At 41.0% G+C, this 72,089-nt stretch overlaps 3 protein-coding genes across 7 annotated transcripts in view; 2 read left to right on the top strand and 1 right to left on the bottom strand.

Moving 5' to 3' along the window:
• Positions 1-12,074, bottom strand: part of rap1gapl (RAP1 GTPase activating protein-like) — a 31,626-nt gene extending 19,552 nt beyond the window's left edge. The window contains exons 1-7 of the mRNA XM_061916603.1: positions 12,019-12,074; positions 11,910-11,927; positions 11,733-11,820; positions 11,614-11,649; positions 11,502-11,549; positions 11,227-11,424; positions 1,788-1,885 (exon numbers count right to left, since the gene is read on the bottom strand). Of these exons, the coding sequence (XP_061772587.1) occupies positions 1,788-1,885; positions 11,227-11,424; positions 11,502-11,549; positions 11,614-11,649; positions 11,733-11,820; positions 11,910-11,927; positions 12,019-12,074 (542 nt within the window). The remainder of the gene's footprint in view (positions 1-1,787; positions 1,886-11,226; positions 11,425-11,501; positions 11,550-11,613; positions 11,650-11,732; positions 11,821-11,909; positions 11,928-12,018) is intronic.
• A 7,385-nt stretch (positions 12,075-19,459) lies between these two features.
• On the top strand, positions 19,460-45,322 carry casp2 (caspase 2, apoptosis-related cysteine peptidase). 2 transcript variants are annotated; one of them, XM_061914939.1, is made up of 12 exons: positions 19,460-19,628; positions 22,507-22,660; positions 28,104-28,238; positions 28,315-28,386; positions 30,322-30,391; positions 33,055-33,146; positions 33,520-33,702; positions 33,791-33,919; positions 34,003-34,093; positions 36,065-36,253; positions 42,658-42,767; positions 42,835-45,322. In XM_061914939.1, exons 2-12 carry the CDS (start codon positions 22,511-22,513, stop codon positions 42,970-42,972), a joined length of 1,359 nt encoding a protein of 452 aa, XP_061770923.1. In that variant the 5' UTR covers positions 19,460-19,628; positions 22,507-22,510; the 3' UTR covers positions 42,973-45,322. The 2 variants fall into 2 exon arrangements, with proteins under 2 accessions (XP_061770923.1, XP_061770922.1); XM_061914938.1 differs by having other exon boundaries at positions 36,065-36,265.
• An 11,149-nt stretch (positions 45,323-56,471) lies between these two features.
• The window catches only part of LOC133561559 (chloride channel protein 1-like), a 115,713-nt gene continuing 100,095 nt past the window's right edge, over positions 56,472-72,089 (top strand). For 3 of the 4 annotated variants that reach the window (XM_061914920.1, XM_061914918.1, XM_061914919.1), the window contains exon 1: positions 56,472-56,878. In XM_061914920.1, the coding sequence (XP_061770904.1) occupies positions 56,828-56,878 (51 nt within the window). In that variant the 5' untranslated portion in view covers positions 56,472-56,827. The remainder of the gene's footprint in view (positions 56,879-72,089) is intronic. The other variant, XM_061914922.1, reaches the window with a different exon arrangement.

Raw genomic sequence — 72,089 nt, 5'->3', positions numbered from 1 at the left:
ACACCTGCTCCCAGTCTGGTTCTCACACCAGCACATGACACTAACCTGGTTTTCACGCCAGAATTCGACTCTCGCCTGGTTCACACACCAGCAGCTTTTTCGGGCCTGGTTCTCACACCAGTTTTGAACTCTAGTCTGGTTCTCACACCAGTTTTGAACTCTAGCCTGGTTCTCAAACCAGCACTAGACTCCCACCTGGTTCTCACACCAGCCTCCGACCCAGAACTGGTTCTCATACCAGTTACAGACTTTAGCCTGGATCTCACTCCAGCAACAGCTCCAAAGCTGGAGCCCACTCCAGTACCAGCTCCAGAGCTGGAGCCTACTCCAGCACCAGTGTCGACGACGGGGCTGGAGCCCACACCAACGTCGACAACAGGGCTGGAGCCTACAACTGTGTCGACAGGGCTGGAGCCTACTCCAGTACCAGCTCCACGCCGCCAAGCGCCGGTACCAGCTCCACGCCGCCAAGCGCCGGTACCAGCTCCACGCCGCCAAGCGCCGGTACCAGCTCCACGCCGCCAAGCACTGCCGACGACTAATACGCCTGCCTCTACGACGTCGCCGTTTGCTTCTACGCTGATGACTCCTGCGGCTCCCAGGCCGCCTCCGACGACTCCTGCGGCTCCCAGGCCGCCTCCGACGACTCCTGCGGCTCCCAGGCCGCCTCCGACGACTCCTGCGGCTCCCAGGCCGCCTCCGACGACTCCTGCGGCTCCCAGGCCGCCTCCGACGACTCCTGCGGCTCCCAGGCCGCCTCCGACGACTCCTGCGGCTCCCAGGCCGCCTCCGACGACTCCTGCGGCTCCCAGGCCGCCTCCGACGACTCCTGCGGCTCCCAGGCCGCCTCCGACGACTCCTGCGGCTCCCAGGCCGCCTCCGACGACTCCTGCGGCTGCAGCACCCGCATCATCCTCGCCAGCTGCACTCGGGCCTGCTTTGGCTGCAGTCCCCGCACCCTCGTCTGCTGCTTCCAAGCCTGCTGGGATTTCGGTGCTGAGGCGTCGTCCACCACGTCGATCACGGGCGTGGCCTCTGCGAGGTCATCCTCCTCGCCAGACACTCCCTCCTCCATGTCGGCCACGGATGTGGCCGTGCCCGGGTCGTCCGCCTCGCCGGGCACCTCATCCTGCGATGCGGCCACTAATGTGGCCTTTTCGAGGTCGCCCGCCAAAACTTTTTCGGCAGCAGCGTTCCACCCGCCGCCGCCACATGATGTGTCCTCGGTGGATTCGGGGACATGCGATCTGGCGACCCTCCACCGTGGCCTCCCTCCGCCCTCCCTTCGTTTGTGAACTTTTCTGGTTTTGGGGAGGGGGTTCAAGTTTTTGTTTGTTTTTTAAGACATCTGGTATCTGTCTTTTGTTGGGGGGGAATACTGTTGCGATCTGCTGCTCAGATCTTCACGTGTTTGTTTTTTCATTCTCTGTCTCGCCCCGCACACCTGCTAATAATTATCACCCTCCTATTTAAGCTCACCTTTTCTGTTCACTCATTCTCGGATCCTAATTTGCCCACGCGCATCAGTGACGACTCTCATCATTCGTATGTATTTTCTCGCTAGCTCTCACGCCAAGCCACTTTATTGTCTAGCTTTCATGCTAAATGTTTTGTTTACTCTTTCTCTTTATACCAGTATTATTTTTGTTTTCGTATTAAATCTAATCTTACCTGCAACTCCTGCCTGTCCTGGTCCTCTTGCATCCCTGGGGTAGCAACACGCATCCATTATGCCTCGCCATCGTGTCATTATTTGCTTGATAAATGTGATCGTCATCTAGTATCACCTTAGTATGACTCTCATTCTATTGTCCTCCTCCTCCAAACACACGGACAGAACCAGAGGCCCTAAAGAAGGATCCACCGCTGTGAATGAATGGTGATACTGGCAAGGAGGAGGATTGAAGGTAAGAAGACAATGAGTGTGTATAATCGAAGACACCATCAGATTCATAGATGTTATTCATACATAGAGCAGGCTGCATCAGCTCATGCTCACATCCAGACTTAGATTGGTCAGATCTAGTCTGATTGCTTGGTGCCATGACTCAAACTATCTATCTTCTAATGAGACGATGCAGCAGGCCTGCAGTGTGAGTGTGAACTACACTGCACAGAGGCAGAGGACGCCGGGGCTTTTAAATGTACTAAAAGTCAAGATTTAGGGCATCAACACTGGTGCACTTTTTAGTCCTACAATTTATGAGCCTGGCTCCAACTCCTCAATCTGAATTTTGTATTTTAGCAAGACTTTTTGGAGAATTTTAGGTTTTCAACAAGCTGGGAACAGATTGGGGAAGGCCCTTTTTTGTCTGCATTGGAAAGAGATTTTATAATATCTAAAAAGGCATGCTTTGGTGTAGGCCTGGCCCGATTTAATCAATGAGTAAATCAAGTTATTGAATAATAAATGAAAATGAACTCCATTACATTACCGGCCTTGATGAATTGCCATATGTCCATACGTGTTTTGTTTTGTTTCAACTGTATGGAAGACAGTTCACTCTTAGTGTTGCCCTCTGCATCTGAGCACATTTGTTCAATAGCAGAATTAAGTGAATGGAGTGACCTAGAGGTGCACAAAACATCTATTCACATCCAAATTGCCATTATTTTTCATTCCGATTGTAAATCAATTTATTATTTAACATTTTTTTTATAAGATTACAATTTTAAAAAGATGTTTTTAGGTTTTTAGGCCATGCAACCAGAAGAAGCTTTCCTAACCTAGGCTGTAATCTGTTTTTATTATACCAAATAATACATTCCGAGAATTGGGAATTGATTCTGAATCATCAGGTGCCCAAGGATTCACACCCCTAGGGCAGTGGTTCTCAACCTTTTTTCAGTGATGTACCCCCTGTGAAATGTTTTTTAATTCAAGTACCCCCTAATTAGGGCAAAGCATTTTTGGTTGAAGAAAAGAGATAAAGTAGGTCATCAGTTTCTGATTTATTCAATTGTATAACAGTGCAAAATATTGCTCATTTGTAGTGGTCTTTCTCGAACTATTTGGAAAAAAAGATATAAAAATAACTAAAAACTTGTTGAAAAATAAACAAGTGATTCAATTATAAATAAAGATTTCTACACATAGAAGTAATCATCAACTAAAAGTGTCTTCTTTCTTAACATTTCTTCACAAAAAAAGAAATCTTTAACATCAATATTTATGGAACATGTCCACAAAAAATCTAGCTGTCAACACTGAATATTGCATTGTTGCATTTTTTTCCACAGTTTATGAACTTACATTCATATTTTGTTGAAGTATTATTCAATAAATATATTTATAAAGGATTTTTGAATTGTTGCTATTTTTAGAATATTTTTAAAAATTCTCACGTATAAGCGGTTTAGCTCGGTTGGTTGAGCAGCCGTGCCAGCAACTTGAGGGTTGCAGGTTCGATTCCCGCTTCCGCCATCCTAGTCAATGCCGTTGTGTCCTTGGGCAAGACACTTTACCCACCTGCTCCCAGTGCCACCCACACTGGTTTAAATGTAACTTAGATATTGGGTTTCACTATGTAAAGCGCTTTGAGTCACTAGAGAAAAGCGCTATATAAATATAATTCACTTCACTTCACTTCACGTACCCCTTGGCATACCTTCAAGTACCACTAGGGGTACGCGTACCCCCATTTGAGAACCACTGCTCTACAGCAGTGGTTCTCAACCTTTTTTCAGTGATGTACCCCCTGTGAAAAATGTTTTAATTCAAGTACCCCCTAATCAGGGCAAAGCATTTTTTGGTTGAATAAAAGAGATAAAGAAGTAAAATACAGCACTATGTCATCAGTTTCTGATTTATTAAATTGTATAACAGTGCAAAATATTGCTCATTTGTAGTAGTCTTTCTTGAACTATTTGGAAAAAAAGATATAAAAATAACTAAAAACTTGTTGAAAAATAAACAAGTGATTCAATTATGAATAAAGATTTCTACACATAGAAGTAATCATCAACTTAAAGTGCCCTCTTTGGGGATTGTAATAGAGATCCATCTGGATTCATCAACTTAAATCTAAATATTTCTTCACAAAAAAGAAATCTTTAACATCAATATTTATGGAACATGTCCACAAAAAATCTAGCTGTCAACACTGAATATCCCATTGTTGCATTTCTTTTCACACTTTATGAACTTACATTCATATTTTGTTGAAGTATTATTCAATAAATATATTTATAAAGGATTTTTGAATTGTTGCTATTTTTAGAATATTTAAAAAAAAGTCTCAAGTACCCCTTGGCATACCTTCAAGTACCCCTAGGGGTACGCGTACCCCCATTTGAGAACCACTGCTCTACAGCAGTGGTTCTCAACCTTTTTTCAGTGATGTACCCCCCGTGAAAAATGTTTTAATTCAAGTACCCCTTAATCACAGCAAAGCATCTTTGGTTGAAAAAAGAGATAAAGAAGTAAAATACAGCACTATGTCATCAGTTTCTGATTTATTAAATTGTATAACAGTGCAAAATATTGCTCATTTGTAGTGGTCTTTCTTGAACTATTTGGAAAAAAATATATAGAAATAACTAAAAACTTGTTGAAAAATAAACAAGTGATTCAATTATAAATACAGATTTCTACACATAGAAGTAATCATCAACTTAAAGTGCCCTCTTTGGGGATTGTAATAGAGATCCATCTGGATTCATCAACTTCATTCTAAACATTTCTTCACAAAAAAGAAATCTTTAACATCAATATTTATGGAACATGTCCACAAAAAATCCAGCTGTCAACACTGAATATTGCATCGTTGCATTTCTTTTTACACTTTATGAACTTACATTCATATTTTGTTGAAGTAATATTCGGATTTTTGAATTGTTGCTATTTTTAGAATATTTAAAAAATCTCACGTACCCTTTGGCATACCTTCAAGTACCCCTAGGGGTACACGTACCCCCATTTGAGAACCACTGCTCTACAGCAGTGTTTTTCAACCACTGTGAAAAGCAGTGCTGTAGACAATATCTCAGTGTGCTGTGAGATATTATCTGGTGTGCCATGGGAAATTATGCAACTTCATCTAATTGGTCTAAAAAATATTATTTCCAAATCCATAATTACAATCTGCAAATAATGTGCAGTTGTCCCCAACCACCGGGCCGTGGCCCGATTGGTACCGGGCCGCAGAATAATTTTTTATTCATTTTTATTTAAAAAAAAGTAATAATGATAAATAAATAAATGGGTTGTACTTGTATAGCGCTTTTCTACCTTCAAGGTACTCAAAGCGCTTTGACACTACTTCCACATTTACCCATTCACACACACATTCACATACTGATGGAGGGAGCTGCCATGCAAGGCGCTAACCAGCACCCATCAGGAGCAAGGGTGAAGTGTCTTGCTCAGGACACAACGGACGTGACGAGGTTGGTACTAGGTGGGATTTGAACCAGGTACCCTCGGGTTGCGCACGGCCACTCTCCCACTGCGCCACGCCGTCCCCTAATAAATAAATAATAAATAAATAAATATTTTTTTATTTTTTATTTTATTAAATCAACATAAAAACACAATATACACTTACCATTAGTGCACCAACCACAAAAACCTCCCTTTTTCATGACAAAGAAAAAAAAAAAGCGTTGACCGGTCCGCGGATACAAAAAGGTTGGGGACCACTGGTCTAGTGTCTGTGCTAAATAGAGCTCGCCAGGGTAACCATGTAAAACTCCATACCAGTAGGTGGCAGCAGGTAGTTCATTTCTTTGTAAAAGTCGGAACGCGTCGAGTATGGTTTGTCGTGATCCTAACATGCAGAGCACAGCGGGAGACGGCGTGCGGGTAAAAATGTATGTAAAGCTTAAACCAAAAATGAACAAAACGGAAAGGAAAAGGCAATGAAGCATATAGGGATGGCTATGCAAAAACAAAAACATAACGCTGGACGACAGCAAAGACTTGCAGCGTGTGGAGCAGAGATGGCGTCCACAGAGTACATCCGTACATGACATGACAATCAACAATGACCCCACGAAGAAGGAAAACGTTCACACAACTGTCTTGTTTGCCAATAGAAAGCAGGTCTGGCAATAGCACTCAATAGGAAGTGCTATCCATCCATTTTCTATCGCTTATTCCCTTTTGGGATCGAGGGGGGCGCTGGCGCCTATCTCAGCTGGAATCGGGCGGAAGGCGGGGTAAACCCTGGACAAGTCGCCACCTTATCGCAGGGCCAACACAGATAGACAGACAACATTCACACACTAGGGCCAATTTAGTGTTGCCAATCAACCTATCCCCAGGTGCATGTCTTTGGAAGTGGGAGGAAGCCGGAGTACCCGGAGGGAACCCACGCATTCACGGGGAGAATGGCTTGAAGCTTCTACAGGAAAATAGCCGACAAAACAGGAAGAGCCACCAAAATAACAGCGCAAGACAGGAACTAAAACAAACTCGGAAGCAGGGAACAAAAGGCAGTAAGCTAAAAACCGCAATCAAATATAGCTTACCGCAACGCTGCATTGACACGACACAACAGGTAGCAACGACAAGAGCGACAAGAAGTGACATCGACAAATCAATAATCCAGCACTGACTGGAAAACAAAGCAGGTACAAATAGGAGCGGGCTGATTGACACCAGGTGTGGCCGGGTGCCCATTAGCCGCAGCTGAGGGGAAACAAAGCACTCAGGGTGACAAACAGGAAGCTGAACCAAAATACAACACCACACACAGGAAAACAACAAACTCAAAAAAAAGAACGACAACTTGGTGGAGTTTAATTTTTTTACGTTTTCTGTTGGTGGTGTGTGTGCCTTCGTATTTTTTCAAATGAAAAAAATGTGCCTTTGCTCAAAAAAGGTTGAAAAACACTGCTCTACAGGAGGGGCACATGCCCAGACAAAAAGGATTTTGCTGTATTGTGGTGTAAAAAAAAAAGGTTTAGAAGAGCGACACCTTTGCCAACATAACAGCAGTCATTTGGATGGAACCCCCCTCGTTAGCATTACAGTATTGTGTGGCAATAACGACCGCTGTTAATGTTGTGTTTTATTATTCTCCTCCCTTTCGTTTTATTTTGTCCCTGCATTTTCCCCGTTGTGACTCTTTTTTCAGTTCACTCTCCCTGGGTGAGGGGCGGACCTTGCGACACACCTGAAGCTAATCAGACACCTGTGCCTTGCTGGTTGTTGTTTCCTGTTTCTTCCACGTTGCATGCATTCGCTTGACCTCCAAGTCCGGCTACGTTTTTTCTCCCTTTGTTATGATATACCTAACCTTTGTGTGTTTTTCAAGATATGTGTTGTGGAATTTTGCTTTGCTCAGTGTGCCCTGGCCTTTCCCCCTGCCGACCTCTGATGTTACTGCTTATCGGCTACGTTACATGGTGTGTGTTTTTGCCCCATCACTTTTTGTTAACCTTTTTAGTCTTTATTGTAGACTCTCCTTTTTTGATTCCATCTTGCCTCCCGTCTCTGCATCTGGGGTCAAAACCTTGACCAAATACTACCAGTTAAGATGCAAATGAGTGACATCTCTGCCAACTCAAGCACAGCCACTAGGACGGAATCCTCCTTGTCAGCATTACAGTATCATGTGGCTAAAAGGACCACTGTTAAGGTGCAAAAGAGCAGCACCTCTGTCAACACAACAGCGGTTGTTATGATGGAATCCCCCTGGTTAGCATTGTAGTATGGTGTGGCAAGACTTATTGCTGTTAAGATACAAAGGAGCGCCACCTGTGCCAACACAACAACGGTTATTAGGATGAAATCTTTCTCGTTTGCATTGCAGTACTTTGGAACAAAAACGACCTCTGTTAAGAATTAAACGAGTGACACCTCTGCCAATACAACAGCAGCCATTCGGATGGAATCCCCCTCTTTAGCATTTAAGTACCATGTATGGAATCCCTCTTCTCTGCATTGCAGTGCCGTGTGGCAAAAAACGACCGCTGTTAGGATGCAAACGAGCGACACCTTTGCCAACACAACATCAATCATTAAGATGCAATCTCCCTGGTTAGCATTGTAGTGCTTTGAGGCAAAAACAGCAGCACAACAAAACACAACAGCAGTTATTAGGATGGTATCCACCTGGTTAGCATTGCAATGTGGTGTGGCAAGAATTATTGCTGTTAACACACGGAGGATCGACACCTCTGCCAGCACAACAGCGGTTATTAGGATCTTTCTCGTTCGCATTGCAGTACTTTGGGGCAAAAACAACCTCTGTTAAGAATTAAACGAGTGACACCTCTGCCAACACAACATCAGCCATTCGGATGGAATCCTCCTCTTTAGCATTGAAGTATCATGTCTGGAATCCCCCTTCTCTGCATTGCAGTGTTGTGTGGCAAAAAAACGACCGCCGTTAGGATGCAAATGAGCAGGGGCTCCGAAGAGGGGGTGTAAAGGAGACGGATTCTAGGGGCCCATGATGGAGGGGGGCCCAGCAAGGCTCCTAATGATGATGAAATTATGTGTTGGGGGCCCTGTAAAGATTCTTTTCATGGGACCCAAAATCCCTAGCGGCGCCCCTGCAAATGAGCGACACATTTGCCAACACAACATCAGTCATTAGGATGTAATCTCCCTGGTTAGCATTGTAGTGATTTGAGGCAAAAACAGCCGCTGTTAAGATGCAAAAGAGTAACAACTCTGCCAACGGTTAGTATAGCTCGGTTGGTAGAGTGGGCGTGCCAGCAACTTGAGGGTTGCGGGTTCGATTCCTGCTTCCGCCATCCTAGTCACTGCCGTTGTGTACTTGGGCAAGACACTTTACCCACCTGCTCCCAGTGCCACCCACACTGCTTTAAATGTAACTTAGATATTGGGTTTCACTATGTAAAGCGCTTTGAGTCACTTGAGAAAAGCGCTATATAAATATAATTCACTTCACATTCACACAACACAACAGCAGTCATTAGGATGACGGCGTGGCGCAGTGGGAGAGTGGCCGTGCGCAACCCGAGGGTCCCTGGTTCAAATCCCACCTAGTACCAACCTCGTCACGTCCGTTGTGTCCTGAGCAAGACACTTCACCCTTGCTCCTGATGGGTGCTGGTTAGCGCCTTGCATGGCAGCTCCCTCCATCAGTGTGTGAATGTGTGTGTGAATGGGTGAATGTGGAAGTAGTGTCAAAGCGCTTTGAGTACCTTGAAGGTAGAAAAGCGCTATACAAGTACAACCCATTTATTTATTTATTTAAGTCTCCAAGGTTAGCAATAAAGTATTGTGTGGCAAAAAATTACCACCGTTAAGATGCAGTGAAAATAGACCTCTACCAGCACAACAACTGTCTTTAGGATGGAATCATCCTTGTAAGCATTCTATTTTGTTGTATCAATGGCCAAGGGGGCACTTGGACTAAAAATTGCATAAGTCCTGTTGGTATTTGTTAGAGGCTAAAGTGTTCAATCTTCCTAGGAAGGTGTGAATTGGTAGAATTTTACAGTATTTGAGGCATTCGTAGGTGGTATGTCGACCTTAGCGAAGATGGCTTCCTTCATTCCCCTTTCGAACAGTCTATCTTCCCGGTCTGGCTGTTTTGCTACACAATAGAGCGAAACCATTCCTGTCTGGGCATGCACCTGTCCTGTACAGGATGAATAGTTTGGGTTTTGGCACAAAGCACTCAGACTAGATCTGACCAACCTATATTAAGTCTATGGGCATGAACTGATAAGGCGGTGTCTTCTAAGACAAACTGATCAGTCCAGTTGCGATTGATTGAATGTGCTGAAAATAAATGAGGATTACTTTTTTTAAATGATGATTACAACATCATTATTTAATTGTTTTAATTAAAATGACTATAAACATATTTTTTTCATATCATAATGCCATATGACATTGCCAATACTTTAATTATTGCGCTAAAGATTATTATGTGTTCATGATAACTACAGCGGAGGAATTATAAAGTTTTCCAGGAACGCCATCAAAGCGTTCTACAAAACCCAAAACCGGTGAAGTTGGCACGTTGTGTAAAGATGGACTGATGCAAAGTGAAAAAGAGTTCTATGGTCTGACGAGTCCACATTCAATATTTTTTGGGGGAAACTGTGGACGTCGTGTCCTCCGGAACAAAGAGGAAAAGAACCATTCGGATTTTTATAGGCACAAAGTTCTAAAGCCAGCATCTGTGATGGTATGGGGGTGTATTAGTGTCCAAGGCATGGGTAACTTACACATCTGTGAAGGCACCATTAATGCTGAAAGGTACATACAGGTTTTGGAACAACATATGTTGCCATCCAAGCAACGTTATCATGGATGCCCCTGCTTATTTCAGCAAGACAATGCCAAGCCACGTGATACAACAGCGTGGCTTCATTGTAAAAGAGTGCGGGTACTTGACTGGCCTGCCGGTAGTCCAGACCTGTCTCCCATTGAAAATGTGTGACGCATTATGAAGCGTAAAATACCACAACGGAGACCCCGGACTGTTGAACAACTTAAGCTGTACATCAAACAAGAATGGGAAAGAATTCCACTTGAAAAGTTTCAAAAAATGGTCTCCTCAGTTCCCAAACATTTACTGAGTGTTGTTAAAAGGAAAGGTCATGTTACACAGTGGTGAACATGCTCCCGTGCCATCCATCCATCCATCCATCATCTTCCGCTTATCCGAGGTCGGGTCGCGGGGGCAACAGCCTAAGCAGGGAAACCCAGACTTCCCTTTCCCCAGCCACTTCGTCCACTTCCCGTGCCAATTTTTTGGAAATCTGTTGCTGCCATTAAATTCTAAGTTAAGGATTATGTGCAAAAAAAAATCGTTTGTCAGTTCGAACATTAAGTATCTTGTCTTTGCAGTCTATTCAATCGAATATAAGCTGGAAAGGATTTGCAAATCATTGTATTCTGTTGTTATTTATGATTTACACAACATGCCAACTTCATTGGTTTTGGGTTTTGTACATGTTTAGTTCATTTAGCCATTTTTATGCTTGAAAATGCTTAATTTATTATGCTTCAATAGAAAATATACGATTTGGTGAAGTCGCAATATTTAAAGCGCAAAGTACGGCTATATTGTTTAATGCTTCACTTTTCATATGAATTGGTTTTCGACTAAAGTTTTGGAACGGATTACTAACAAACCGATGCACCATTGTATTATGTCGTTGTGCATAATGAAACCATTCTAAAATAGAAAAAACAAGGGGAGTTTCTCACATTTTACCATGCAAATGTATTTGTAGTTATAAGTGGCACACATAAAAAGCACATAAAATGACTGTAATACGAAGCCGACTGACCCGTGAGCGGAAGAACTGGCGATAGCTTTTGGCCTCGCCATCTCTTTCCATGATTTCGTAGCCATCTGCGTGGAGGCCGTGATGGGAGGAGGTGGGACTGACGTCTGCAGACCTCACCAAAGGAGGATCTATCCAGTAGCCCCCCAGCTTTGATGGAAGGACGATTGGCAGCTCTCCATCTCCTGTTAAAAGCCGGGACTAAAACAGAGGGCCGATGTTGCTTCGAATGCTGAGAGGAACGACAAGGAAACATTTTTTTTTTAAATTGGACTAACCTTAAGAGGCAGAGGGAACTCACATCGCTGCTCATCAAGTCTGCTGCCCTGATGGAGAAGAAAATGCTCCAATGGTGACCTTTAACTTCCCGCGTGGATCGCAATAGTTTACCTGGAGTTTTTCTATGATTTCAAACAGTTCCGTCTCCTGATACATGACATGACCGAGACAGAGAGAAAGAACATAAATAAACAATATTAGAATGCAGTTTGTAAGGTCCAGCAAAGCACCTTCTGGCTGATGCTCGCAGACAAGACCGTCTTCTTCTCATTGACTGAAGAGTCCAACATGTCCACTGTGTTCTTTGCAGACTCGGCTCTGCAGCAACAGGTGCATTGAACATAGTCACATTCCAGCTCTTGAAAAGAAGGATTTTATACATCAATAAATGTGAAACAAAGCCTCACCCTGGCTCAGTGTCCACGCTATAAACAAGAAAGCAAGAAAATCTCACACAGATGACAATTAGTGGTGTTCATTACTCATTCCCTTACCTTAAACGATCTTTTCACTCACCTTGTCAAACTTCTCTTTCTGGGGGTGGCCGCGTCTTCACTCTTGTCTCCCTCCATGATTGTACCGTACACGCAAGTTTGCAGTACAGTCAATCACAACTGGTAAAGGCACCGGATTAATTCACTCAATAATTCCATCACTCCTCCTCCATGACCCCCTACCTTTCTCTCTCATTTAAAGCTTCCCTTCCCTCCTTCTTTTCTTTCCTGCTGTCACTTAGGCACCATTGACCGTCTTATCAGGCACGGTCACATGATACCACAAATATTACCAACTGGCTTCTGCAGTCAAGTCTCGGACAAACGCTTGAGCAGGCGCTTGAAGACGGACTTGTGAATAAATAAAGGAAATGACACATGATACATGATTTTCTGCCGGGACCTGTTACCCTTTGAGAGTCACTAAAGATCATCAATTATTGACAGCAGCACAGGGAGGGTGAGGAGATAGCCAGCAGGGGAGGGTGAAGTTGGTCTCAGTAGAGGTGCAGAGAGGCAGGGTGGCAAGACAGAGAGAAACCACAGCATTTGCACTGCACAACCTAATGATATATGCCGAAAGTTGTCACTTTGCAGAGAAACATGATGAACGTTGTAGTTTGCATTGTGCAAAACAGCAATGCACTATATCAGGGGTAGGGAACCTATGGCTCGCGAGCCAGATGTGGCTCTTTTGATGACTGCATCTGGCTCTCGGATACATCTTAGCTCACATTGCTTAAAATGATAAGTAATGAATGATTCCACTTGTAATCACAGTGTTAAAAATAATGTTCAAAATATAAAACATTCTCATGCATTTTTAATCCATCCATCTGTTTCCTACCGCACCCGTTCAAGAATTTGCTGGATCGGTTCGCAGCCGAGTGTGAAGCGACCGGAATGAGAATCAGCACCTCCAAGTCCGAGTCCATGGTTCTTGCCCGGAAAAGGGTGGAGTGCCATCTCCGGGTTGGGGAGGAGACCCTGCCCCAAGTGGAGGAGTTCAAGTACCTAGGAGTCTTGTTCACGAGTGGGGGAAGAGTGGATCGTGAGATCGACAGGCGGATCGGTGCGGCGTCTTCAGTAATGCGGACGTTGTATCGATCCGTTGTGGTGAAGAAGGAGCTGAGCCGGAAGGCAAAGCTCTCAATTTACCGGTCGATCTACGTTCCCATCCTCACCTATGGTCATGAGCTTTGGGTCATGACCGAAAGGATAAGATCATGGGTACAAGCGGCCGAAATGAGTTTCCTCCGCCGGGTGGCGGGGCTCTCCCTTAGAGATAGGGTGAGAAGCTCTGCCATCCGGGAGGAGCTCAACGTAAAGCCGCTGCTCCTCCACATGGAGAGGAGCCAGATGAGGTGGTTCGGGCATCTGGTCAGAATGCCACTCGAACGCCTCCCTAGGGATGTGTTTAGGGCACGTCCAGCTGGTAGGAAGCCACGGGGAAGACCCAGGACACGTTGGGAAGACTATGTCTCCCGGCTGGCCTGGGAACGCCTCGGGATTCCCCGGGAAGAGCTAGACGAAGTGGCTGGGGAGAGGGAAGTCTGGGCTTCCCTGCTTAGGCTGCTGCCCCCGCGACCTGACCTCGGATAAGCGGAAGATGATGGATGGATGGATGGATGGGTAAGAAGTTATTTATTTATTCTTGGTTAGTGTGGGGCTTGTATCTGCTGCTTTAATGTCTTTCATGTCCTCTGTGTTCTTTGATGTTTGATGTTTCCCTCTTACACACATGGAAGAGGGATGTGTACTATGGCTATGAGTTGTTGTTTTTTTTGTTGTTGTTTTTTTCCCCTTGGCCTCCGTCTGCACCCCCTCTCCAAGGCCCAGGCTAAGACCGATTTTTTTTAAATTTCATTTTAATCTTCTATTTCCCCCCCCCTTGTTTACCTGTATCTCATCTTTTTTTGTAAGGGGCGCTGGAAGCCGGCAGACCCGTCAGCGATCCTGTTCTGTCTCTCTGTAATGTTTGTCTGATCTTGAATGGGATTGTGCTGAAAATTGTAATTTTCCTGAAGGAACTCTCCTGACGGAATGAATAAAGTACTATCTATCTATCTAATCTAATCTTGCCCTCCAGGGGTTTGTAAGACCACCAATGTTTTTGATTGATACTTTTATTAGTAGATTGCACAGTTCAGTACATATTCCGTACAATTGACCACTAAATGGTAACACCCGAATAAGTTTTTCAACTTATTTAAGTCGGGGTCCACGTTAATCAATTCACGATTAGGACCAACATGAGAGCCTGTTTCAGGGTTACAATATTGTTTTATTTTTCAATAAGTCTCTCAGTTGCTTTCCAGCAATTGTATTTTTCTCTTTCATTCTCGCTCGCGCTCTGGCTCCAGCCCCAACCCGGTCTCTCCTCCTGGCTGCTGCTTATAACAGAGCGACAGGTGATTAGATAACAAGGCCCAGGTGGGCCATCCACGCACCTGTCGCTGATTTCGAGGCCGGTCCTGGCACACCCCAGTTCGCTGCAGGCCCTCAGGCCACGCCCCCTCCACAGTTAGCTTGAGAATAACAATTTTATTACAAAGAATAAGAGACATATTATGCTCTAGAAATGTTGGTCTTACTTAAAAATGCACGCGTCTTGTTTTGTTCATTTTAATACAAAATGAAATACATTTTAAAATATTTAGCTTTTTTGGCTCTCTCAGCCAAAAAGGTTCCCGACCCCTGCACTATATTAATGCTTGCCCCTATCTAAACATTGGAGTAATCAAATATTCAAAGCACTTTCCAGTATGACAGTGCAACCACTATAGCAGGGCGTAATGTACTGTAAAATATTGCCATGTTTAAAGTTCAATCAATCAGTCAAGAGTGTCTGAAAGGGCTGCACAAGCCACAAAGACATCCTCGGCTCAGATCCCGCATCAGGGCAGGGAAAAGCTCAACACAATTGGCTACAAGGAGAAACCTTGGATGTGGGAAGCCCCCCCTACCCCTCACCATCGGGCGACCGCTGCAATGGACGTCAAGTGGATCTAGTTAATAGTGTGAGGGTCCAGTCTATAGTGGGGTCAGCAGGGGATCATCTTGAGTGGAGAAAGGTCAGCAGCGCAGAGACGTCCCCAACTGATGCACGGATGAGTGATCCCGACTTTGAACAGCTAGCGAATGATCTGTGGTCACTTTATCTGTGCCCCCCCTCTCCATGAAGGAGCAGAAAAGAGACGGGAGATCTACTGGTCTAAAAGGGGGGTCTATTTAAAGGCTAGAGTATAAAAATTAGTTTTAAGATGGGACTTAATTGCTTGTACTGAGGTAGAAACTCTAACTAACCAGGAGGGTATTCCACAGTACTGGAGCCCGAGTAGAAAACACAGTGTAGCCAGCAGACTTTTTTTTGGGCTCTGGGAATCACTAATAGGCCGGAGTTCTTCGAATGCAGATTTTTGCCGGGACATATGGTACAATACAATCAGCAAGATAGGATGGAGCTAGACAATTTAGTATTTTATAAGCAAGTAGATAAAACCTTAAAGTGGCATCTTAAGTGCGCAGGAAGACAATCTTTCCTGTGATAAAATGGCAACCAAGGTAATCATAAAAGTCAACCAAAGAACGAGATTCCTCTACAGAATCTCCTCTCTGGTCAACAAAAGCACCTTGAGGATTCTAGCGGGAACTCTCATTCAACCCTTCTTCGATTACGCTTGCACCTCCTGGTACCCCAGCACCTCCAAAACCCTCAAATCTAGACTCCAAACATCCCAGAATAAGCTAATCCGGTTACTTTTAGACCTCCACCCCAGATCACACCTCAATCCAACCCACTTCTCCAAAGTGGGCTGGCTCAGGGTGGAGGACAGAGTAAAACAACTTGCACTGAGCCTAGTCTATAAAATCCGCTACACCTCCTTGATACCGAAGTACATGTCGAACTACTTCCTTAACGTAATTGACCGCCATAACCACAACACCAGGGGGAGCTCCACAAACCACGTTAACCCCAGATTCCGATCTAACAAAGGTTTTAACTCATTCTCTTTCTATGCCACATCAATGTGGAATGCACTCCCAACAGGTGTAAAAGTAAGTGCATCTCTATCCTCCTTCAGAACCGCTCTAAAACAACACCTCCAGGCAACTCAACCCTTTACTAACACCCTCCTCCATTCACATCCCATCTCCCCGGATTATAAACAACCTAATGTAAATAATCAAATGTATTTTATGATGTATATACTTGTTCTTATGCTATGTGAACTCACTATGTTCTCTGCTGGCTGTACATATCCTACTAAGTAAGACCTACACTGTTTCAATGTCCATTTCTCTGTTGATGCAATTGTTGATGACTGAAGTACTGATATCAACCAAAGCTCCTCATCCCACCCCCGGGTTGTAAATAATGTAAATAATTCAATGTATATACTATGATAATTAACTTGTGTGATGACTGTATTATGCTGATAGTATATATTTGTACCATGAATTGATTAACGTGGACCCCGACTTAAACAAGTTGAAAAACTTATTCGGGTGTTACCATTTAGTGGTCAATTGTACGGAATATGTACTGTACTGTGCAATCTACTAATAAAAGTTTCAATCAATCAAAAAAAAAATGCAGGTGAGCCAGTATAGACAAAATATGATCAAACGTTCTTGTTCTTGTCAAAAGTCTAGCAGCCGCATTTTGTACCAACTGTAATCTTTTCATGCTAGACATAGGGAGGCCTGAAAATAATACGTTACAGTAATTGAGACGAGATGTAACAAACGCATGGATAATGAGCTCAGCGTCGCTGGTTGACAAAATGGAACAAATTTTAGCGATATTAAGGAGATGAAAGAAGGCTGTTTTAGCAGCACTCTTAATGTGTGACTCAAACAAAAGAGTTGGGTCGTAGATAATACCCAGGTTCTTTACCCAGTTGCGTTGTGTAATTATTTGGTTGTCAAATGTTAAAGTTGTATTATTAAATAAAGGTCGGTGTCTAGCAGGACCGATAATCAGCATTTCCGTTTCCTTGGCGTTGAGTTGCAAAAAGTTAGCGGACATCCATTGTTTAATTTCATTAAGACACGTCTCCAGCTGACTACAATCCGGCGTGTTGGTCAGCTTAAAGGGCGTGTAGAGTTGGGTATCATCAGCATAACAGTGAAAGCTAACACTGTATTTGCGTATGATGTCACCTAGCGGCAGCATGTGTTTATTGGAGAGTACAGGGCCAAGGACCGAACCCTGGGGAACTCCACACGTTACCTTAACATAGTCCGATGTCACATTGTTATGGGAGACACACTGCATCCTGTCAGTAAGATAAGAGTTAAACCAAGACAACATACCAACTCGTGTTTTGACACGCTCTAATAAATTATTATGATCGACGGTATCGAAAGCAGCGCTAAGATCGAGGAGCAGCAACATGGACGACGCATCAGAATCCATCGTTAGCAATAGATCATTAGTCATTTTTGCGAGGGCTGTCTCAGTAGAGTGATTTGCCCTGAAACCGGATTGAAAGGGTTCACAGAGATTGTTAGACGCTAAGTGTTCATTTAGCCGCTCTGCAACAATTTTTTCGAGGATTTTCGAAATAAATAATCAGCATTTCCGTTTTCTCAGAGTTGGGTTAGCGGACATTCATTGTTTATTTTCATTCAGACACGCTTCCAGGTGACTACAATCCGGCGTTTTGGTCAGCTTTAGGGGCATGTAGAGTTGGGTGTCATCAGCATAACAGAGAAAGCTAATACCGTATTTGCTAGTTAATTGTTAGTCAATTTAAGTTAAGGAGTTCAAGTACCTAGGAGTCTTGTTCACAAGTGAGGGAAGAGTGGATCGTGAGATTGACAGGCGGATCGGTGCGGCGTCTTCAGTAATGCGGACGTTGTACTGCTCCGTTGTGGTGAAGAAGGAGCTGAGCCGGAAGGCAAAGCTCTCAATTTACCGGTCGATCTACGTTCCCATCCTCACCTATGGTCATGAGCTTTGGGTCATGACCGAAAGGTTAAGATCACGGGTACAAGCGGCCGAAATGAGTTTCCTCCGCCGTGTGGCGGGGCTCTCCCTTAGAGATAGGGTGAGAATCTCTGTCATCCTGGAGGAGCTCAAAGTAAAGCAGATCGAGAGGAGGCAGATGAGGTGGTTCGGGCATCTGGTCAGGATGCCACCCGAACGTCTCCCTAGGGAGGTGTTTAGGGCACGTCCAACCGGTAGGAAGTCACAGGGAAGACCCAGGACACGTTGGGAAGACTATGTCTCCCGGCTGGCCTGGGAACGCTTTGGGATCCCCCGGGTAGAGCTGGACGAAGTGGCTGCAGAGAGGAAAGTCTGGGCTTCCCTGCTTAGGCTGCTGCCCCCGCGACCCGGCCTCGAATAAGCGGAAGAAGATGGATAGAAGTTAAGTTAATTGCTAGTCAATCAGTTAAAAAATTACGATAAATTACACAATAATGCATTATGCAATGGTGTCAGAGAGGAGAAGGATAGCAAAACTCCTAGCCATTATGGACAACACCTCCCACCGACTACACTCGGACCTTGCGGAGAGAATGAGCACGTTCAGTGGAAGGCTCAGACTCCCTAAATGCAACACGGAACGACACAGGAGGTCCTTCATACCGACAGCTATCAGACTACACAATGCATATGTTCCTTGACTGCACTTAAATGTAGAATATATTTATACTATTCATATATTTTATATTTTATACATAATATATTTTATATATTATTTATTATTATTATTGTCTATTGTGAGCGAACTGTGGTGCTGAATTTCCCCCAGGGATCAATAAAGTAATTTATATTCTATTCTATTCTATTAAATGTAAAAATTATTCAATTTCCTCTAGTACTTTGAAATATGTATTTCTGATTATTGGCCTGACTCGTCTTGGGCCCAACATTCAAAATACATTTATGTATTTTACAATGTACTGCTTTTATATTTCCTGTATTTCATATTATTACTTTAAACTGTTTTATATTTAGATTTGTTATCCTGTAAAGCGTCTTTGAGTGCTCAGAAAAGTGCTATACCAAATAAAATGTATTATTATTATTTTAACCTATTTTTATGGTTTTGCCTCTTTGTGATGTTAAGTTCCAGTCATACAATATATGCCTTGAGCTCTTATTTTGAAGGTGAAAAGAACGGAAAAGCTGTCATGTTGGAGTGGAGCGGAGTTTTTGAAAACAAACGAAATAAAGTGGTCCTCGTGTAGAACTAGAGCCTCCGCGTTTGTTATTTTATAGTGTGATACAGTATAGGCGACTTACATAAACCCTCGATTACATTATTATTATTAACATTCAATGTCCCGCCATTACGCCTCGGTTTGTCCCTCTCGCCAATTTGCGTCCTCACGATTGGATGACTGGCCCTGACGCGGCAAAATAACCAACAAATGATTGGCTAGTTGATATGTCACTTTACATTCCCGAGATTTCATTGGTCGAAGTAGTAAACAATGACTTCCCTAGCTCCGCCTATCCTGCGGCAGCTCGCTCCCCGCGGAAGTTGTGCTCGAAGGGTCTACGGTGTGGGATGTCCGTGTGTGGAGTGCAAATAGTGTAAAAACACAACATTCTTTTGCTGCATTCCCCTCGGAGGACTGTAGTTCTGCTACATATTTAGGATAAAGGACTTCAAGGTAGGTTTGTAAAGAATAACAATAGGTTGGCTTTCTCACGAAGTTCGCTAGCTAGCTTGTGCTTCACCACAGTTAGCCCTCAACTGTAAGAGTGGAAACCTGATTAATGTTATTTTTTCTCTAATGTCTAACTGCATTTTTATTTTGGAGCGATTTAGTTGGCGTCCATATTTTGTCGGATTTTATTTTCAAATCCAATTGTTTATAGTTTTTGCAATTTTGACCATCGGTATTTACCATCGGAAATGCCGATTATCACTAAATAATGTTGTAAAGCAGGGGTCACCAACGCAGTGCCCGCGGGCACCAGGTGGCCCGTAAGGACCAGATGAGTAGCCCGCTGGCCTGTTCTAAAAATAACTCAAATAGCAGCACTTACCAGTGAGCTGCCTCTATCTTTAAAATGTTATTTATTTACTAGCAACCTGGTCTCGCTTTGCACGACATTTTTAATTCTAAGAGAGACAAAACTCAAATAGAATTTGAAAATCCCCAAAAATATTTTAAAGACTTGGTCTTCACTTGTTTGAATAAATTCATTTATTTTTTTTTTCTTTGCTTCTTATAACTTTCAGAAAGACAATTTTTTCAATGAAGAATATTTGTGAAATTTTTTCTTCAGACTTATTATGATTAAAATTCAAAAAAAATATTCTGGCAAATCTAGAAAATCTGTAGAATCAAATTTAAATCTTATTTCAAAGTCTTTTGAATTTATATAAAAAATTTTGTTCGTGAAAATCTAGAAAAAAAATGACTTGTCTTTGTTAGAAATATAGCTTTGTCCAATTTGTTATATATTCTAACAAAATGCAGATTGGATTTTAACCTATTTAAAACATGTCATCAAAATTCCCAAAATAAGGAAAAATTACTAATGATGTTTCATAAATTATTTTTTTTATTTTTTCAAGAAGATTCAAATTAGCTAGTTTTTCTCTTCTTTTTTTCGGTTGAATTTTAAAGAGTCGAAATTGAAGACAAACTATGTTTCAAAACTTAATTTTCATTTTTTTCGTGTTTTCTCCTCTTTTAAACCGTTCAATTAAGTGTTTTTTTCATCATTTATTCTCTACAAAAAACCTTTCGTAGAAGGAAAAAAGATGTACGATGGAATGACTGACAGAAATACCCTTTTTATTTTTTTTAATATTTTTCTGTTTCTATATACATTTATTGTGAGGAATCATTAAGATGATCAGTGTTTACACAAAGATAAATATAATTAATTATTAATAATAACATAGAGTTAAAGGTAAATTGAGCAGATTGGCTATTTCTGGCAATTTATTTAAGTGTGTATCAAACTGGTAGGCCTTCGCATTAATCAGTACCCAAGAAGTAGCTCTTGGTTTCAAAAAGGTTGGTGACCCCTGGTCTAAAGCATAGGTCACCAACCTTTTTGAAACCAAGAGCTACTTCTTGGGTACTGATTAATGCGAATGGCTACCTGTTTGATACACACTTAAATAAATAGCCAATTTGCTCAATTTACCTTTAATATATCCCATCCATCCATTTTCTACCGCTTATTCCCTTTCGGGGTCGCGGGGGGCGCTGGCGCCTATCTCAGCTTTATATATATATATATATATATATATATATATATATATATATATATATACATATATATATATATATATATATATACATATATATATATATATATATATATATATATATACATATATATATATATATATATATATACATATATATATATATATATATATGTATATGTATATGTATATATAAATATATATAGGGTATATGAAAAAAAAAGGGTATTTCTGTCTGTCATTCCGCCGTACATTTTTTTTCTTTTACGGAAGGTTTTTTGTAGAGAATAAATGATGGAAAAAACACTTAATTGGACGTTTTAAAAAAGGAGAAAACAGGAAACTAATGAAAATTAAATTTTGAAACATAGTTTATCTTTAATTTCAACTCTTTGAAATTTAACTGAAAAACAGAAGAGAAAAACTAGGTAATTCGAATCTTTGTGGAAAAAATTAAAAATAATTTATGGAATATCATTATTCATTTTTCCTGATTAAGATTATTTTTATAATTTTGACGACATGTTTTAAATAGGTTAAAATCCAATCTGCGTTTTGTTAGAATATATAACAAATTGGACCAAGCTATATTTCTAACAAAGACAAATCATTATTTCTTCTAGATTTTCCAGAACAAAAATTTTAGAAGAAATTCAAAAGACTTTGAAAACAGATTTACATTGGATTCTAAAGATTTTCTAGATTTGCTAGAATAATTTTTTTAAATTTTAATCATAATAAGTTTGAAGAAATATTTCACAAATATTCTTCGTCGAAAAAACAGAAGCTAAAATGAAGAATTAAATCAAAATTAATTTATTATTCTTTACAATACAAAAAAAAAATACTTGAACATTGATTTAAATTGTCAGGAAAGAAGAGGAAGGAATTTAAAAGGTAAAAAGGTATATGTGTTTAAAAATCCTAAAATCATTTTTAAGGTTGTATTTTTTTTCTAAAATTGTCTTTCTTAAAGTTATAAGAAGCAAAGTAAAAAATTTAAATTACTTTATTCAAACAAGTGAAGACCAAGTCTTTAAAATGGTTTCTTGGATTTTCAAATTTTATTTGAGTTTTGTCTCTCTTAGAATTAAAAATGTCGAGCATAGCGAGACCAGCTTGCTAGTAAATAAATACAATTTAAAAAATAGAGGCAGCTCACTGGTAAGTGCTGCTATTTGAGCTATTTTTAGAACAGGCCAGCAGGCTACTCATCTGGTCCTTACGGGCTACCTGGTGCCCGCGGGCACCGCGTTGGTGACCCCTGGTCTACATTGTCATATTCACAGCAGTTAAAACAAACTATGTGTTTGTTGCAGCAACATGCTCGGTTGTGGCATGGTGGAGAGGCACAGACAGCTTCTGCGGAAACGTTCTGCAATCCTTTGCAAGCAAATGGTGGTGGACGAACTGCTCCTTCAATGTCTGCAGGCAGACAAGATCCTGACTGAGAACATGGCCGAGGGCATCATGGTATGTTTATCTTGTCAATGGTGGTAAATATACCTTTTTCGTGGGCAGATAATTGTGTTTTGAAATGGTGATGTATGAGTTAGGAAGTATACCAACATTTGACTTGCAAGGTTCATTTTATTAGTATCCCATTCCATTAATATTAGGGGACGGCGTGGCGAAGTTGGTAGAGTGGCTGTACCAGCAATCTGAGGGTTACTGGTTCAATCCCCACCTTCTACCATCCTAGTCACGTCCGTTGTGTCCTTGGGCAAGATATTTCACCCTTGCTCCTGATGAGTCCTGGTGAGCGCCTTGCATGGCAGCATCCGCCATCAGTGTGTGAATGTGTGTGTGAATGGGCGAATGTGCAAATGCTGTCAAAGCGCTTTGGGCTCCTTAATAAGGCAAGGCAGCTTTATTTGTATAGCACTTTTCATACACAAGGCAGACTCAAAGTGCTTCACAGACAACAAAGTGAAATGAAATAAAATAAAAGCAAAATTAAAATGCAGACAATAAAAATATTAAAAATAAATATAAAGGGGTACTGTAGTTGAATTTCTGACTTTATACCATATTTTGTGTCTGTTTAAGTCCGTAAAAGAAAGTCTATCTAAAAGCCTATTTCTAAATCACGGGGATGTGTGGAGTGGTCGGCACATTTCTGCCGGGAATGTCCCTTCGTGGATGCGTAGACATGAATACAGCAAGGGGTAAGATAGAATAAATTTATTCTAAATAACAAAAAGGAGCTCTGAACAGAAACACTGGAGCTTAAGAAAAGGCAAACCAAAAACGCTAGTATGAGAACTAGGAAGTAAAAGTAAACAACTAAGCTGGCACGAAAGCACACAAAAAACTGAAAAAGACAATTCCTCAGCATGTGAGCTGTAATAAACAAATGGCTAGCGGGAATATACATATGAATTGCGTGAAAGCAAACGATCAAAACCAGACGTACAGTTGCGTGAGAGCAAACTATGAACCCAGAAAGAAATGAACAAAGAGCCTGGCTTAAATAGGAGGGTGATTAGACAAACAGGTGTGTGTGGACCGGGAGTAGCAGGTGGACTGATGAGAACCATGGTGACGGACTAAACAGGAAGTAAGTGGTTCAGAAAGAGAATGAAACAAAGATGGAAAAATAAACATGTGAAGATCCGAGTCACGGATCGCAACATGGGAAGCAAAATGTAAGGGAAAGTTGAATTTGGGGTCGCGCCAACCAGTCTAAGAGATGCGATGAATGCTTCTTATGACTAGGAGATCCACGATTGTGCTGGAGCCAGCAGTGGCAAAAACAACTCGACTTTGACACATGAGGACTCATATAAAAAAAGCGAGTGGACCAACAGAGGAGAGATGATTTGCATGTTTTTGGTTTAATTCTGCATCCTCTGGAGGACGATGTCTGTCTGCATATACAATTAAATCCAACCTGTACTTTTTGATATTGGGTAAATAAAACTTTGTACTAAAACCTCTTTGTTTGCAGTTAAGTTTCGGACCATTCCACCACAGTACAAAAGCGCTATACAAGTACAACCCATTTACTATTATTACTAGTGCTTTATTAACATGATGAAATGTCCCAAGACTTAATAAACAAAAGATTGTCATGCCGCCAAAACACACTTGACTACCTTACTTCTACTCCCATTATAGATTGGTTTTACTGTTTCCTCATAGAATTTTTTATTTGTACTTACTCTGTACGTTCATCTGTACTCAGTAGGGCTGCATTATTTTGAGAAAAAAACCTAAATGCGAATTTTGTCTCCAACATTGCTATTTCAATTCAATTCGCAATTTTTATATTGCATACATGGCAGCACAGTGGAAGAGGGGTTAGTGCGTCTGCCTCACAATACCAAGGTCCTGAGTAGTCCTGGGTTCAATCCCGGGCTCGGGATCTTTCTGTGTGGAGTTTGCATGTTCTCCCCGTGAATGCGTGGGTTCCCTCCGGGTACTCCGGCTTCCTCCCACTTCCAAAGACATGCACCTGGGGATAGGTTGATTGGCAACACTAAATTGGCCCTAGTGTGTGAATGTGAGTGTGAATGTTGTCTGTCTATCTGTGTTGGCCCTGCGATGAGGTGGCGACTTGTCCAGGGTGTACTCCGCCTTCCGCCCGATTGTAGCTGAGATAGGCACCAGCGCCCCCTGTGACTCCAAAGGGAATAAGCGGTTGAAAATGGATGAATGGATATTGCATATGGTTCTCGCCCGGAAAAGGGTGGAGGGCCATCTCTGTGTTGGGGAGGAGACCTTGACCTATGTGGAGGAGTTCAAGTACTTTGGAGTCTTGTTCAAAAGTTGTTGTTGTTTATTGAATGGATCCCCATTGGCTGACGCCAAGGCGACCGTTAGTCTCCCTCGGGTCCTTATAGGAGCATACAAAATGAAAATACAGAGAATACATACATTACCAAACATTTTACAAAATAGAAATACAACATAAGATAAAAAATCTAGTTAAACCCAGTATTAAAAATTAATTCTGATGTCATGTGGGAAATAGGTGTATCTTCAAAGCTGTATTGAATGACAATTTACTTTGTGAGAGATTAATGTGAGATGGCAACCGATTCCAGAATGATAAACATCTTTACATGACTGTATGTTTGAGGAGATTGGTCCTGGGAGCAGGAAGTGCCAAATAGCCATTGCTGGCATTCCTAGTGTCATGAATGTGTGTTAGTTGATTTTAAAAAATGTTTGCAAAAGTAATTTGGTGTTTGATCTAACATGATAGTTCTAAAGAACATAAGGAGACTACAATGCATTTTTTGTTCAACAGATAACCAGGACAGGCGTGAATGCATATATGAAATATTAGTGCACAAGAGAGCATTTAAGTACCAGTCTAGCCGCTCTGTTCTGAACAAGTGGCAGTTTGTTCAGGTCAGACTTAGTCGTAGCGGACCAATTATGAGACAGTAATGAAGATGACTGAAAACCAAGGACTTTATGACTTGACCCATTGTTGAGGATGTCAAGTAGGTGGATGGCTAAACCTCTTCCCATTTTCATTAAAGAACCATCAATATGATCAGACCATGACAGTTGCCTGTCTAATAGCACACCAAGCAGTTTTGATTTTTAACCTGCTCAATAGATATATCTGACATTGAAAGATGAAGCTGAGGGTCATCAGCAAGCATATGCCTGGATCCATAAATACTGCTTTTTGTTTTGTCAATATTCACAACAAGTGAGGGAAGAGTGGATCGTGAGATCGACAGGCGGATCGGTGCAGCGTCTTCAGTAATGCGGATGCTGTATCGATCCTTTGTGGTGAAGATGGAGCTGAGCCGTTAGGCAAGGCTCTTAATTTACCGGTTGATTTACGTTCCCATCCTCACCTATGTTAATGAGCTTTGAGTTATGACCGAAACGACAAGCTCATGGGTACAAGCAGCTGAATTGAGTTTCCTGGACCTCTCCCTTAGAGATAGGGTGAGAAGCTCTGCCATCCGGTAGGAGCTCAAAGTAAAGCCGCTGCTCCTTCACATCGAGAGGAGCCAGATGAATTGGTTCAGGCATCTGGTCAGGATGCTACCCGGACCCCTCCCTGGGGAAGTGTTTAGGGGACGTCCGACCGGTAGGAGGCCACGGGGAAGACCCAGGACACGTTGGGAAGACCGTTAATATTCTGGACTAATGTTACTGCTATCGGTATTGTTTTTATTCAGTTGACCGTCATCATTATGACACACTGTCACATTTCAGTTCAAGTGCCGCTACTATACACAGGTAGATGATAATCAGCTTGAAATAATTACCAATAAGGCAGCATCACCACACAAGTTTGTAACACAACAAGATTTCCTCCCTGTCCCCAACGTTTTTCATGTTAGTAAGAGTTAGTGTCATTTTGAGGTGAATGTCACTTAACATAAGATAACCATTACGGTGGGCTTCGTCAACCCGATTGTTTTCTAACCGATCTAGTAATCCACAAGTCAATAATAATCCTCTCAAAAATGTGAACATTTTAAATAATCACTGGCTCTTTTTATGTTATATAATACACATATACTAGGGTGGCTATCCACACAGGCGTCCGGTCTGTCACTCAAATAGGTCCGTGTGTAACATAAACATGAATAAGAATTACTATTGTTACAAAATGCACACCCACCTAACATGCTAATTGATTGTATTGAGCTATATTATATATTTGATATGAGATGTCATGTTAAAGGTCTGTGAAGCAACATGAATACCCAGATGCATAAACTTTATTAGTTGATGCTTTGGCATTTTTTACCAAGATTATCCATCCATCCATTTTCTACCGCTTGTCCCTGTTGGGGTCGCGGGGGTTAGCGGAGCCTATCTCAGCATAAATAACATTTATAAGTAAGAAAATATAACATTTATCCTTTAAATGATCACCTGGTTTGAGGTGTTTATACCTTTTCCTTTTTTGTAGAACACAACAGGTCCTCCCTCCTAAAAAGTAATTACTGTAGTCTTTATTATGAGCACCTTTACCTGAACTTGAATGGTTTTGGTAAAGCAACTGTGCTTTCACTTGACTTCTGCTTTTAGGCCAGAATTTATTGCCGGGGGGTTGTCCTACAGAAAGGAAAGGAGTACTAAATATTGTACTCTTGTAAAAGTACCATTAAACCTTCTGAAATTGTACTCCAGTATACAGTATATGAACAATTGAACATACTTTACAAGTACATGTACAGGTAAACAAATCTAAGTAAGTAAAAGTTTTTTAAAAAGTAAGTAATTTATCCTGTACATGGTGTTAAAGTAACTATTCAAGGAGGGATCTCCTGTGTACTGCAAACAAAAATTCCAACCTGTGTGTTTTTTAAAGAAGCAAAGCCTTTTATCAATTAAAGTGCAAAACGAAGATAACTCGTCTTCATGCATAATTTACTGTTTGGTGGTTGTCCTGCAAATGTGGAGAGAGTACATAAAAGATGTACAAGATAAAGCACAGTCCGAAAAAAAAGTACTGAAAAGTAACCAATTTATTATGCACAGTACATAAAATAAAAGTGACTTTCAAAACGTGGATGAGGGGATGTCCTGTATATTAAAAAAAAAAAAGAGTTAAAGGCTGTACAACACTCAAACCAGGTAATACTCAAGTAAATGTACTGGTAAAAAATGTACGCATGTTAAAATATAAATGATCATGTGCGTTTTTATCATTTTTATTTATATTTTTTTTATTGTGTTAAAAAAATGTAGTACAACATTAAAGGCGTAGTTTAAGTTGAAAAACAACCCTTAAAAACACAAAACCTTAATCAGTTACAGTAACTAAAATAAATGTTATTTATAGCTTTTCCACCTCTGCCTTCAAAGAACAAACTACATACAAAAAGGAGGATGTTTTCTTTGGCACAAACCCCAATAAAACTGACGAAAACATAATCGTTTTAGTTGTTCCTTTAATCCTGTCATGTGTCTGATGGACGTATCTTCTTAGGCAGAGACAACATCTCAGAAGCGAAGCTGGCGTTTGCTCATTCTCCTTCCCAAGCGAGGCCCTCAAGCCTTCGAAAGCTTCTGCGCAGCTCTGAAAGACACCGAGCAGGAACACCTGTGTGAGCTCCTCACACAGGTCAGTGAATGTCTGTTAAAACAATACGCCATACCTATTTATGCACACATCATTTTAACCTGTTCTACGGTCACAGGGTTTTCTTCCTGAGGAGTCAAAGGAACAAGCAGAACGACAGCTCGTGCAAACTTCAGAGCGGAGGAGAGAGGTGAGCTACCTAAGCCTTACTGACGCTCATTTATTAAATTATTAAGTAGCTATGTTTTTGATAGATACCAGCACCATACTTGAACCATTATATTAGGTACACCCCGCTGTGTGTGATGCAAATTATAATCACAACAATAGACATACCGTTAAATTACGTAAACGCTAATTAAGTCAATAATCGCTGGTCGTGTACCTACAAAAGACAACTGTTAATTCGCAAAGGGCCCAAAAGACATTTCCATTAACAGCTGTGGCTGCAGACAACCATATTACTCTCTACAAGAAAGCAGGATGTGCATTTTAAACTACGTATATTGTCTGCTTCCAGCAGCTTTACCTACCTCTGCATGTGCTTTAAAATATCAGCTGCGCTACTAAGCAGTTGTTGTAGACCTTTTTTAAACTTGTCATACTGTCGTTTACAATATATTCATCAGTAGGGATGGGAATTAATAATATTTTTACGAGTCCATTCCATTTTCGATTCTGCCTAACACTTCAGTTCTTTATCGACTGTCTTATTCATTCTCATTTGGAAAAAGAGTAGCAGACATGTTGATTAGCATTAAATCTGTTTTGATACAGGGGTGTCAAACTCATTTTCATCGCGAGCCACATCAGTTACAGCTGCCTTCATATGGCCTCTTGTAACTGCAAAACATCAATATATAATCTGGTAATATTACGCAATTAGTCCTTTATTTGATTATCATTATTTACATACAAACTGCTCTGGAATCCGAAGTCAAGATGACTAGCAGTCATTAAAATTCTGCTCGGAATGTCTTGTTGCAATAAATAATATTGCGTTAAGAAGAACTGTGGTTGCATAAAGTACAATATGTTTCTATCAAAATTTAAATGCATTTAACAAGATGAAGTGCTCTATTGAGTTACATTATTTCCATGCTTTTGCAGGCCACATACAATGTTGTGGTGGGCCAGATATGGTCCCTGAGCCTTGAGTTTGACACCTGTTGTCTCAAAGAAATGTAATTTTACAAACACAACAGTGAGGTGTTAAGAGTTCTACATCCTCGATAAAGAAATGCTTTGAAAAGAGCTATAATGTAATAATAAAATAGATATTCTACTGTAGAAATAAACAAAACAGAACATAAATTACTATGTGGTAATTACACAAAAATGTCCCGTGACATGTTTAGCATTTTTCTACAATAAATTAAAATGATGCTTTTTTAAAGCGTAATTGAGCTGAACACTCAAAAGGACGTAAAACTATGTCAGCCAATGACACATACAAGCATCAAGTCAAAGAAACTGTGCGTTGTAAATTTCTGCAAAAAACAACTATAAAAATGATTATTATTTTGCAGAAAAAAGGGAATATAATAATGATACACAACCTTTCCGACTAATTACAGTGTGGAGAACACTTCTTAGATAGGGAAGAGGTGTACAGCTCCTGAGCCAGTCAGATGCTGTTTTATCATATGATGCATAAGAATCATTAGTTTCATGTTTACAGTTAAATTACAATGACGCAGTGGATTGAAAACGGGCCATTCATTTTTATGTTATCAAATTCAGTGTGTGCTAATGTGTCTAATTGTTTTTCCTTATTTTGATGAAATATCCATTTTGCAAGTATAGCGAGTTTCCCTATTGTCATCATTTCTCGTGAATAACTCTTTAAGTGTTCGTGCTGCGATCGGCGCCGTACACGGTGATGTCATATGCGCACACAAGCATCAAAATCTTTCTTTTACACTAATTCTTGCAGCCCAAAATTATTATAGAAGTAAAAAAGAGAACACCTTAAAATTTATACTAATCCCTCTCCGATAGTGTTAGTAAGAACCAGACTTTTATTGTGTTTGATACTCGTCTGTAAAGCTGCAGGTGTTCTTAATGAAATGCAGATAGTTTGTTACCTTTTCTCCATTAACTCTGAACAAAATATTCATTGCAGAGGTATAGCGACTCCTCTCTTCCACTTCCCATCCAGGATGAAACCGCAGCCAAGCGAGCAAGAATGCATGGTGAGATATAAACTCGTCATTGTCAGTGTGTTTTCATGAAGACATTATAATAACAATAAATACACCCGGAATACATAGAGTATTTTCTCAGGAGAAGCAAGTGTTGTTTTTGTAATTGTTTCACTGAATGGAGTGCAGGTGCCGCGCCTCCTGAGTGACTCATTCACTAAGTGTAATTGTAAAGTTCCTCATCTTACAACCTGCTCTTACAGTATATTCACACCCGTGGATAAATTATGTACACCTGCTCAATCTAGTCAGGTGCCACGCCTCCTGAGTGACTCATTCACTAAGTGTAATTATAAAGTTCGTCATCTTACTACCTGCTATTACAGTATATTCCCACCCGTGGATAAATTAGGTACACCTGCTCAATCTAGTCAGATCCAATCCATATGATGACTTGCCGACAGTTCAAATCAAAATTAAAACACTGTTATCAATATAGTATTGTGTAGGTTTTAACTGGAGATGTGCTGATCGATTCGCTACAATCAGCATCAAAAAGTTTAACATTGTATTAATTTTTAGTCGCAGATAATTGTGTATCTCCATTTAAAGTCTTGAGCCACTCCCCTAAGTTAATATTAATCACCTCCATTACGGCAAATAAACTGCAATTCTTAGTATTTTAAGTACCATTATTACTGGAGAACAAGGCTAAACATGTTAGACACCGAGTGCACGCCAGGAGCAGGCGTGCTAATAGTTAAGCTAATTGCTAACTTACCTTTAAACATCAAGAAATAAGTGCTTAGTAAACTTAAAGAAGAGTAGAAGGAACCACATTTAAGCAGAGGTTAAGCCTCCATTAACATGAAATTACAAGAGAAGAATAATAAGAGTCTAGAGCAGGGGTAGGGAACCTATGGCTCTAGAGCCAGATGTGGCTCTTTTGATGACTGCATCTGGCTCTCACATAAATCTTAGCTGACATTGATTAAAACGATAAATCATGAATAATTCTGCTGGTAATCATAGTTTTAAAAATAATGTTCAAATTATAAAACATTCTCATGCATTTTAAACCAACCAACCATTTTCTATCGCACCTGTTCAAGATGTCACATTATTGGAAATAAGTATTATATTTATTATTGGTTAGCTTTAGAATAACAATGTTATTAAAAAGAATAAGAGACTTATTATACTTTAAAAATGTTAGTCTTAAAAATGCACGCATTTAGTTGTATTCAGTGTTACAAAATATTATATGGCTCTCACGGAAATACTTTTTGAAATATTTGGCTTTCATGGCTCTCTCAGCCAAAAAGGTTCCCGAACCCTGGTCTCTCAGCCAAAAAGGTTCCCGAACCCTGGTCTAGAGGGAGGATTATATAACAGAAACTGTTGGTAGGTCAGAATTGTCACAGCCGAAGTACATGATCTGTAAGAGGAAGGTGGATTGATCCATAAATGGATGGTCTCGACACCAAGTTTCATGTATCGTATTTTTCAGACTAAGTTGTAGTTTTTTTTCATAGTTTGGCCGGGGGTGCGGCTTATACTCAGGAGCGACTTGTGTGTGAAATTATTAACACATTACCGTAAAATATCAAATAGTATTATTTAGCTCATTCACGTAAGAGACTAGACGTATAAGATTTCATGAGATTTAGCAATTAGGAGTGACAGATTGTTTGGCAAACGTATAGCATGTTGTATATGTTATACACTCTAACCACTATACTCAGTGGCCTAGTGATTAGAGTGTCCGCCCTGAGATCGGTAGGTTGTGAGTTCAAATCCCGGCCGAGTCATACCAAAGACTATAAAAATGGGACCCATTACCTCCCTGCTTGGCACTCAGCATTAAGGGTTGGAATTGGGGGTTAAATCACCATAAATGATTCCCGGGCGCGGCACCACTGCTGCCCACTGCTCCCCTCACCTCCCTGGGGGTGATCAAGGGTGATGGGTCAAATGCAGAATATAATTTTGCCACATCTAGTGTGTGTGTGACAATCATTGGTACTTTAACTATATGTTATAGTTATTTCAATGACTCTTATAACATGTTACGTTAACATACCAGGCACCTTCTCTGTTGGATATTTATGCCTCATATAACATCCATTTATTCAGCCTGTTGTTCACTATTCTTTATTTATTTTAAATTGCCTTTCAAATGTCTATTTTTGGTGTTAGGTTTTATCAAATAAATTTCCCCCAAATATGCGACTTACACTCCAGTGCGACGTATGTATGTTTTATTCCTTTTTTATTATGCATTTTCGGCTGGTGCGACTTTTACTCTAAAAAATACGGTAATTGATTCTACAGCGATTAAATAGATTTTTTATTCTACATTTTTTGTTGTTTGTGTTTAAAAATTCAGGGAATAAGTCCCTGGACGCAGGAGAACTAAATTTCAACTTTTGCTTTAGTTTAGTTATGTACTACTGACTTTGTTTTGCTCAAACAATTGCATATAATGATAGAGAATATTGAACTGGTTTAAGTGTTGTAGTGATATTGTTAAAATGCCAATAATCCTCACCACAAATACATTTTAAAATTTACAATTAATACATGTGATCGTAATCGGCCAAGCTCACTCATGGATGATCGTAAAGGTAGCGTAAATCCCTGATCGGAACACCCCCACTTTTAACACTAGGTTAGGATGTAACACTAAGTGTGTGCAAATGTGTGTTTTTCAGAGTCCATGGAGTTCAGTCTGGAGTCGGACAGCCCCCTCACCACCCCCGTGCTCCCTTGCACACAAGATTTCTACCTCTCTCACCGCGAAACGGTAACATAATTCATAGAAATAAAGACTTAATTAGGGGGTACAGGTCGTCAATTCGCAAAGAGATAATAATAATAATGGAAACAAATTTAATGAAAATTGTAATATAATGTAAATATGATGAAAAAAATTATAGTTTATATTATAAATATGTTTAGAAATGTTGAAAAAGTTACCACAGTTTATATGCTGTGTGTAAAATCTGACAATTTTATAAATTTACTGTATGTTTTATAGTGCACTGCTTTTTCTCTTAAAAGCTAAATTATTTCACCAAAACACATCAGATTTGTGAAGTTAAATTGTGTATTTTAAGTATTTTCACTCTAAAATGATGCAAAATTCATTCATACCTCTTTTCTTACTTGTGCTCCAGTCATATAGGATGACCTCCTCGCCACGTGGCTTAGCCTTGGTGATCAGCAATGTGACATTTAACCCGTGCACCGCACCTGACCTCGACACCAGGAAGGGAGGCGAGGTGGACGACGAGGTCCTCAGGAAGGTCTTCACAGAGCTGGACTACATGGTCACGGTCCACAGAGACCTGACGGCTGAGGTGACGCCTCCTCACTGCTTGATGCATGACGCTATCGCATCAAAACAAACTGCAGCCCCAAATAAACTTGTCTGTACATTATGTCCAGGACATGAAAACCTGCATCGAGACATTCCGCAGGCGCCCAGACCACCGCACAATGGACAGCTGCGTGTTGTGTCTACTTTCCCACGGTGTAGAAGGAGCTGTGTATGGCACAGACGGTCAGCTCTTGCAGGTGCGCTTGTAGCATCTGTCATCTTGTTCACTGCTTTTAGAAAACAAGTATTTTATTGACATTTATCTTTTGTTGTTATTTAGTTGGAGTGGGTGTTTGAGGCTTTCGACAATGCACGATGCCCGCTACTGCAGAATAAACCCAAGATGTTTTTTGTTCAAGCATGCAGAGGAGGTAAACAGCTCAACTGTGAGACAAAGTGACACATTTAAACGCTGCAGATATCTACACTAATCCCCTTGCTTTTCGTTGTTAATTAGTTCCGCAAAGTAGGAATCATTAATTACAAATCAAATATTTTGTTTAAGTAATACATTTTTATCAATATGGGAGCCCTCTAGAAATGCAATTACATCCTTTAGTCACCTTTAAACTCCTTTAATCCAATATAGTAATGCTACCGAGTCGATCTTTGGCCACAATACTGAATGTCATGCTCTGATTGATTTGGCCGTTACTACTGTAGTATTGATATTTTGTAGTTCATTCAGCCATTTTTATGTGTGAAAATGCATGATTAAGGGCAAAGATGTTGTAGTATATGTTTAAAAAAAATCAGCGGTGTGGTGAAGCCGCACTATTTAAAAAGCAATCTGGCGAGGGACAACTGTATTATACCATACTTGCCATACTTTCGGGAGGGGGGTGTGGTCGGGGGGTTGGGCGAGGGGCGTGGTTAGGAGGGGAGGAGTATATTTACAGCTATCCATCCATCCATTTTTTCTACCTCTTATTACCTTTGGAGTCGCGGGGGGCGCTGGTGCCTATCTCAGCTGCACTCGGGCGGAAGGCGGGGTACATCCTAGACAATTCGCCACCTCCTTGCAGTATGTGTAGAAATCTTTATTTATAATTGAATCACTTGTTTATTTTTCAACAAGTTTTTAGTTATTTTTATAACTTTTTTCCCAAATAGTTCAAGAAAGACCACTACAAATGAGGAATATTGTGCACTGTTATACAATTTAATAAATCAGAAACTGATGACATAGTGCTGTATTTTACTTCTTTATCTTTTTTTTTTTCAACCAAAAATGCTTTGCTCTGAATAGGGGGTACTTGAATTGTCACATATGCATGCACAGTAGATGGCAGTATTGTCCTGTTTAAGACTGTCACAACATTGCTGTTTACGGCAGACGAACTGCTTTACGATAGACGAAAACGTGATTGCTGTTGTTGTGTGTTGTTGCCGCGTTGGGAGGACGTTAATGAGACTGCCTAACCATAAAGCCAAATAAGAAACCAAGAACTCGCCTCCGATCATTCTACAGTTATAACGTCATTGGGCAGGCACACTGTTTATATTGTGGGAAAGCGGACGTGAAAACAGGCTGTCGACACGTCACTCTGGTCCGCATGGAGCTGGAGGGGGCGTGGCCTCCAGCTCCGCCTGAATTTTGGGAGATTATCGGGAGAAAATTTGTCCCGGGAGGTTTTCGGGAGAGGCGCTGAATTTCGGGAGTCTCCCGGAAAATCCAGGAGGGTTGGCAAGTATGTATTATACTGTATATAGGCTTGTTGTCTAGCTATCTTAGCCACAGCGCTAAAACATTATTGTAACATTCTAAGCAACAGCATGCTAGTTTAGCCTATTCGCCTATGAAAAAAATGATCAGTTTCAGCTCACATGTCTGTAGCTTGGTGTTGTTTTAAGATGTGCAGTAAAGCCTGCTGTTTAAAAAAATGCTTTGAAGCTCCTTTTACAATTTGAGCGTCTCTTCCAACAAAAATTAAGCAAACGAGTTCTCAATGTATTACTCGTAAACATGATGTAAAAACACTTTTGGACCATCATTCAAAAGTCAATTTTGCCTAATTAACAAACACATAAATGAAAAAATGACAATGCCGATGAAAACATAGCCTCCCTGGCAGATCGTTGGTTGGAGTGGCTAATTAGTCTCCCAAGATGAAAGAAAGCCATGATGCCAACCGTAAATCCCCAGACCCCTCGGGTGTGACCCCAATTACTACCGCTTGCTCCTTTTGCTCCAGCTAACCCAACACCACAGGGGTGTTGCCCAAATGCCATTAGGTGTGGTCGTCTTCTACCTCAGCAGAGAGCTCTCCTAGTTGGGGCTCACGAGAAAAAGAAAAGCGAGCTGCTGATTGCTACTTAACTCTCACATTGTTGTCTCACAGATGACCTGGACTCTGGAGTTGAGCAAATAGATGGGCCAGGAAGGACCAGCTCACCCAGCTGTGAACAGCGGGATGCTGGGAGAGAAGGGACAGAGGACGCTGGTTCCAGACAGGGAGGAGAGTTAGGGCTGCCAAGGATTAAACTCCCCCAGCGGTCCGACATGATTTGCGGCTTTGCCACTCTCAAAGGTCAGAGAATTTGTAAGTTTGTCCTTGTTTTACTATTCTTTTATGGACTATGGCTGTCAATTAAGCACTTACCTGCCCCAGGCGATCTTCATAGAAAATGACAGCATCACAGAGTGTGGCTGGCATGTGCTTTTTTATCAACTTACCATCTATCCACCCACTCATTTTCAATTCAGTGAGGGCTCTGCTTGTATTCCCAATTGTACAACTTCAAAGTTTGGGTTAAAAATAAGCCAACCTTGTTAGTTTTTTTTGTGTGACTTTTTTGTGACGGGACAAGGGTATACAACAATATTAAATAATACACAATATCCTAAATAGTTTAGTACAATGTTAACATAAACCACATTTTCAAACATAAAACTGAATTATTTACATGTTGTACATTAATTATGCTAAAACCAATCCAGTGTATGGGAATATATGCTGAACTATCTAAACATCCAAATTTTGGCTTTTGTTTTATGTGGGACAAAGCCCATTGGTTGATTAGTGCGATTACAAAAAATCGGCGCTATCAAATGATTAATTTATTTCATCAGATTAATCCACTTTTAAATTTGGATTATTCAAGAATAATCACAGTTGCTATAAAAGATTTGCTGAAATTATTGTACCTTTGGCACAGGCATACGCCACCAGTTTGTTGTCGATGTACTACTATCAATCTTGCTAGTTGCTGCCTCAGAAACATGTTTTTCTTTTAGATGCAATTTTAAACCTGGAATAATATAATTTATATTGCTTTTATTTAAAGTCCTGTGGTGCTGGTAGAAGGGTTGTCAGGTTCAATCCACAGTCCCTCTGTGACCGTGTCAAAGTATCCTTGAGCATGTTTCGGAACCCCCAGTTGCTCCTGATGCTGGGTACCATGAATTGATTAACGTGGACCCTGAATTAAAAAAGTTGAAAAAATTATTCGGGTGTTACCATTTAGTGGTCAATTGTACGGAATATATATTGTACTGTGCAATCTACTAATAAAAGTTTCAATCAATCAATCAAAGTTAAATGTAGTAATGTTTATTTCAATTGTTAGTTTTTTCCTTTATTACTACCGCTTGCGTTATTTATTTCACCCCATATTTGTTCTCACTACCGCACCTTAAATTGGAGTCTTTAATTTTTTTATATGCAAATATAATGACAATAAAGTCCATTCTATTCTATTCTAATGGCGTCAAAGTGCTCAGAGTAATACTTTGAAGGTAGAAAAGCGCTGTCCAAGTAAAATCCATTTACTTTTAATCCATTTACCATTTTTAAAAGTGAAATTTGCCACCAGTTAGCGTTTCCTTACTTATCTTTGCACATAGCGTCCCACTCCACCTTTTAGGTAACTATCCACGGTTAAATGGGAACATTATCACAATTTCAAAAGGGTTAAAAACAATAAAAATCACTTCCCAGTGGCTTGTTGTATTTTTTGAAGTTTTTTTCAAAACTTTACCAGTCTCGGAATATCCCTAAATAAAGCTTTAAAGTGCCTTATTTTCGCTCTCTGCGAAGACACTGGCCGTTTCCCTGTGACGTCATACAGTGCTGCCAATGTAAACAAACAATGGGAATACCACAGCAAGATATAGTGGCATTAGCTCGGATTCAAACTCGGATTTCAGCGATTTAAGCAATTTAACAGATTACGCATTTATTGAAACGGATGGTTGGAGTACGAAAGTATTGAAGAAGAAACTGAAGCTATTGAGCGAATAGCTATTGACGCTATTCATAGCCATAGCATGGCCGAGTAGCTGCGTTAGCATCGACAGTAAAATGTGCGGACCAAACGATCAGGACTTTCGCATCTTTTGACACTGGAGCAACTTAAATCCGTCGATTGGTAAGTGTTTTTTTCGCATTAAATGTGGGTGGAAGGAAACGTAATATAGTTGCAAATGCATCTGCAGGTTATCCATACATCTCTGTGCCATGTCTGCTTTAGCACCGCCGGTAAATAGCATGTTAGCATTGATTAGCGTAGCATGTTAGCATCGATTAGCTGGCAGTCAACATCAACAAAACTCACCTTTGTGATTTCGTTGACTATCGTTGCAAATGCATCTGCAGGTTATCCATACATCTCTGTGCCATGTCTGTCTTAGCATCGCTGGTAAAATGTGGAGACACTGTGGTACATTCAATGGGGGTCTGGCGGCTGACACTTTGGCATCTTCGGGCCAGTGGTGCAACTTGAATCCCTCCCTGTTAGTGTTGTTACACCCTCTGACAACACAGCGACGAGGCATGATGTCTCCAAGGTTCCAAAAAATAGTCAAAAAAACGGAAAATAACAGAGCTGATACCCGGTGTTTGTAATGTGTTGAAAATGAAAATGGCGGGTGTGTTACCTCGGCGACGTCACATTCTGATGTCATTGCCTCCAGCGCGATAAACAGAAAGGCGTTTAATTCGCCAAAATTCACCCATTTAGAGTTCGGAAATCGGTTACAAAAATAGATGGTCTTTTTTCTGCACCATCAAGGTATATATTGACGCTTACATAGGTCTGGTGATAATGTTCCCCTTTAAGATAAAGGAGCATGGCTGCTCAAAGTCAATCTCGTATTTGATATGTGTTTATACATGATTACCGTATTTTCCGCGCTATAAGCCGCCCCGTGTTATAAGCCGCACCTTCAATGAATGGCATATTTAAAAACTTTGTAAACCTATAAGCCGCACCGGGTCATAAGCCGCGCCCACGCTGCGCTAAAGGGAATGTCAAAAAAACAGTCCGATAGGTCAGTCAAACTTTAATAATACAAGCCAGTGTGCGAATGTGCAATCACAACAATAGTAACACTCAAAATATTGCAGAGCAATAGCAACATCAATAACTCAACTTTGCTCGAACGTTAATGTCACAGCACACAAAATAAACATTTAAAGCTCACCTTCAGAAGTTATTCCTCATCCATAAATCCCTCGAATTTTTCTTCTTCGGTGTCTGAATTAAAAAATTGGGCGAATACAACATCCAAAATGGCGGGCTCCGTCTTGTCGAAGTCATCAGAGTCAGTGTCGCTGTTGCTGTCCGGCAGTTCCATGAATCCTGCCTTCCTGGCCGGATCTTTTTTCAGCTATCTTGTTTTTACAATATGCGTGGAAAGTAGCCAGCTTTTCTTGAAAGTCTTTTGGCAGTTGCTGTGAAATAGTAGTCCGTGTGCGGATGGAGAGATTGCGTCTTTTCATGAACCGGAAACACCAAGAAGCACCACCTTTTAAAATCATCCAAGTGAAGTTCGCTTGCTGGCGCTGTTGCCTTCATTGGAATAGTGATGGTACTGACACTTCTGCTTGCTGCTCGAGTTTGTCCTCCAACTGTTGCCATCTTGCTTTGTTCCCTCAAACTCTGTGTTGTCTTCTTTACTTGGCGCAGGTCATCTTGTTGCTTCCTCCACCTAAGCACCATTGATTCATTTATGTTCAATTCTCTCGCTGCTGCTCTATTTCCGTGTTCTTCTGCGTGACTTATTTCCTTGAGTTTGAATTCGGATTAGCCGCGCGCTTCTTCTTCTACGGGGGCGGGTGCTTACCTTGGCGGTTGCGTACCGTAGAAGAAGAAGCGCTTCCTCTTTCCAGGTGGGCGGGTGCTTACCGTAGAAGAAGAAGCACTTCCTCTTTCCAGGTGGGCGGGCGCTTACCTTGGCGGTTGCTTACCGTAGAAGAAGAAGCGCTTCCTCTTCTACGGGGAAAAAAGATGGCGGCTGTTTACCGTAGTTGCGAAACCTAAACTCTATGAAAATAAATATTTATATTAATACATATATAAGGCGCACCGGGTTATAAGCCGCACTGTCATCTTTTGAGAACATTTTTGGTTTTTAAGTGCGGCTTATAGCGCGGAAAATACGGTAATATGATATTTTCTTTGATTAACATTGTGTTAAACGGAACGTATTATGCAAAACCAACTTATATCTGTCAGTAGACCCCATTTGAAAACGCTAAAGACTACAACATGGCTGATGGGAGAAGACCCAGTCGAAGTGGAGGCATTTAAATAAAAACACCCACAAATTTAACAGTTTTACTAATAATTTAACAGTTTTACTAATAATCTCAATAATTAAATTATATATATATATATATTTTTTTTTATCAATACTGTGGGCCAGTACAACAAGCTGTGGTGTGACATTGACACCCCTGCCAAAAGCTTTGGTACTAGGGATCGGCGTTATGACCTAAAATCTATATCGTGATATATAGTCTAGCCTCCTGCGATAACGATATGCTGTAAATCACAATGTATTTTTCAACATATTAAGTATAATAAAAAAAAAATTGTAACCCTTTGTTTTCTAAAAAGGGTTAGAAAGGCCCTTAATCTAACTGCTGACATATGCAGTAATATATTGTCATTTCTGGTTGTATTATTTTCTCAAAACTATTATTAATCTACTTGATAATTTACTGTTCGTAGCTGGTTGTTTTCTGTTATTTTCTATCTGTACTTATGTTTAAATGCAATAAGCACTTTTTCCTCTGTTTTTGGACACTTTACATTAGTTTTAAGTGACACTAGAAATGTGGGTATCAATAAAATACCAAGTAGTTCCAGTGACAGTATAGGTAATACCAAAGTAAAGTTAAAGTACCAATGATTGTCACACACACTCTTGGTGTGGCGAAATTATTCCCTGCATTTGACCCATCACCCTTGATCACCCCCTGGGAGGTGAGGGGAGCAGTGGGCAGCAGCAGTGCCGCGCCCGGGAATCATTTTTGGTGATTTAACCCCCAATTCCAACCCTTGATGCTGAGTGCCAAGCAGGGAGGTAATGAGTCCCATTGTTATAGTCTTTGGTATGACTCAGCCGGGGTTTGAACTCACAACCTACCGATTTCAGGGCGGACACTCTAACCCAGGGGTAGGGAACCTATGACTCTAGAGCAAGTTGTGGCTCTTTTGATGACTGCATTTGGCTCTCAGATAAATCTTAGCTGACATTGCTTAACACAATAAGTAATTAATAATTCCACTAGTAATCACAGTGTCAAAAATAACGTTCAAATCATTAAAAATTCTCATGCATTTTAATCCAACCATTCGTTTTCTATCGCACCTGTTCAAGATGTCCCATTAATGGTAAGAAGTATTATTATTATTGGTTAACTTTGGAATAACAATGTTATTAAAAGAAAGGAGACTTATTGTACTCTAAAAATGTTGGTCTTACTTAAAAAAGCATGCTGTTAGTTGTATTCAGTGATAAAAAAATATTATATGGCTCTCACGGAAATACATTTTGAAATATCTGGCTTACATGGCTCTCTCAGCCAAAAAGGTTCCCGACCCCAGCTCTAACCACTAGGCCACTGATACTTCAAATTTCCAAGATCATTGAATAGAGATGCAGCGATATCAAAATGTCACTCTATGATATTGTCACGGTATTAAGGCCACGGTACATGTAATTGCGGTATTGTCCCCCCCCCAAAAAAGACTTGATAAAAATGCCATAGTGTCTAAAATGAAGTAGCAGGAATGTTTAGGATAAACACACTTAATGTAATTCAACACAAACAAAATGCTCAAATGTTCCGACCATATTTTTTACTTTACATACCAGTATTTTAAAGTGCAAAAAACATGTGCCAGTCAAGCATTTTTAACTATTGCTTATCCTCCAGGATGATACTTTTAAGAAAGTTAGTTCATTGTCGTCATGAAGGCGAGGATTGCTGACTTATAAGTGCCATTGCACTGTGGAGGGACATTAGCCGCTAACGAGGATGCTACATTGCATTAAAGACGCGTTTGTTTGCATGTTGCGAAAAAATATTGCGGAATACATCTGCAATGTGTCATCAACATGCATTATCATCATACTGTATGACAATAGTTTTATTATGAGATGTGAGATCTGAGCAGAGGATGTTGTTGTGGCTTGTGTAGCCCTTTGAGACACTCGTGATTTAGGGCTATGTGAATAAACTTTTATTGATTGATTGATTATTAGTCGACACATTTGTATCATTATTGTCTATATAGCGCAACCCTAATTGGAACTTGTATTTATGAGTTGAGGAGTAAACATTGCTTTCTTTTTCCACTTGTGCGACCAAAATGACCCTGGAACTGATCTGTTGTGTTTTTTGTGGTAAATTGTTCCTAAATTAAAAAAAAAAAAATCCATCTGAGTTGGACCAGAGTCTACACAGATTGCGTTAGAGATTCCACTTTACTTGCTCATCTTACTCGTGTTGACGCCAATCGGTAAGTGAGGCCGCTCGTCATTTATCCCATCTCATCTCTGCTGTGATTCTTTCCAGCATTGTTTTTCTAACCACAAACAATGTTGCAGGAGGTTTATAAGCAGACATGTGGTGTTTTTGTGTCTCCCCCCCCCCCATTGTGTTCTTGTACTGAGCTGTTTTTGTTTGCTTTTCTCCAAAAGGCACGGCGGCCATGCGCAACACCAAACGAGGATCCTGGTACATACAAGAGCTTAACACCGCGCTGCGCCGCCGTGCTGCAGACACACACCTGGCAGACATCCTGGTGCAGGTGTGCATACATTCCGTCATTTTGCATGCACTGTGCGACATTGACAGAAATACCCTCCTCGCTGTAGGTCAACGGGCGGATCAAAGAGCGTGAGGGTTATGCCCCCGGCACATCCCACCACCGCTGCAAAGAGATGTCCGAGTTCACCAGCTCGTTCTGCAAAGACCTCTACTTCTTCCCCAAACACCAGTCCCACTTTTCCTAATGCACTTACACACTCAACACACACACACACCATTCCTGCCAGTGTGTGCACACATTCCCTCATTCAAGCATATGACTGCCACACACACACACACACACACACGCACACATTCCAGCATTACAAGGCACTCTCACTGTCATCCAGACTTGTATTCATTCACATTTTCCATGTAAATACTGCCTCAGCAAAACTGCACTCGGAGATGTTGCAGGAGAAAAAGGAAGCTTATGCTAATCGACATGTTCGACTTCTTGGCGTCCAATTCCGCCACTGTTAATCCTCTCGCATTGGCAGAATTTTAAAATATGGTTTGTACACATATGTAATTTTTTTGCGATTGTGATTTTATAGGAATGTGAGATTATTTTTTAGTTTCGCCCTTATTTTAATGTTAACGTTGTCATGTAATTGCAGTGACTAACAGCAGGGGGCAGCATTGAGCAATAAGGTTAGTGCAGTTTTTTTTTAATGTCTCCACACCAAGAATTATCTTTAGCATTCCGGAATGTTTTCTACTCTCACAATGATGTATCATTTATTTTGTAAAAATCCCTCTGGTATGGTCTAACATTTAGGAAAATGTGTTGTAAATATTGTTTTATTGTAAATGTTATTGTCAGGGGAATGTGTGGTGCTACTCCGGGGTGTTTTGCCTGAACTTTGACCTTTATGCTCACGCTGACACTTAATCACGCTTCCCCTTGAGGGGGTGCTTTGCATTTAGCGCCGCCTGCATACTGTGTTTTTTTTTAATTTTGTGTCATTTCACTGTATTATACAATGGTGAATTTACAAGTCTTCCTTGCAAAAGAAATATGCAGTTTGTTAGTGCACTTTGTTGCCCAGTATTGATAAATGACTGTGGTGATTTTCACAGTGTATTGATCCACTTAGCCCCCCCCCCCCCCCAAGTCTTACATACAGACAGGGGTATCTCTCAATGCCATGTGTCCCAGAAAAAATTCCCCGAACAGGCAACATGTGTTTGGTTACAGTGTTGTGGAGGAAGATAATGTGCGTTGGAAGCAGTATTGATCCGTGACCGGAGAGGCTTTTAAGGGGCACAGTTTACCCCTCTGGAGTATTTGTTTTAATAATAAGACCAGAATGGTGCACAGTGAGAGCTTGTGAAGGTGCTGCCAAACTTGTGCATAGAGAAAGGGGGCGGGGGGTTATTTCTGTCATCACCGATGACTGCCGAATCTCCTTTACAATAAACAAGCCAATCTGTATCGACAAGAAAAGTGTTTTGTTCTTTTCCCCACAGCCGTGTATGTGCCCTTAAAGCTGCCGGCTGCACAATCGTGTGCGTTCTTCCGCTCTACTTGAGCCGCTTGGTTGCTGTGTTTGTGTGTGTTGTTGCCCGCGTTACTGTGTGTCAAGCTCGCCGTGCTCAGGTGTAGTGTGACCGGCCACCAGCTATTCCGCTGCGCTCAGGTCTCTCCGTGCTCCGGGACGTGTGTCATTCCCACCGTGCGGTGATAATATTCATAGTGTATCAGATGGAGGCCCAGGCCAGCTGTCCGCAGTCATTCCCTGTTGATACACGCACACACGCCTGCATGTGATACAGGTCTCATAGGCGTGTGGGCGCAGTTATCAAAAAGCCTTGGAGCTTTTTCAAAAATGTATGGAAATGGGGTTTAAAGTATGTTTTTTGTTGTAATATGGTTTCTGTATGAAGACAAACACGACACAAAGCTTCCTAATTGTTAAAAAGCCCACTGGTTTGTGTTAATGCTTCACTGATGAGAGTATTTGGTGAGTGCCGTTTTGTCCGACTAATTTCAGCGGTGTGGACTGTGACTCAACAGTTTGTTTACATGTATAACTTTCTCCGACGTTGCCACAGAAAGACATGTTTTATGCCACTCTTTCTTTGTCTCATTTTGTCCACCAAATGTTTTATGCTGTGCGTGAATGCACAAAGGTGAGCTTTGTTTTTATTGTTTTGTGTTGAGTGCTAATCAGGTATATTTGGTCACTGCATGACTGCAAGCTAATCAATGCTAATATGCTATTTAGGATTGATGTATCTACATATTGCATCATTATGTCTCATTTGTAGCTATACTTGAGCCAATTTAATTTACTTATGTGTATTTAGTTTATTTACATGTTTCATGACACATTATCCGTATGTAATATTGGCTGCATTTATAATAGTCGTTTGTGCGCCATGTTGTTCCAGACCACAGCAAAGGTTACCGCTTTGACACACACATATATATACACCTTTTGTTTGACATTCTAAGACAGTTATTTCCAGGAGTTATCTCACCCTCTGAGAAGTTTTACTAATGTTTTCCAAAGTTGAAAAAATGTGTAGAATAAATATTACATTTCAACATTTCTGTCAACGAAGATTTGCGTCAGCCTGCGACACATGATCATTTTCATAGTAGGCTAATATAGCTAATTAGCCACTTAAATCATGTGTTGCCATCTTTAGAAGACTTATATAAGTCATTTAATTTTTTGCGGCCCCAGACCGATTCTTTTTTTGTATTTGTGGTCCAATATGGCTCTTACAACATTTTGGGTTGCCGACCCCTGGTCTAACCCTGGAAAACACAGGCGATGAGTGAAGACACAAGCAATCTTCATAGCGTCCTAAGTTTCCTCTCTTTACTACACATTGTATATTTCCTATAATTCACAATAAAAAATAATAATTATTCTCTAAATTCAATATTACATGGTTTTTACTTTTGTATAGTCCAGGCATGGGCAATTATTTTGATTTTGGGGACCAAATTTAGAGAAAAAAGTGTGTCTGGGGGCCGGTGTATATATAAAATATATATATGTAGGTGTGGGAAAAATCACAAGACTACTTCGTCTCTACAGAACTGTTTCATGAGGGGTTCCCTCAATCATCAGGAGATTTTAATGGACGCATTCACATACAATGGTTTATATAGGGCACAGAGTGGGTGGGTACAGGCAGGTGTAGGGCGTGGTGATTGGCTCATGTGTTACCTAGGAGGTGTTTCCGTCTGTGGCGGCATGTTGAAATGATTTCACTGCGCTTGTTGAGGGATGATAGATCTGGATGATATATAATAAACAGTTTCTCTTTTAAGCATAGGTTGCATCTTTTATTACCACTGTTGTAAGGTGTGCTGGATGCAAGAATTTGCCATGTTATTGAATATTCAACATTATTGTCTTTGAGGTTCCAAATGTGCTTGCTGAGTTCTGTAGAATTCCGCAAAGTCTGGTTTCTAAAGGAGGCGTTGTGATTATTCCATCTTGTTTTGAACGCTCCTTCGGTTAATCCTACGTACGTGTCGGATGTGTTAATGTCCTTGCGTGTTACCTTTGCTGATGTCTGTAAGCACCCTCTGTTGAGAGGGCAATCAGGTTTCTTGCGACAGTTACATTCCTCATGAAACAGTTCCGTAGAGATGAAGTAGTCTTGTGATTTTTCCCACACCTACATATTGCGCTCTACCACGGTATCAAGCACTACTCTCTGGATAATCCAATCAAGATATATGTATATATATATATATATATATATATATATATATATATATATATATATATATATATATATATATATATGCATATAATATATGCATGCTGTGAACATCTGCTGTACACTATGTATGCTTTGGTCCTATTTAAAGGAACACTAATACAAAACCTCACAATATTGTCTGATTTAATGTTAAATACGTTATGACAGACCGCTTTAAAAAACTTAATGTAACTTTACATTGTTTTACTGAATGAGACAACCAGAATGTACTTGAAAATAAAGAATGTGGGATTTACAATATTAACTATAAAGGATAAAACACGGAATATTGACAACATATGAACGTCACACCCCCTCTCGATCGAAGTATTTCACAATCAAACGATTCGCAACAAACACAGCGAAATACGCACGTGAAGTGCAAAAAAACACCCTACCTTCAATGTGATACATCATTAAGCTTTAGAACTTGTAAAACTCTCCTTCCGCGTCCGTCCCTGCATAGTAACTAATTAGATTACCATAGTAACTAATAAGATGATCATTGTAACTAATTGGATTATCATATTAACTAATTAGATGACCATAGTAACTAGTATATCATGCAAAAGTGCAGATTCCACCCATTGAAATACTTTGTATAGTTCAAAACATCACAGCACATGATAATGGCAGCTACAGTTTCCATCTTAAAGATATAAAAAAAATTGGGGGGAATGGCCGGCGGGCCAGATTGAAAAGCTTAACAGGCCTTAATTTGCCCAGGTCTGGTATAGTCACATTTCTATATGGTGCTGTTACAAAAACATCTGAGTGGTATCATTTAGACATGAAATGTCCTTGGGAAGTACACTTGTAGTCAAACAAAATGTATCACTCAGTCTACAATCTATTTACACATATAAGAAATAACAATATTAGACTTACACTTAGACAAACTTTTAATGATCTACAAGGGAAGTTGTTCCACACAGTAGCTCAGTTACAAAGGATAAGGATGGAAAGGATCATTAATGCACACAAAGCCACAAAAAGAGGGCATAAACAAACTGTATAAAGTAGGCTAAAAAGATACCACAGTAGCAATATAAGATATATATGTAATGTTTAAAGGCCTACTGAAACCCTACTGAGGCAGTTTAGTGGCCGTGCCAGCAACTTGCCAGCAACTTGAGGGTTGCAGGTTCAATTCCCGCTTCTGCCAACCTAGTCACTGCCGTTGTGTCCTTGGGCAAGACACTTTACCCACCTGCTTCCAGTGCTACCCACACTGGTTTGAATGTAACTTAGATATTGGGTTTCACTATGTAAAGTGCTTTGAGTCACTTGAGAAAAAGCGCTATATAAATATAATTCACTTCACTTCACTTCACTACTACCGACCCCGCAGTCTGATAGTTTATATATCAATGATGAAATATTAACATTGCAACACATGCCAATACAGTCGGGTTAGTTTACTAAATTGCATTTTTTAAATTTCGTGCCGAAATATCCGGCTGAAAAGTCTCGGTATGATGATGCGTGCGCGTGACGTCACGGATTGTCGAGGACATTTTGTTCCAGCATCGTTCCCAGATATTAGCTCGTCTGTTTTCATCGCGAAATTCCACTGTATTCTGGACATCTATGTTGCTGGATCTTTTGCAATTTGTTCAATGGACAATGGAGACATCAAAGAAGAAAGCTGTAGGTGAGAAGCGGTGTATTGCGGCTGGCTTTATCAACAAAAACACAGCCGGTGTTTCATTGTTTACATTCCCGAAAGATGAGAGTCAAGCTTTACTATGGAACAGAGATGTCAAGCGAACATGGTTGGATTGGACCACACACACAAAGTACAGTGTATTATGCAGCGATCATTTCGAAAGATCGTGTTTCGAAGAGGGTCCCTTGCGAAGGGCAGACACGGGCATCGCCACCACCCGCCGACTGGTGCTGAAGAAAGGTGCGGGGCCGACCTTCAGGTTGTACAGGTACGACCATATAATCTCAATAAAACACTAGTAACACAATAAGTTGAGCGGACATTTTAGCCCAGCACCACTTACGGCTAAAAGTCGTCTCTTTTCATCGCACATTTACACAGTATTTTGGACATCTGTGTTGCTGAATCTTTTGCAATTTGTTCAATTAATAATGGAGACTATAAAGAAGAATGCTGTTGGTGGAAAGCGGTGGATTGCAGCTGCCTTTAGCAACCGAAACACAGCCGGTGTTTCTTTGTTTGTTGTGAAGCTTTAGCGAACATGTTTCTCTACCACATGTTAACCGGGAAGTTTTTAGATGAGAAAATTGTGATATTAAGTCTGCTCTTACCGGAGACATGTGCGGAGTTAGCGTCCTTCCTCTTGCAGCAGCTGTCAAAAAGGCAGCTGTGATCTTGGCTCCTCCATCGGCTGCTCTCAGAGACACTGGCGGTCACCGCGGCCCTCCCACTTTCAGGTATGACTTTATAGTCTCACTAAAACACTAGTAACACAATAAGCAGATAAGGGATTTTCCAGAATGATCCTAGTAAATGTGTCGAATAACATCTGAATCGCTCCCACTGCCCTCGTCTTTTTTTTTTTTCTTCTAGTCCTTCACTCTCACTTTCCTCATCCACGAATCTTTCATCCTCGCTCAAATTAATGGGGAAATCGTCGCTTTCTCGGTCCGAATCGCTCTCGCTGCTGGTGGCCATGATTGTAAACAATGTTCAGATGTGAGGAGCTCCACAACCCGTGATGTCACGCACACATCGCCTGCTACTTCCGGTACAGGCAAGGCTTTTTTTTTATTGGCGACCAAAAGTTGCGAACTTTATCGACGTTCTCTACTAAATCCTTTCAGCAAAAATATGGCAATATTGTGAAATGATCAAGAATGACACATAGAATGGACCTGCTATCCCCGTTTAAATAAGAAAATCTCATTTCAGTAGGCCTTTAAATACTAAATATACAGTATATAATATATACTGCTATATTTTATATAATATAATAAATGCCAATTACCATGTACAATATTATATATAGACACAGAGAAAGATATAACCTTGTGTGAGGTAGAAGAGAACTATATAAACACTGTAGTGCTCGTGAGTTGGCATAAAAAGGGTTAACTGCTCTCAACTGAGCCACACGAAGAGCTAGCAAGATGCTAACACAATAATATTAGACTCTAAAGGAACTAATCACTCTGTCGCTAAACAATACCGCATTCGACTTATAGGATGTTCAATTATCAAATGTTTACATTTGAGATTGCTCACAAGGTAAGGAGAGTTCTTCTTTTTTTGTTTAATGGCGGTTGGGAAGCAAACTTCTGTGCATTACTGACACTTTCTGAAATGGAGTGTGTGGAACCATACTCTATTTTCTGTTATTTAACCATGACTTTTTTTTTTAAATATGTATATAATTCTTTGTATCCTACGTGTTCTGAGTGCACTCCTAAAATATTTTCCACTACTAACCTAACCTTCTCTTTCGCTAACTTCTTTCCCTTTCTCTATTCTATTTCCTACCCATACAAACCCCGTTTCCATATGAGTTGTGTTAGATGTAAATATAAACAGAATACAATGATTTGCAAATCATTTTCAACCCATATTCAGTTGAATATGCTACAAAGACAACATATTTGATGTTCAAACTGATAAACTTTGTTTATTTTACACATAATCATTAACTTTAGAATTTGATGCCAGCAACACGTGACAAAGAAGTTGGGAAAGGTGGCAATAAATACTGATAAAATTGAGGAATGCTCATCAAACACTTATCTGGAACATCCCACAGGTGTGCAGGCTAATTGGGAACAGGTGAGTGCCATGATTGGCTATAAAAACAGCTTCCCAAAAAATGCTCAGTCCTTCACAAGAAAGGATGGGGCGAGGTACACCCCTTTGTCCACAACTGTGTGAGCAAATAGTCAAACAGTTTAAGAACAACGTTTCTCAAAGTGCAATTGCAAGAAATTTAGGGATTTCAACATCTACGCTCCATAATATCATCAAAATGTTCAGAGAATCTAGAGAAATCACTCCACGTAAGCGGCATGGCCGGAAACCAACATTGAATGACCGTGACCTTCGATCCCTCAGACGACACTGTATCAAAAACCCACATCAATCTCTAAAGGATATCACCACATGGGCTCAGGAACACTTCAGAAAACCACTGTCACTAAATATAGTTTGTCGCTACATCTATAAGTGCAAGTTAAAGCTCTACTATGCAAAGCGAAAGCCGTTTATCAACAACATCCAGAAACGCCGCCGGCTTCTCTGGGCCCGAGATCATCTAAGATGGACTGATACTAAGTGGAAAAGTGTTCTGTGGTCTGACGAGTCCACATTTTAAGTTGTTTTTAGAAATATTCGACATTGTGTCATCCGGCCCAAAGGGGAAGCGAACCATCCAGACTGTTATCAATGCAAAGTTCAAAAGCATCTGTGATGGTATGGGGGTGTATTAGTGCCCAAGGCATGGGTAACTTTACATCTGTGAAGGCACCATTAATGCTGAATGGTCCATACAGGTTTTGGAACAACATATGCTGCCATTTTCATGAACGCCCCTGCTTATTTTAGCAAGACAATGCCAAGCCACATTCAGCACGTGTTACAAAAGAGTGCGGGTACTTTCCTGGCCCGCCTGCAGTCCAGACCTGTCTCCCATCGAAAATGTGTGGCGCATTATGAAGCGTAAAATACGACATTGGAGACCCCGGACTGTTGAACGACTGAAGCTCTACATAAAACAAGAATGGCAAAGAATTCCACTTTCAAAGCTTCAACAATTAGTTTCCTCAGTTCCCAAACGTTTATTGAGTGTTGTTAAAAAGAAAAGGTGATGTAACACAGTGGTGAACATGCCCTTTCCCAACTACTTTTGCACATGTTGCAGCCATGAAATTCTTAGTTAATTATTATTTGCAAAAAACAAAATAAAGTTTATGAGTTTGAACATCAAATATCTTGTCTTCGTAGTGCATTCAATTGAATATGGGTTGAAAATGATTTGCAAATCATTGTATTCTGTTTATATTTACATCTAACACAGTTTTCCCAACTCATATGGAAACAGGGTTTGTAAAACATGTCCGACACCAAGGGTGTCAAACCTACAGCCCACGAACAAGTTTTATCCGGCCCATGAGATGAGTTTGCGAAGTATAAAAATTAACCTAAAATTTTTGAATGGAAGAAACAGCTGTTCTAAATGTGTCCACTGGATGTCGCAATAGAAATTCATTGTATCTTTGTAGACGATTGATTGATTGATTGATACTTTTATTAGTAGATTGCACAGTACAGTACATATTCCGTACAAATGACCACTAAATGGTAACACCTGAATACGTTTTTCAACTCGTTTAAGTCCACGTTAATCAGTTCATGATGTTACATACAAACAAAATAAACCACATGATGTCCGTACATCAGTCGAGGAAAATGATCTAACTACATAAATAACATACTATAATTTGATCTTGAAAATTACCACCAATGAGTTGACTGATGAAAATTTTAACATAATTTATTCTACCATGAATTGATTTACGTGGACCCCGACTTATACAAGTTGAAAAACTTATTCGGGCTTTACCTTTCAGTGGTCAATTGTACGGAATATGTACTGTACTGGGCTTCACGGTGGCAGAGGGGTTAGTGCGTCTGCCTCACAATACGAAGTTCCTGGAGTCCTGGGTTGAAATCCAGGCTCGGGATCTTTCTGTGTGGAGTTTGCATGTTCTCCCCGTGAATGCGTGGGTTCCCTCCGGGTACTCCGGCTTCCTCCCACCTCCAAAGACATGCACCTGGGGATAGGTTGATTGGCAACACTAAATTGGCCCTAGTGTGTGAATGTTGTCTGTCTATCTGTGTTGGCCCTGCGATGAGGTGGCGACTTGTCCAGGGTGTACCCCGCCTTCCGCCCGATTGTAGCTGAGATAGGCGCCAGTGCCCCCCCGCCACCCCAAAAGGGAATAAGCGGTAGAAAATGGATGTACAGTACTTTGCAATCTACTAATAAAAGTTTCAATCATCCATCCATCCATCCATCCATCCATTTCCTACCGCTTATTCCCTTTTTTGGGGTCGCGGGGGGCGCTGGCGCCTATCTCAGCTACAATCGGGCGGAAGGCGGGGTACACCCTGGACAAGTCGCCACCTCATCGCAGGGCCAACACAGATAGACAGACAACATTCACACACTAATCAATCAATCAGAAAATATAATAACAAAAAAAGTATATATACTAATAAGCGCAACAGGTAAGTGTAAAAAAAACCCCAACAACATTATGATTTGTAACGATCTGAAGTCGTCTATATTTTTAAGTTATCGTGCCGTGATTTTACCAGTCCGGTTCACTTGAAAGTAGATTTTTCTCCATGTGGCCCTCGATTTAAAATGAGTTTGACACCCCTGTCCTACACGTTCTATCTGATGCCAACAAGGTAAGGAGTATGAAGACACATCCATCCATCCATTTCCTACCGCTTACTCCCTTTGGGGTCGCTGGTGCCTATTTCAGCTACAATCGGGCGGAAGGCTCAAAAGGGAATTACGGGCAACTACTTCACTCCACAATAGCTCCACTCCTCATTTCTTTTTCCCATTAACATGGATGGAAAATGGCTAAATTATAGCTTTATGAATAAAAATGGATTGGCATTAAATAAACATGTGTAACATGTAATCCCATTGAGAAGGCATCACACGTGCGGGGGTCGCAGTGAGACATTTCTTGCTGGCTGACGGTGGAGCTGTGAGATTAGGCTGTTATGCACTGGCGTGTGGCCCGCAAAGCACGATGGTCTTAGGGCGGATCTGCATGTGTCTGACTTTGTTCTTGTCGTGATGGCGCGACACTTCTTGACAGGGGTCGGCAACCCAAAATGTTGAAAGAGTCTTATTGGACCAAATATACAAAAACGTAATCTGTCTGGAGCCACAAAAAATTAAAAGTCTTATATAAGTGTTACAAATAATGTGTCTATATTAGTTACAGTGGGGCAAAACAGTATTTAGTCAGCCAGCGATTGTGCAAGTTCTCCCACTTAAAATGATGACAGAGGTCTGTCATTTTCATCATAGGTACACTTCAACTGTGAGAGACAGAATGTGAAAAAAAAATCCAGGAATTCACATTGTAGGAATTTTAAAGAATTTATTTGTAAATGATGGTGGAAAATAAGTATTTGGTCAACCATTCAAAGGTTTTGGCTCAAAATCTCACCATACTTGGCCCCATTCATTCTTTCCTTAACACGGATCAATCGTCCTGTCCCCTTAGCAGAAAAACAGCCCCAAAGCATGATGTTTCCACCCCCATGCTTCACAGTAGGTATGGTGTTCTTGGGATGCAACTCTGTATTCTTCTTCCTCCAAACACGACCAGTTGAGTTTATACCAAAAAGTTCTATTTTGGTTTCATCTGACCACATGACGTTCTCCCAATCCTCTGCTGTATCATCCATGTATCATTTTGGATACATGGATTCATGTATACATGTATAGCTAATATAGACACTGACGTCATGTGTTGCCTTCATTATAACACTTATGTAAGACTTTTAAAGTAATTTTGATAGTAGGCTAAAATTGCTAATATAAACACATATGCCATGTGTTGCCTTCATTATAACACTTATGGAAGACTTTTAAAGTCATTTTGATAGTAGGCTAATATAGCTAATAAAGACACTTACGCCATGTGTTGCCTTCATTATAACACTTGCGTAAGACTTTTAAAGTCATTTTGATAGTAGGCTAAAATAGGCTTTTCATTTTTTGCGGCTCCAGACAAATTTTTGTTTTTTATTTTTAGTGTAATATGGTTCTTTCTGTCAGGCTTGTCCCTGACAGTTTATTTATGTTTTATTTCCTGCTTGTCTCCCTGAGCGCTGTTTCCCCTCAGCTGCGGCCGATTGGAACCTGGCCATACCTGGTGTCAATCAGCCAGTTAGCTATTTAGACCTGCTTTGCCCTCCAGTCTGGGCTGGAGTATTGTCGTTGTAGCTGTAAGCTGTATCCTGGTCCCTGATAGCTATTTGCAGTTTGCTTTCGCCAAGCTCCTAGTTTCTTGGTTTCCTGTTAGCTTTAACATGTGAGCTATTTCCGTTTTCCCTTTTTGCTGGTTCCGGTTCCGTGTTTACAGTTTGCCTGTTCCTGGTTCCTGGTTTGTGTTTTTTATTTTGGACATTGAATTATGTTTCCTGCACCTAGCCTGCTGTGCCTGGATCTTTGGGTTCGTCACCAACACTTTGTGACACTTTCAACATTTTGGGTTGCCGACCCCTAGTATAAGCGTTACATTTTCCATGTTGTTGTTTACAATCAACTCCTCAGTGCTATTAATGCTGACTGTGCTGTGAACTTGTTTTAAAAACAAACACGTTGTGAAAGAGTGCTACATTTGGTTTTCTACTTTCTCATGCACTCCATATCATTGTCAAAGTGAAATGCTGAGTTGGGTTACAACAAGATTAAAGACCTACTGAAAGCCACTACTAGCGACCACGCAGTCTGATAGTTTATATATCAATGATGAAATATTAACATTGCAACACATGCCAATATGGCCGCTTTAGTTTACTAAATTACAATTTCAAATTTCCCACGGACTTTCCTGTTGAAAACGTCGCGGAATGATGACGCGTGTTTGTGACGTTATTGGTTGAGCGGACATATTAGCCCAGCACCACTTACGGCTAAAAGTCGTCTCTTTTCATCGCATAATTACACAGTATTTTGGACATCTGTGTTGCTGAATGTTTTGCAATTTGTTCAATTAATAATGGAGACGTCAAAGAAGAATGCTGTTGGTGGAAAGCGGTGGATTGCAGCTGCCTTTAGCAACCAAAACACAGCCGGTGTTTCTTTGTTTGTTGTGAAGCTTTAGCGAACATGTTTCTCTACCACATGTCAACCAGCAAGTTTTTGGATGAGAAAATTGTGATATTAAGTCGGCTCTTACCCGAGACTTGTGCGGAGTTAGCGTCCTTCCTATTGCAGCAGCTGTCAAAAAGGCAGCTGTGATCTTGGCTCCTCCATCGGCTTTTTTCAGAGACACTGGCGGTCACCGCAGCCCTCCGACTTTCAGGCTTGACTTTATAATCTCATTAAAACACTATTAATCAATAAGCTGATAAGGGATTTTCCAGATTGATCCTAGTAAATCTGTCTAATAACATCTGAATCGCTCCCACTGCCGTCACCTTTTTTTTTTTTTTTCTAGTGCTTCACTCTAACTTTCCTCATCCACAAATCGTTAATCCTCGCTCAAATTAATGGGGAAATCGTCGCTTTCTCGGTCCGAATCGATCTTGCTGCTGGTGGCCATGATTGTAAACAATGTGAGGATGTGAGGAGCCCTACAACCCGTGACGTCACGCGCACATCGTCTGCTACTTCCGGTACAGGCAAGGCTTTTTTATCAGCGACCAAAAGTTGCGAACTTTATCGTCGATGTTCTCTACTAAATCCTTTCAGCAAAAATATGGCAATATCGCGAAATGATCAAGTATGACACATAGAATGGACCTGCTATAATAAGAAAATCTAATTTCAGTAGGCCTTTAAAGGGAGGTGTTGTTGCAGTATCCATATTGTACCGAGCAGCCAGGACAGAGTTGTGTGCGTGTGTGTGTGTGTGTGTGTGTTTGTGTGTGTGTGTGTGCGCGCGTGGTTGGCACTTTGTTGCATCGCAATACCTTTTGGCACTTTCGGGGGTGTGTGTGGGGCTGATTTACTGGCGCAGTATATGTGAGCGTTATGGGGAGCCGCATCATTGGCTGAAAAGGTGTGAGCTGTCACGGGGGTGTCGTGTGCATCCTCCTGCTCACGTTGCAGGGGGCAGCCCAATGGGGGGAAGGAGGGAGGCTGCTGGGGTGCTGTGCCCTTCCAACAAACACCCCGTCACCCCCTCTTTCGCCCCCACCCCGCCCCATCCAAACGAGCTCAGTCCATCCAGCAAACACCTCTAATAGCCGGCTGGCAGGGAGCAACAAGTGTGTGTGTGTGTGTGTGTGTGTGTGTGTGATTAGGTGTCTGCAGTTCTAATAAAGGAAAGTGTCCTTCGTTGCTTCATCAGATGGCTTTGCTCTGCTTTGTCCGCCTGTCAGGTCCCGCCCGGCTCGTCCCGGATGTCCCTCAGCTTCTGGACCACTTGGAGACCATGACAGCGTCCACAACCATCTTTTTGGAGTGTGTGTGTGTTTAAATGAGTGGTGAAAAAGTTTGTGGTTAGTTGCATGTTGTTTTAAGTGGGACTGTGTGTGTGTTTGTGTGTGTGTGTGTGTGTGGTGGTCCATGCCAGTGAAAATGCTGGGGTGTCCGGCGAGGTTATTTTTGGATCACTGACAGCGTGTCAATGGCTGCAGATGCGTCGCAAAGGAAGGCTCTGAGGTACCAACAGACCTTGGTAGGTCTTTCCCACATCTTCCTCTACCTTCTTGCTTATTCTCCATCTTCCACCCGTTCCACCTCTTCTTCCTCCTCAACCCTTTCCCGTGCCCTCCTGTCTCTTCCCCGGCGAGCCACCGGTTTTCTTGCAAACTTGTCCCCCGGCCACCTGTCTGCATGTCCCACTGTTTCATCCACGCCCACGTTGTGAGACACTTCCTGAGCATCGCCATCACTGTTTATCTCATGCCCCCACTTTGCAATGCAGATTGTGTCCTTAGCTAAAAGTCGCTGGGTCTTCTATCCGTGCGTCTCCTCAAGCTGCTGTCGTCGGTTATAAATACCAAATATGCAAGAAACCTGAGCAGACAGGTTAGGAGGCGCATGCGGAGGTGAAGTCGCAATATGCTCCACTTTTTACTTTTCTTTTTTTAAAAATGCTCATGTTATTTTTTGAGTAGTGCACGATTTAAGTTTCAAGTCGACCCAATTTAGAAATCCCAAAATGTTTAGAGGCTGTTTTCTAGTTTGGTGTAAGACGGGGGTCAGCAACCTGCGGCTCTTTAATGGCGCCCTTGTAGCTCCGTGGAGCTTTTTCAAAACTGTATGGAAATGGGGTGAAAAATATGTTTTTTTTGTTGTAATATGGTTTCTGTAGTAGGAAAAACACGACACAAACCTTCCTAATTTTTAGAAAGCATACTGTTTAATAGGTTTGTGTTTATTCTTCACTGATGCGAGTATTTGGAGAGTTTTTGTCCTACTAATTTCAGCGGCCCTTGAACTCACCATTGTGTGGACTGTGACTCAACAGTTTGTTTACATGTATAACTTTCTCCGACGCTGACACAGAAAGACGTGCTTTATGAAGTGAAGTGAATTATATTTATATAGCGCTTTTTCCTCAAGTAACTCAAAGCACTTTACATAGTGAAACCCAATATATAAGTTACAATTAAACCAGTGTGGGTGGCACTGGGAGCAGGTGGGTAAAGTGTCTTGCCCAGGGACACAACGGCAGTGGCTAGGATGGCGGAAGCGGGGATGGAACCTGCAACCCTCAAGTTGCTGGCACGGCCGCTCTACCAACCAAGCTATGCCACCCTTTCTTTGTCTCATTTTGTCCACCAAACATTTTATGCTGTGCGTGAATGCACAAATGTGAGCATTGTTGATGTTATTGACTCGTGTGGAGTGCTAATCCGGCATATTTGGTCACTGCATGACTGCAAGCTAATCCATGCTAACATGCTATTTAGGCTAGCTGTATGTAGATACTGCAACATTATGCCTAGTTTGTAAGTATATTGGAGCTCAGTTAATTATGTCCTCTTAGTTTATTTTCCATGTTTCGTGACACATTATCCGTATGAAATATTGGCTGCATTTCTGATAGTTGTGTGCCATGTTGTTCCAAACCACAGCAAACATTACCCAGCTTGCAAAGATTGTAATAAATCCCTTAGAAGAAGACAGCCTGCCGTTTCCTTTAACTTGGACTCACACATCTATACCTTTGGTCATTCTAGGAAAATCATTTCCAGGACTTATCTCACCCACTGAGAGGTTTTACTAATGTTTTCCAATGTTGTACAAATGTGTAGAATAAATATTATATTTCAACATATCTGTCAATGAAGATTTGCATCAGCCTGGGACACATAGTCATGCTGATAGTTAGCTAATATAGCTAATTAGCTACTTCGCTCATGTGTTGCCTTCATTATAACACTTATATAAGTCTTTAATTTTTTTGCGGCTCCAGACATATTACTTTCTGGTATTTACGTCCAATATGGCTCCTTCAACATTTTGGGTTGCCGACCCCTGGTGTGAGATCAGAGGTCAGGCAGGTTTTTGAGCACGAGAGGAACTAAGAGCCATACTAGTTTGCTTTTGTAGCAAAGACAACAGAACCTGTGTGGTAGGGAATGAATCAGTCTATTTCCTAGAGGATGGCATCACAGATTGTAAAGTGTTTGCATATTTGGATGACGATAGGGATTTTTTTAAAACAGTGTTTCTAAAACATAGGGTCGTCGGGGCCCATTGTTGGTCTGCGAGCGGTCTAGAACAGTGTTTTTTAACCATGAGGCACAAGCCCACCGTTGGGCCATCAATAAATATCTTATTCATAGCTGTGGTCCGTATGGGCGGCAGCTGTATTCAGTTGTAATACACTTTTCCACCACTTGTAGCAGTAATGACGATCACAAAAAAACATAAGAAGTCTGTAGCTAAAGCGATAGAGAAGTTTCTTAAGCGCAAAAATTATGACTAAAGCTGTACTTTCATTTGCACACTTTAGTGAGGTAACATATTCATTATTTATTCAGCTGATTTATTTTGGCACAACATAATTGTGCATAATTTATTTTTCCGTCATTTATTTATGAGTCCCTTCTTATGCAGTATATATGGTTGGTTTTTATTTTTCCAATCAGCCAGGCTTGAGCCTAAGGTTTGTGTGTTAAATAGTAATATTTGTGATTAACACATGGTTTCATATAATTTGACAAGATTGTAAACTTTAGATATAATATTGTTAATATTTGAGTGGCCAAAGGGCTCCTATGCAGTGGAGAAGTGGGGCCCCTAGGTCAAAAAGTGTTGACTACCCATGTTTTAAAGGAGCATATTGATAAATCATTTTAGTTATGGCTCCGTAAAGGATTCTAAAAATCTATCATTTTCCTGTACTAAACTCACAATATAGCAACTGAATTATGGATTTGAAACTTTTTGTGGTGGGAAAAATAATGTGACAAAATGTTGTAGAGTAGAAATAATCAGTGTTTAATGTAAAGTGTACCTTTTCTTACAAGTGTGCATCCATGCTCCAAAACATTCAAACATAGTATTGTAATTGATTGATCCATCCATCCATTTTCTACCGCTTGTCCCTTTTTTGGGGTTGTGGGGTCTCTGGAGCCTGTCTCTGCTGCATTTGGGCGGAAGGCGGAAGGGCCAATTTAGTGTTGCCATCCATTTTCTACCGCTTATTCCCTTTTGGGGTCGCGGGGGGGCGCTGGCGCCTATCTCAGCTACAATCGGGCGGAAGGCAGGGTACACCCTGGACAAGTCGCCACCTCATCGCAGAATTTAGTGTTGCCAATCAACCAATCCCCAGGTGCATGTCTTTGGATTGTAATTAATATTGACCCTTTTTTGCCTGCCTTCTCCTTCCAATGTGTTCATCTCATTCAAACCATTACACTTTCAAAATGTTCGATCTATTTTTCATGTCCGAACAATTCCTTTTTTTTTTGTAAAACACTAAAGCTGTTGCTGATTTATTGCTGTTATTTGCGGGGTCTCTGGAGCCTGTCTCAGCTGCATTTGGGCTGCAATTAGTGAATTTCGCAAAGTAGGAATCATTCATTATAAATCAAATATTTTCATAGCTAGAGCCTAAAAAAACAGTTTAAGACTTTTTAAAGACGTTTTTCAACATTATAAGAAACCCCTAGGCCAGGGATTCTCAAACTGTGATATGCATATTGCTAGTGGTACGTGAGCGCCATCTAATGGTAGGCAAAGGATCATTTAATTAAATATTCAAATACGCCGTTTCTGTTCAAACTGTGTGTAATGTTACTGTCCTCAAATATACTAAATATACTTTACTATTAAATAAAACTTCTGACTTGTTTTAAATGAATACTTTGGCCTACTACGCTACTGTAGTTTAATGTAGGTCATTATGGTGGTACTTGAAGAGCCACATGTTTTCTATGGTGGGACTTGTTGAAATAACACACTTTAGTCACCTTTATGCTCTTTAAAGGCCTACTGAAATGAGATGTTCTTATTTAAACGGGGATAGCAGGTCCATTCTATGTGTCATACTTCATCATTTTGCGATATTGCCATATTTTTGCTGAAAGGATTTAGTAGAGAACATCAACAATAAAGTTGGCAACTTTTGGTCGTTAATAAAAAAGCCTTGCAAAACAACACATATTACTGCTGTATACGTTCCTAATATATTTGATATACTGTACATAGCAAGGGCTTCACGGTGGCAGAGGGTCCTGCAGTCCTGGGTTCAAATCCAGGCTCGGGATCTTTCTGTGTGGAGTTTGCATGTTCTCCCCGTGACTGCGTGGGTTCCCTCCGGGTACTCCGGCTTCCTCCCACTTCCAAAGACATGCACCTGGGGATAGGTTGATTGGCAACACTAAATTGGCCCTAGTGTGTGAATGTTGTCTGTCTGTCTGTGTTGGCCCTGCGATGAGGTGGCGACTTGTCCAGGGTGTACCCCGCCTTCCGCCCGATTGTAGCTGAGATAGGCGCCAGCGCCCCCCGTGACCCCGAAAAGGGAATAAGCGGTAGAAAATGGATGGATGGATGGATGTTCTAGACATGAAATAACACTTTAGTCACCTTTATGCTCTTTAAAGGCCTACTGAAATGAGATGTTCTTATTTAAACGGGGATAGCAGGTCCATTCTATGTGTCATACTTGATCATTTTGCGATATTGCCATATTTTTGCTGAAAGGATTTAGTAGAGAACATCCACGATAAAGTTCGCAACTTTTGGTCGCTAATAAAAAAGCCTTGCAAAACAACACATATTACTGCTGTGTATACGTTCCTAATATATTTGATATACTGTACATAGCAAGGGCTTCACGGTGGCAGAGGGGTTAGTGCGTCTGCCTCACAATACGAAGGTCCTGGGTTCAAATCCAGGCTCGGGATCTTTCTGTATGGAGTTTGCATGTTCTCCCCGTGACTGCGTGGGTTCCCTCCGGGTACTCCGGCTTCCTCCCACTTCCAAAGACATGCACCTGGGGATAGATTGATTGGCAACACTAAATTGGCCCTAGTGTGTGAATGTTGTCTGTCTATCTGTGTTGGCCCTGCGATGTGGTGGCGACTTGTCCAGGGTGTACGCCGCCTTCCGCCCGATTGTAGCTGAGATAGGCGCCAGTGCCCCCCGCAACCCCAAAAGGAAATAAGCGGTAGGAAATGGATGGATGGATGTACATAGCAACACATTGTTGCATTATAATGCATCTAAATTTAAAAACAAACTATTTTTTTTCACTTTATTACTGAAACCCCAGGTGGTTCTTCTAGGTTCCCGTTCATACTTGAATATCCATCCATCCATTTTTTACCGCTTTTCACTTTTTGGTGTCACGGGGGGCACTGGCGCCTATCTCAGCTACAATCGGGCGGAAGGCGGGGTACACCCTGGACAAGTCGCCACCTCATCGCAGGGCCAACACAGATAGACAGACAACATTCACACACTAGGGCCAATTTAGTGTTGCCAATCAACCTATCCCCAGGTGCATGTCTTTGGAAGTGGGAGGAAGCCGGAGTACCCGGAGGGAACCCACACATTCACGGGGAGAACATGCAAACTCCACACAGAAAGATCCCGAGCCTGGATTTGAACCCAGGACTGCAGGACCTTCGTATTGTGAGGCAGACGCACTAACCCCTCTGCCACCGTGAAGCCCCAGTACTAATCATCAAAATTTAAAGAAATAAACATCCATCCATCCATTTTCTACCGCTTATTCCCTTTCAGGGTCGCGGGGGGCGCTGGCGCCTATCTCAGCTACAATCGGGCGGAAGGCGGGGTACACCCTGAACAAGTCGCCACCTCATCACAGGGCCAACACAGATAGACAGACAACATTCACACACTAGGGCCAATTTAGTGTTGCCAATCAACCTATCCCCAGGTGCATGTCTTTGGAGGTGGGAGGAAGCCGGAGTACCCGGAGGGAACCCACGCATTCACGGGGAGAACATGCAAACTCCACACAGAAAGATCCCGAGCAACGGGATTGAACCCAGGACTGCTCGGGACCTTCGTTTTGTGAGGCAGAGGCACTAGCCCAGGGGTCACCAACGCAATACCCGCGGGCACCAGGTCGCCCGTAAGGACCAGATGAGTCGCCCGCTGGCCTGTTCTAAAAATAGCTAAAATAGCAGCACTTACCAGTGAGCTGCCTCTATTTTTTAAATTGTATTTATTTACTAGCAGGCTGGTCTCGCTTTGCTAGACATTTTTAATTCGAAGAGAGACAAAAACTCAAATAGAATTTAAAAAATCCCAAAAAATATTTTAAAGACTTGGTCTTCACTTGTTTGAATACATTCATTTATTTTTTTACTTTGCTTCTTATAACTTTCAGAAAGACAATTTTAGAGAAAAAATACAACCTTAAAAATTATTTTAGGATTTTGAAACACATATACCTTTTTAACTTTTAAATTCCTTCCTCTTCTTTCCTCACAATTTAAATAAATGTTCAAGTAAATTAATTTTTTTTACTGTAAAGAATAATAAATACATTTTTATTTAATTCTTTATTTTAGCTTCTGTTTTTTTGATGAAGAATATTTGTGAAATATTTCCTCAAACGTATTATGATTAAAATTGAAAAAAAATTATTCTAGCAAATCTAGAAAATCTTTAGAATCAAATTTAAATCTCATTTCAAAGTCTTTTGAATTTCTTTTAGAATTTTTGTTCTGGAAAATCTAGAAGAAATAATGATTTGTCTTTGTTAGAAATATAGCTTGGTCCAATTTGTTATATATTCTAACAAAGTGCAGATTGGATTTTAACCTATTTAAAACATGTCATCAAAATTCTAAAATTAGTTTTCGTCAGGAAAAATTACTAATGATGTTCCATAAATTATTTTTTTTATTTTTTTCAAAAAGATTCAAATTAGCTAGTTTTTCTCTTCTTTTTTTCGGTTGAATTTTGAATTTTAAAGAATCGAAATTGAAGATAAACTATGTTTCAAAATTTAATTTTAATTTTTTTCCTGTTTTCTCCTCTTTTAAACCGTTCAATTAAGTGTTTTTTTCATCATTTATTCTCTACAAAAAACCCTCCGTAAAAGGAGCAAAAATGTATGACGGAATGACGGACAGAAATACCCATTTTTTTGTATATGTATATATAGATTTATTTATTAAAGGTAAATTGAGCAAATTGGCTATTTCTGGCAATTTATTTAAGTGTGTATCAAACTGGTAGCCCTTCGCATTAATCAGTACCCAAGAAGTAGCTCTTGGTTTCAAAAAGGTTGGTGACCCCTGAACTAACCCCTCTACCACCGTGCTGTCCATACCTAGAAACATGTGCTATTTACCCGGATAATATTCACAACCCTTCACTTTTCCCCATTTTGTTTCATTACGGTCTTATTCCAAAATGGAATAAATGTATTTTTGTCCTCAAAATTCTGCGCGCAATACCTCGTAATAAAAATGTGCAAATTTATAAAAAATACATAAAAGTACATTAGCATTCACAGCTTTTGCTCAATACTTTGTTGATTGACCACAGTTACAGGCTCAAGTCTTTTTGAATACGACACCACAAGTTTGGCACACCTATCTTTGGACAGTTTCACCCATTCCTCTTTGCAGCACCTCTCAAGATCCATCACGCTGGATGGGAAGCGTCAGTGCGCACACATTTCCAGATCTTTCCAGAAAAGTTCAATCAGATTGAAGTCTGGGTTCTGGTTGGGCCACTCAAGGTTTTGCCTTTTGATATGTTTTTCATCATGTTTGTTTTTGGACTCTGCCGATCCTTGTTTGAGCACTTCCTTGTTTGTTTGTGCTTCTCCTCACGGGCTCCTGTCACACACATGTTTCTGATTATTATTTGTGTATTTAAGCCCACCTGATTCCTTAGTTCTTCCTCGGTCCATTGTTTGCTTCACGCAACAAGTCACGTTATGTAGTCTGTTCTATGTCTTTCCAAGTGCTAAGTTCCGCCTTAGCTTCGCGTGCGGTCGGCACGTTATATTTTTGTATTTTTGTGTCAGTGTTCTTTTGTTTTATTATATTATCAATCAATGCATCAATCAATGTTTATTTATATAGCCCCAAATCACAAATGTCTCAAAGGACTGCACAAATCATTACGACTACAACATCCTCGGAAGAACCCACAAAAGGGCAAGGAAAACTCACACCCAGTGGGCAGGGAGAATTCACATCCAGTGGGACGCCAGTGACAATGCTGACTATGAGAAACCTTGGAGAGGACCTCAGATGTGGGCAACCCCCCCCTCTAGGGGACCGAAAGCAATGGATGTCGAGCGGGTCTAACATGATACTGTGAAAGTTCAATCCATAGTGGCTCCAAGACAGCAGCGAGAGTCCCGTCCACAGGAAACCATCTCAAGCGGATCAGCAGCGTAGAGATGTCCCCAACCGATACAGGCGAGCGGTCCATCCTGGGTCCCGACGAGCGGTCCATCCTGGGTCTCGACTCTGGACAGTCAGTACTTCATCCATGGTCATCGGACCGGACCCCCTCCACAAGGGAGGGGGGGACATAGGAGAAAGAAAAGAAGCGGCAGATCAACTGGTCTAAAAAGGAGGTCTATTTAAAGGCTAGAGTATACAAATGAGTTTTAAGATGAGACTTAAATGCTTCTACTGAGGTAGCATCTCGAACTGTTACCGGGAGGGCATTCCAGAGTACTGGAGCCCGAACGGAAAACGCTCTATAGCCCGCAGACTTTTTTTGAGCTCTAGGAATCACTAATAAGCCGGAGTCTTTTGAACGCAGATTTCTTGCCGGGACATATGGTACAATACAATCGGCAAGATAGGATGGAGCTAGACCGTGTAGTATTTTATACGTAAGTAGTAAAACCTTAAAGTCACATCTTAAGTGCACAGGAAGCCAGTGCAGGTGAGCCAGTACAGGTATATATGTATGTATATATGTATATAAAGGTATATACAGTACAGGCGTAATATGATCAAACTTTCTTGTTCTTGTCAAAAGTCTAGCAGCCGCATTTTGTACCAACTGTAATCTTTTAATGCTAGACATGGGGAGACCGGAAAATAATACGTTACAGTAATCGAGACGAGACGTATTAAAAACAAGTCTTACCTGCAATCTTGCTGACTGGTCGTTGTGCATCCACGAAGTAGTCAACAAGTGCGCCAAACGCGTGACAGGTAGACTCCAATTAAGCAGGAACATCGCAAGGATGATCAGTTGAAACGAGATGCACTTTATCTCACGTTTGTGCTTGAGTTTGTGTTATTCGGAACATGCAAGCATACAACATGATACATCACAATTTCCAGGTTCTCTATTCAACATGTTCAAAAAGGAATAAGAAGAAGCAGAGCTTATTTAGTCCTACCTCTTTTCCTTTACATAGCAATTGCAACAACTTTTGTTCACTTCCTCTTCTCTATTTATTCACAATCTACTCCATAACTAATAACAATAAAAATAAATAAATAATAATTAGTGAAGTAAGTTGTATTTCAAATGTTGAGATGAATAAGATTATCTACAAAATGAAAGGATGCATGAAATACATTCAGAATGTTCATCATGGTTCTTCTTCTTTGTACTTTGTCAACACTTTAGTTTGAAGAGTTTCTTGAAGTGGATCATTTTAGTACATTGTTTGATTTATTTGCTTAATCCATTCCATAATTTAATTCCACATACTGATATACTGAAGGTTTTAAGTGTTGTACGTGCATACAAATGTTTTAAATTACATTTTTCTCTAAGATTATATTTCTCCTATCTTTCATGGCAAAGGCTGTGAATACTTATCTACATGTGAGTTCTCTGTTTTTTTTTTCATTTTTAATAAATTTGCAAACATTTCTAAAAAACAAATAAACAAAAAAAAAAAGTTCTCCTTTTTATGGGTAGAATTTTGAGGAGGGCTTCACGGTGGCAGAGGGGTTAGTGCGTCTGCCTCACAATACGAAGGTCCTGCAGTCCTGGGTTCAAATCCAGGCTCGGGATCTTTCTGTGTGGAGTTTGCATGTTCTCCCCGTGACTGCGTGGGTTTCCTCCGGGTACTCCGGCTTCCTCCCACCTCCAAAGACATGCACCTGGGGATAGGTTGATTGGCAACACTAAATTGGCCGTAGTGTGTGAATGTTGTCTGTCTATCTGTGTTGGCCCTGTGATGACGTGGCGACTTGTCCAGGGTGTACGCCGCCTTCCGCCCGATTGTAGCTGAGTTAGGCACCAGCGCCCCCTGCAATCCCAAAGGGAATAAGCGGTAGAAAATGGATGGATGGAATTTTGAGGACAAAAATGTATTTATTCCATTTTTGGAATATGACTGTAACATAAAAGGTGTAGGGCTGTGAATACTTTCTGGATGCTATTTGTGTAGGAAACGTACAACTGCTTTTATGTTTTAATACATCATAAAACAATTTACAGTATTCTTTAACACTAACAGCTTTAAAACATATAATCTATTTTCATGACCAGGTAATGCATTTTTGGCATCCTCTATGCCAGGGGTCGGGAACCTTTTTGGCTGAGAGAGCCATGAAAGCAAAATATTTCAAAATGTATTTCCGTGAGAGCTATATCATATTTTTTAACACTGAATACAACTAAATGCGTGCATTTTTAAGTAAGATCAACATTTTTAGAGTATAATAAGTCTCTTATTATTTTTAATAACATTGTTATTCTGAAGCTAACCAATAATGTTGATCATGTTTTTGTTTGACCATGTGCTGTTTGTCCTTTGGACTCTTTAAGTTCCTGTTTTTTTCCACTCCCTTGTCTGGTTTCCTTGGTTACTCATTTTGTCCACCTGTCTCTGGCAGTATTTAAGCTTGTCTTTGCCAGTCAGTCGCCCTGTGCTGACTTGTTTCATGCCTTGCCATAGTTCCGTGCTTCATGCCATGCCAAGTAAGTTTTGTTTGGTTTATGTTCATAGTCTGTTTATGCGTTAGCTTTGTTCTTTAGCCCAAGTTGTGCCTCAACTGTGAGCGATTTTTGTTTGTACATTTTTTTAGTTTAAATTAAATCATGTTTTTACCTAAATGCCATGTCCCGAGTAGTCCATCTGCCTTCCTGGGGGAACGACCCTGCAGCAAGCTGCGACCCCCCCCCCCCATCGTGACATACAATACTTCTTACCATTAATGCGACTTCTTGAACAGGTGCGGTAGAAAACGGATGGATGGATTTAAATGCATGAGAATGTTTTATATTTTGCACGTTACTTTTAGCATTGTGATTACCAGCGAAATTATGCATAATTATCGTGTTAAGCAATGTCAGCTAAGATTTATCTGAGAGCCAGATGCAGTCATCAAAAGAGCCACATCTGGCTCTAGAGTCATAGGTTCCCTACCCCTGTTCTATGCCAAAGTCAAGGCCCACGGGCCAGATCCAGCCTGCGACTGAATGATCTATGGCCCCCGGGATGATATTTGATTAGAATTAAAACCGGCCCGCAGGCCACAGCCGCATGCTGCTGTTTTGCACGCACCATTACTCCATTCCCCACAATGCAATGGTAGCCCGCTAAACTCACTGCGGCTTCATTATTCATTAGCGTTCAGGGCAGATGTTAACTTTCAGCAACCAATTTTTTCCTCAGAGTTTTCAATTTAGTCAAGTTTTTTGCTAAGATAATTATTTGTAGTATGTACATTTTCAGAAAGTACAAACCCTGTTTCCATATGAGTTGGGAAATTGTGTTAGATGTAAATATAAACAGAATACAATGATTTGCAAATAATTTTCAAGCCATATTCAGTTGAATATGCTACAAAGACAACATATTTGATGTTCAAACTGATAAAATTTTTATTTTTTGCAAATAATCATTAACTTTAGAATTTGATGCCAGCAACACGTGACAAAGAATTTGGGAAAGATGGCAATAAATACTGATAAAGTTGAGGAATGCTCATCAAACACTTATTTGGAACATCCCACAGGAGTGCAGGCTAATTGGGAACAGGTGGGTGCCATGATTGGGTATAAAAGCAGCTTCCCAAAAAATGCTCAGTCTTTCACAAGAAAGGATGGGGCGAGGTACACCCCTTTGTCCACAACTGCATGAGCAAATAGTCAAACTTTTTAAGAACGTTTCTCAAAGTGCAATTGCAAGAAATTTAGGGATTTCAACATCTACGGTCCAAATTATCATCAAAATGTTCATAGTATCTAGAGAAATCACTCCACGTAAGCAGCATGGCCAGAAACCAACATTGAATGACCGTGACATTCGATCCCTCAGACGGCACTATATCAAAACCAACATCAATCTCTAAAGGATATCACCACATGGGCTTAGGAACACTTCAGAAAACCACTGTCAGTAAATACAGTTTGTGCAAGTTAAAGCTCTACTATGCAAAGCGAAAGCCGTTTATCAACAACATCCAGAGTTTCCGCCGGCTTCTCTAGGCCCGAGATCTTCTAAGATGGACTGATGCAAAGTGGAAATGTGTTCTGTGGTCTGACGAGTCCACATTTCAAATTGTTTTTGAAAATATTCTACATTTTTTCATCCGGACCAAAGGGGAAGCGAACCATCCAGACTGTTATCGACGCAAAGTTGAAAAGCCAGCAATCTGTGATGGTATGGGGGTGTATTAGTTAGTGCCCAAGGCATGGGTAACTTACACATCTGTGAAGGCACCATTAATGCTGAAAGGTCCATACAGGTTTTGGAACAACATATGCTGCCATCTAAGCGCCGTCTTTTTCATGAACGCCCCTGCTTTTTTCAGCAAGACAATGCCAAGCCATGTTCAGCATGTGTTACAACAGCGTGGCTTCGTAAAAAAGAGTGTGGGTACTTTCCTGGTCCGCCTGCAGTCCAGACCTGTCTCCCATCGAAAATGTGTGGCGCATTATAAAGCGTAAAATACGACAACAAAACCCCAGACTGTTGAACGACTGAAGCTCTACATAAAACAAGAATGGGAAACAATTCCACTTTCAAAGCTTCAACAATTAGTTTCCTCAGTTCCCAAACGTTTATTGAGTGTTGTTTAAAGAAAAGGCGACGTAACACAGTGGTGAACATGCCCTTTCCCAACTACTTTGGCACCTGTTGCAGCCATGAAATTTTAAGTTAATTATTATTTGCAAAAAAAAAAAAGTTTATGAGTTTGAACATCAAATATGTTGTCTTTGTAGCATATTCAACTGAATATGGGTTGAAAAGGATTCGCAAATCATTGTATTCTGTTTATATTTACATCTAACACAATTTCCCAACTCATATGGAAATGGAGTTTGTACTTGCTCAATTTTTGGCCAAAGTGAGACGAAGTAAAGAATATGAAGTTGTCGATATTTTTACGTTATTATGCCACGGTTTTACCAGTCCCCTGCTCTGTTTTTGAGCATCTTACCGCAGGAGAAATGACAAACTACTACAAAATGGAACCAGCTTTCTGTGTGATGGTGCTGTCAAGTTGTGTGAAGTCACAAGCTGCAGAGCCCTGCTTGACCCCTGACCTCCACAGGGACAAAGCTGGCAGCTTTTTATCCATCATACAAAAACGAGGGTTGTTCAAGGTGGCGACGAGGCTGTCATCAGCGGCGAAATGGATCTCGTAAGTCTCAAATGTTACATGCTAGCGAAGGGATAATGTTCACCTGCCAGCACGACTGCCATGCAGGCGATTAAGCCATTAAAAGTCCACGTGATACGCCCGTGACCTCGGGAGCGAGGGAGGAGTCGCAAATAAACGAAACGCTGCGCCATCAGCAGCTCGACCACGTCAAATAACTCGTCATTGTTTTGGGCGAAAGGTTAGCACGATGCGTCTCTCAGCGCCGAGGGCCTCCTGGGAGGCAGCAGCGCTTGTCAGGGAGACAAACAAGAGAGAGAGAGAGGTGTGGAGAAGTGTGTCAGTGGACATTGGGTCACACGGCTGCTAAATTTACCCCACGAGTAAGGTTTCACCTCAGGGGAGGAGGGGCCCGCATGGATGGCGAGAGGGGGCACAGGGGAGCGCTTTGGCCCGGAAGAGAGAGAGAGACAGGAAGGTGAAAAGCAAAAAAAATAAAAATAATTTCATGATCTGACACATAACCTTCAAGCAGGTGTTGGCAGCCTTTAATGGGGTTCCTCCTTGGGGCTCCCTTTAAAGATTTTTTGAAAAAAGTTCCACAAAATCCAACTGTCGGACAGGCCCTAAATGTGTCCCTTTAGGGATTGGATGGATTGCAGGTGTGTGTGTGTGTGTGTGTGTGTGCTTGTATTGTTACCGTTCTTGAGACTTAACAAGTAAAATTACCTTCCATATGAGGACCGGTGAACATGTTAGCACCGAAATCATTGTCCCAATACGGAAAACAATTGCATCAGATAGAGATTGTCTCATTTGCACCCCTGGTGGTGAAATCTATTGCAATTAGGGTGGTCCCAAAAAGGAGGGATTTTTCAAAGTGACTGTCTGTTTTAAAAATGCTCCTCCTCTGGTCAACATATGAAATAACAAGTGTGTGGAAAAATCTGAAGTGCTCCCCCTCTGGCCAACATATGGTATATATCAGTGGTCCCCAACCACCGGGCCGCACAAAAAATAAAAAACATTTAAATGATTAAATCAACATAAAAAACACAATATATACATTATGTAGGTGTGGGAAAAATCACAAGACTACTTCATCTCTACAGAACTGTTTCATGAAGGGTTCCCTCAATCATCAGGAGATTTTTTTTTTTTTTGTGATTTTTCCCACACCTACATATTGCGCTCTACCACGGTATCGAGCACTATTCTCTGGATAATCCAATCAAGACAATATATACATTATATATCCATCCATCCATCTTCTTCCGCTTATCCGAGGTCGGGTCGCGGGGGCAACAACTTAAGCAGGGAAACCCAGACTTCCCTCTCCCCAGCCACTTCGTCCAGCTCTTCCCGGGGGATCCCGAGGCGTTCCCAGGCCAGCCGGGAGACATAGTCTTCCCAACGTGTCCTGGGTCTTCCCCGTGGCCTCCTACCGGTTGGACATGCCCTGTACACCTCCCTAGGGAGGCGTTCGGGTGGCATCCTGACCAGATGCCCGAACCACCTCATCTGGCTCCTCTCAATGTGAAGGAGCAGCGGCTTTACTTTGAGTTCCTCCCGGATGGCAGAGCTTCTCACCCTATCTCTAAGGGAGAGACCCGCCACACGGCGGAGGAAACTCATTTGGGCCGCTTGTACCCGTGATCTTATCCTTTCGGTCATGACCCAAAGCTCATGACCATAGGTGAGGATGGGAACGTAGATCGACCGGTAAATTGAGAGCTTTGCCTTCCGGCTCAGCTCCTTCTTCACCACAACGGATCGGTACAACGGATCGGTACAACGTCCGCATTACTGAAGACACCGCACCGATCCGCCTGTCGATCTCACGATCCACTCTTCCCTCACTCGTGAACAAGACTCCTAGGTACTTGAACTCCTCCACTTGGG

The sequence above is a fragment of the Nerophis ophidion genome, linkage group LG11, assembly GCF_033978795.1.
Source record: "Nerophis ophidion isolate RoL-2023_Sa linkage group LG11, RoL_Noph_v1.0, whole genome shotgun sequence".
In the NCBI taxonomy this organism is placed as follows: Eukaryota; Metazoa; Chordata; class Actinopteri; order Syngnathiformes; family Syngnathidae; genus Nerophis; species Nerophis ophidion.
Note: the sequence above shows the minus strand (reverse complement) of the source record. Positions and strands in the feature narration are given on the sequence as shown.

Bases quoted from the DNA above. Each gene is read 5' to 3' on its own strand.
- casp2 (XM_061914938.1), top strand. From the start codon at position 22,511: ATGCTCGGTTGTGGCATGGTGGAGAGGCACAGACAGCTTCTGCGGAAA. The intron at 28,239-28,314 runs GTCAGTGAATGT...CTACGGTCACAG, and splicing joins TGTGTGAGCTCCTCACACAG to GGTTTTCTTCCTGAGGAGTC. The intron at 34,094-36,064 runs GTAAACAGCTCA...GTTGTCTCACAG, and splicing joins TGTTCAAGCATGCAGAGGAG to ATGACCTGGACTCTGGAGTT.